General features: G+C 39.6%; 1 protein-coding gene and 1 long non-coding RNA gene across 2 annotated transcripts; one reads left to right on the forward strand and one right to left on the reverse strand.

The window, feature by feature from the left end:
• Nucleotides 1-24,654: 24,654 nt before the first annotated feature.
• On the reverse strand, nt 24,655-25,469 carry LOC110728327. The gene is made up of 3 exons (XM_021907985.1): nt 25,280-25,469; nt 25,170-25,189; nt 24,655-25,083 (listed from the first exon to the last, which is right to left on the reverse strand). Exons 1-3 carry the CDS (start codon nt 25,467-25,469, stop codon nt 24,655-24,657), a joined length of 639 nt encoding a protein of 212 aa, XP_021763677.1.
• Nucleotides 25,470-34,960: 9,491 nt separating this feature from the next.
• LOC110728339 lies at nt 34,961-39,561 on the forward strand. Its single transcript, XR_002512670.1, has 5 exons — nt 34,961-35,451; nt 36,705-36,982; nt 37,332-37,399; nt 38,426-38,575; nt 39,295-39,561. It is a non-coding gene; the product is annotated as an uncharacterized LOC110728339 (long non-coding RNA).
• Nucleotides 39,562-72,089: the final 32,528 nt, after the last annotated feature.

A 72,089-nucleotide genomic window follows, 5' to 3' on the forward strand; every position in this document is an offset into this window, starting at 1 on the left:
CTTCCTTCTCACAAAGAGATTTGGAGTGTATTTTTCAACGTTGTCGGGAGGACTAATTAATTCTAGTCTCTCCATTATCCACATCTGTAAAAAAATTCAATGCAAATAAATTAATATTACCATACAAAAATATGTTTTTTTATTTCTGTAATTAAAAATATTATTTTTCTACCTGTAATAAAATTGGAGAGCCACGAAAAGGTGCTTTTGGATTTCTCTTCAAATCGTCAAGACTAGGCATAGTCTCTCCAACGATTAGTGGCATTGGATTTCTCCCAGATTCAATCTGCTCCAAAAAAGTTAATATAATTGCTTGACCCTCATTAGTTCTACCACTAGTGAGAAGATATTGGTTAAGCATGCAAAAGAGAAAAGCCCTTCTTCTATAAATATGTAAAGACTCAGAATAAGGTCTATCAAAATAATGGCGAGCAAATTCTTTCAAATTAACTATGCTACCATCTATTATAATTGTTAGATCTTTGTCTTTTAAATTAAAGAAGCGCTCAAAATCCTTATAATAATATTCACTTATTCTAGGGATTTCTGCAAGATCTAATGTAGGGAAGCCTAAGATAGCACCGAATTCTTCCGGCAAAGGGCTAATTTCATCACACCCTAGTCTAATCCACATCCCAATATTCTAAGGCGGTATAAATGAATTTTATATCAAGATCTACCCCTTTGACACCATAAATACCTCCCATATGGAAAAAGTCTAATTCTTTTCTTTCCTTGGCAGTTAGAGACCGACACCATTCATGAGTGAAGTTGGTAAAACTCTTAGTGATAAAAGACATGATTATTATTTTTTCAAAAGCTAAGACTTTTTTTTCTGCTGAAATTATGGAGAAAATCGGCTGATCAGGGGGCTATTTATAAACAACATCGGCACAGTTTCAATCCGGAAAGGATTCGGAGTTAGCGCTCATCAGCGCCAGACGCCAAATCTTGGCGCCTGACGCCATGGCGCCAAGCGCTAAGAATTAGCGTCTAGCGCTAACGCAAAACGCGTGGCGCCAGATGGCGCTGACATGTCTTATCATACAAGCTTTTCAAAAACTGCGTTTTTCTGGCAGATTCGAGTCTGAACAATGGCTTTACAATCTTTTATCCTTTTTGTCTCCTTTTTCTTAATTAAATATATCAATTATATTAATTATTTTTATTTTTAATTTTCTTTTTTGGGGTAGAAAGTCATATACCCTCCATCAATAATAAAATGACGAAATTTTTGAGCAAAATTATTAATTATCACAATTCTTTGCACACACAAACATGCACATAAATAATAATAATAAAAAAATGCTAAATAAATAAACTCATAGTAGTATGTATATACAAATATGTCTAATAAATGAGTTTAATAAAGGCAAAGTTCTATACAAAGTCAAAATAAAAAAAGCACAGGTTTAAACTACGGCGCCGGAGGACGCAGATGATGAGAGACGCCCATCATATCATAAAAATGTGCAGTACTAGGAATAACCTCTCCACTAGCTCCAGTCTCCTCGGGAGGTGGAAAACTCAACTCAGGACCCATCCACCCAAGATCACCCTAAGGCTGAGGCTGCGAAGGCTTCTGCGATGACGAGCCAACCTCGTACATCCCACCACCTCTAAAAGCCGAGGGAGCCTCTCCCTGGCCTGCCGACGCAGCGCGTGCGCCCTCAGATGAAGAGCCCGAGCCCTCCACTGCCTCGGTCCGAGCAGCCTCAGAACGACCACCCCGACCGCCAAAACCAATACGACGACGTCTCGAGCTAGACCTCGTCGGGTCTCTCCGCACCTCAGGTCTCGTCCGGGTACGAGAAGGAATGGGCTGACCCTGCAAGAAGAAACTAAGTCAGAAACAATCAAAATAGAAGCAATAATGCAAAAATAAGAAGGAAAACTACGTCCTGAACGACGTCGTTGCGACGACACGTAGCCACATTCCTCATCCGAACGAGCTGGCTCCGTAAGGCATCTATACACCGTGCCATCGCCGTGACCACCTCCCGCGAGAACTGTCAAAGAAAAAAAGTCAGCTATAATGCATAACATACATGAACAAAATTGCAAATAAATAAAGCTTACCCGAGTCTGGTGGCGAGGAATCGACCGCTCAACGAAGCGCTCATCCTCAGGAGCTGGAGGAATTATCTCCTCGATCGGCCTGTATGTCCCCTGATGATGGATGGACATACGAGGCGGCACGAACTCAGTAGGTCCAGCCTGACGAAAGAAAATCAAAGTCAGTAAGATATCACTTGGGGGCTACTTAACAAAAGGTAAAAGATGAAAATCTTACCGCACCTCCTAAGCCAAAACAGGGGTTGGAGCCAACAGCGGCATCAGCTCCACCTCATAGCACCGCTAGGGTTCGTATAAGATTGCCAAGGGGTACCACCTCTCTCTAACATGCTCACCAACCTCGCGCCATTGAACATATGACACGGTGGAGGAGCAAGAACGACGAAAGTGTCTAAGGAATGCTGAATAGCAACCCTCTCTCCAAGATATGCAATCGCTCCATATGTCCCTAAGAAGTAGCGACGCTGAGTGGTATACTGCGCAGCTAACCAAGGGACAACCAGGCCGATCCAAGGCCGGTACTGCACGTCAGGCTCTTGCGAAGAACTCCTATAAGATAAGAATCTACCAAAGGTGATACGAAAGTGTTTAACTATACAAAGGACCATACCGAGATTATATGATCTTGGACATAAGAAGTAGACATCCCAGCGCGGCGGCCTCCCCAATAGGAACTCACTCGAAACCTGCGCAGCGACGGTCTCGCTGGCGCAACTGAGGGAATGTATTCGTAGAACCAGATCTACAAAAGGTTAAAAGTATTAGCAAGTGCTAACCAAAGCTTAAAGCTAAGACTTTATGGGATATAAAGTATACCTCTACGACTCTACAGAAGCCGGACAGAGCGACATTCCCCGTTAAGGACCGGTGTCGACACGAGTCTCGTAACATTCGAACAAAGTCAGCGTAGGACAAGCTGGCCCAATCGTAAGTCCTGATCAAGTGAAGATCACGGACCACAGGTAGGTAGTAAAGTAGAACTCTACTACCCTTGTCAGGGGAAAACATCCCTAATAGCAAGATAAACACAAAGATGTGCACTCGCTGCTATCGGGTAGTCGCATCATCCTCGAAAGCTGCCGCCAGAATCGATCGGCGAATGCCTTTATCGCTAAAATGAGTCGACTCTACCTCAGCATGAGCCCGAACAGCAATCGGACCCAACTGCTCCTTAACCTCAGGAGAGAAGACATTGATCTCGTTGTCAAACGGCAGCGCATAAGAACTAAACTCTAGTCCTGTAATGAGACTGAAATCGGTCGGGGTGACCATCATATCACCCAAGGGAAGTGGAAAATGTTGGTGGTGTCCCAAAAGAACTCCAGCAGGGTACGAGCCACATGGTGACCCCCGCCATAGGCAATCATGGACTCCTCGGTCTCAAACAATGCAGTCAACCCGCAAGACTCCCAGAAAAGTCTCACCTCTCCATCGACACTGATGTGCATCTTGTACATGTCGCCTAGGGTATCGCAGCTTGAGCCGTGGTAGCGCGTCCTACCAACCGTGATCCCACGTCGCACCCTCTCAGAAATATAGTGGACGGGGGAGAAGTACAGAGTCCGCTCATCCCACTCAGGGAGGGGACCAAGAGAAGTGGACGGGTCGGCGTCCTCCTCTACGGGCTCATGCTCCCGTCGTATTACTCAGGACCGTGAACTCGAACCTCGCTGTCTAGTCATGATACATTGTGCAAAATCATCATAAATTAAGGTTCTATAGTATCTAAGGTTTTCCTAGCCGCATGATACTATGTTAAAAAATAAAAACAAAGTACGTAGTACTAAAACAGAGCACAATTTTAAATTGAGCATACACGACATTTTCTAGCAATAAAACAATTCTTGCAATACTATGGTAATTATTATGACAAATTAGACAAGAATTGCTAGCAAGAACATCAAGAACAAGCCACATTGTATTCCCGGCCTTAAGAGGTCCAACAATGGTGATTTGTTCGTTTCTTCACCATATTGACTCAAACAAGTCTCAAATTACTCCCAAGGCAATATATAAACATAATCAAGCAATTTATGGCATAAAATTTGACAAACTAAGTGAATTAAGCATTATAAATTTTGAATTTTCAAGAAATTCGTGAACAAACATGTGCAAAATTCATCAAAACTGGAGTGATTTTGGAGAAAACTTACATAGATCGGGAAAGTAGATGAAAGAAGCTTTGATTAGCAACAAATTTGAGCGAATTCGGTTGAGAAACGAGCAAGAACGAGAGAATTTAGTTCAGCGGTGATTCTCGATCAAAAGCAAGCAACAGCAGCGAAAAGGATATATATGGAAATCCCGACTCTAGCGCCAAGCTAAATATGTGGCGCTAGCAGAATTTCAGTGGCGATAGAATGTTCAGCCACTCAAGGCAGTTATTTCGACCTCTTACAACAATTTTGGGTTCCTTCTACGCCAGTTAGCCCCTCAAAGTAATTTGACATGATATAGTAATCGGCTTGATTACAATTGCATAAAGTGATCGACCTAATGAATGATCGTCTCACTTAGCTTAAAGCGCCTAAGCATTGGCTCATTGCAAAGCACCGACATAATGGTTAATATAGCAAAGCACCGACTTAATAGTTCATACTGGTTCACAATTCAGAAGGCACCGACATACTGGTTCAAAATTCAGAAGGCACCGACATACAGGTTCAAAAACAGCGAAAGCGCCGACATACTGGCATAGCGGAAGCACAATTCAAGAGAGCTTTAAAGATCGAAAAGTGTGGGTCTTCGGTAATTTTCCTCAGAATATTATCACGACAAATGAGGATAACTTTAGGCGAGGATATCTTCGACAGTGTTCCCTAGCTTGTGGAGAGTTGTCACAAACAACTGGAGGTGATTTTAAGCTAAGTTATCTTCGATCGTGTTCCCTGGCTTGCGGAAGATGGTCACAAAGCGCTAGAAGGTGGTTTCGAGCGAAGCAATCTTTGATGGGGTTCTCTAGCTTGCTGAAGTCTATCATGGAAGAATTGGAGGCAGTTACAAGCGTAGGAGTCTTCAGGCGGCATTCTCTAGCTTGCAGAAGGTCGTAAAAACAAACAGCGGGAGGACGTTCCCTAGCTTGCGGAAGGTTATAAAAAAAAAATCAATACAGCAACAAATCCGTTACTAATAGAGACGTGTGCTCGATGATGCAAGATACGCATTTCTTAACTCTTTTATCTGTTTAAATAACGCTAGTTTGCAGGTATCGACGTTATAAGAGTGATTTAGGATCGCAGAACGTTCGGAATCATTCTCCGTCCCTATCGATACTTTGACTTTTGTTTTCGAAACTTGCGTTTCTCCAAACTCAGTCAAAGTGGGGGCTTCTGTTGACACCCATTTGTGTCTCCCCAAAACCAAACCCAATGATGAGTACCTTTCACGTCGAATCATAATCGAATGACATGAAAGTGTAAAAGGTCTAGTGTTGCGGATAGTTTTTAATTCTTTTCTCCTCTCTCTGTTTTTGAAAACCTATTTTAAGAAAACAGCCAATCCAGTTTGATTTGGTCTATAACAAGGGTCCAATAATGGTGTATTTGGATGTGGCTTGAAAAGATATTTCCAACGATATATTATAAGCCCAATTCCGATGAATATTGAGGAAGTTATGGCCTAATTACTAAACTGGGCTTGGTTTGATCTTTATGTGCGGCCCAATGATCTAGAGGAGGGCCTAGTATTGATTTATCATTCCTAATGCAATTAGAATTGATTTTAGTCTTCTAGATTCTTCTAGAAGGTTCTTTTCATTCCTAATTCAATTAGCATTGATAAATTGACTTTGGTTGACTTTTTGGAGTTTTAATCAAAATAAAAAAGTGTTTTTGAGGAAAATATGATTTTGCCCCTCTGTACGGCTAAATTTTATCAGAATTATGTGAAAATAATTGTTAGCGCCTGACGATAGGGATTAGTGTCTGGCGCTAATGTTCAGCGTCTGGCGCTAACCTAATTTATTCTCGTCGAAACTCTGATTTGTTTTTCTATCCGTTTGGCTGATTTTCTCTATAAATAGCCTCCTAAAACCTCCGTTTTCAATCATCAATTATCATCAAATATCATCAATTCTCAAGAATTAGCATCAACTCTCTAGTTTTCAAGAATTCTTCTTTCTCTCTAGCTTTCTCTACAAAATTTTGCATTCACAGGACCAAGAAACACCTGGCCAAGTTCAAAGTTGCCTTCACCCTAGACGTGAAAGGTTTTAATTTCTGAGGGTTTGGTCCCAAATCTCTCTTTCAATTATTATTTAATTTAATTGTTTTGATTTATTATTTTCCTTAAAGTTACTAACGCGTGTATTTTGTTATTAGAAAGAGATTCGAGGCATCCAAGTAAGTACTTTAATTGATTTATTGATTTTATGATATAGAAATCATGCTTAGATTGTTATTTTGATTCCTAGTATCATGTTTAGGATGTTCCTAGTATCATGTTAGGATGCTTTCTTTAGTATGATATTTAGGGGGATTTGCTTATATCAATTGTGAGTTTTACGATACTTCCTATTTTGTTTCCTAATATTCATGTTAGTATCATGTTAGGGTTAAAGCTTTGATTTTTACAATACTTCCTATTTTGTTTCCTAATACTTCCTATTTTGTTTCCTAATATCGTTAAGGGGTGTAATCTTCACCCTGTGAACGGTTTACAAGTTCCTAAAACTTGTTGGCGACTCTTTTGCCCTATCTTCTTTCCCTTTGGAAGCCACCGTACTTTAGTATATGATCACAGTGGGGCTCAAGCTAGGGATAATGCTTGAAATATTCCCTACAGTTAGTTGCTTCTTTTTTTGTTTTAACCCTTCAAAATAGTGTGCATGTTGTGAAATATTTTTTACGGAGTACTTAATTGTAGAGTCAATTAACTATTAAATATTATTTCTTGAAATTTTCTTTTAACGTAAACTATTAAAAATCACATTCCAAATATATACCTCAATCTCAATGTTATGTCTTACCATTCAATTTATTTCATATATTTAACATGAGAGAGTGTCGGCACATTATTTCTTTCATATCGAATGAAAATTCAAATTTTCATAACGGGAATTTATTAAAATCCGAATAGCCTAATATTTTTATTATTAGTTTTGTAATTATCACATCCAATCACTTTTCCTTTAGTATTTAATTATGGTCAATTTTATAATATTGGTGATCACCTTATTAGAGATACTTTATGCATGACCATGAGTATGATGTGATATAAGTACACCAATGTGTTTCTTTCTACAATTGGCAAGACAATTAACTAATATAATACTCGTACTCTACTGGAGCGTTGATTGTAATCTTGATACATGATAATCTTGTTGGACATATCATACTCTTTTGGAGTCATTTATATATATAATCATGAAATATATGAATTTTACAAAAAGTAATTTATTCTAGAAATGTAATGGGTTTTATCACTTCCTCAAATTTGTCATTGTCAATAGTGGTTAATTTCCTTTTTGAAGATACATAGTTATCTTAAAAACCTATTGATCTATCACGCTTCAAGTGTGCTATAGGTTCATCAGCAATTGATCTTATCCTTCTAAGACATCAATTTTAAATAGCAGCAGTTACAACTAGTATTTGATCTATGACACGACATTTATTCATATCCATCTTAGGGATGGTATCATTCTTAATATTTGATTATATAATGTGGTCACCTCTATTACATAAATCATTGACATTTATGTTAGTGTATGTATAAAACTGACCATCAACATATTTAATAATTCATGTGCAAGGATTACATAAAAACAATGGAATAAACACTATCTCCTCCTAATCTTTGCATACGGGGTTTAAAAATAGTCCAACAAACTTTAAATCCCTTCCTCCTTTTAAGCCATAAATTCTTTTAGAAATGCATGTATCAAATATAATATAATTATTCTTATAAACTCTTACTCATAAATCGATCTTGCCCAATTTTTTTAATCTTTACATTAAAAATTCTTAAACCTATGGGCATAATAAATACATTTTTCAAGCAAGTTTCTCACAATGTCATGTTTAATTACTTGAACTCATAACACACTTTTTTCTAAAAATTTAAGGAACTTCAAGTCCATATGTACGAGAATATATACTAATCCATCTAGTGACATTTTTCAGATAGAGAAGGTAAAAATAAGACATGACATAATCAATTCGAGCTTTAATCAAAACGTACCTTATTCGATCCACTCATACTAGCCAAAATTATGCTTTGGAATCATAACTAAACAAAATTAACATTAATTAATAATTCTAAATTCCCTATCGTGTCCTGCTCGTTCTAAACAAAATTATGCTTTGGAAACATTACTAAACCTATGGGCCTCCGTGTCCCGCTCGTTCTCTGCAACCAGCCTTTTTTGTTCTTGGGCAATTTCCTCCCGGTGCTGATTGCTGAGGTTTGCAAGGTTGACCCCCATGCGGCTAACGTCTGCCCTCACCTGGGTGTTCTCTGTGTCGGCTCCCTCCAAGGACTTGAGGTTACACTAAGTAGTCTTTAGGTCCTCCTCGAGCTTGGCCACCCGTTCATTTGCAGCGTCGTTAGTAGCCGCCAGATTCTTTATCATCTCCTCCTGTTTCAACTATACTGCTTTAATTTCAACATCACATTGTATTTTACTGTATTCAGCTGAGTTGAGAGCTTAAACGACCCTCTATTTAGCGTCATTTACCTCTTCTCCTTTCCGCCTGAAGGGGACCCTTGGCCCGTCTACTCTCAGCATAGTCTGAAAAAATGGATACAGGCGGTCAGTAGATTGAATTAAACATTTAAAAAAAGTTCAAGTCAAAAGTGGAAAGTTATCTCAGCCAGGAGGCCCTGGATATGGTCGAAGTCCACAACGTGGACATCCGGTACGGAGAGCTTCTCTGGCCAAGTGAGAGTCCTCATCATCCTCTTGGTAAACCCCCGCATGTCAGGCGGGGCAGAGGGAGCATCTCCACCAAAAGAATTACTTGGTGAGAGAGCAGCATAAGCGGCACCCGACTCATGCTGACTGCTTGAGGAACCTTCAGGCGGATTGACTCGAGTCTTTACTTGCATATAGTCAACCGGCCAAGGGAGTTCTATCCTTGTCATACCTTGGACAGGGAGTTGAGGTACTTCTCTTTCAGCCGCTACAGAGTCGTCTGTAGTAGAAGGTTGCATGCAACCCTTTGATGTCGTTGAGGCATCCGGCTGTTTCCCAGCAGATCGGCCTGAGCTTTCGCTCAGAGCAATCATCACAGCCAAGGGTTTTACCCGCGGTTGTAGGTCGATCCGGGTTGGCTAAAGAGGAAGTGGGGGTATTCTTTTTTCCTGGCTTGGACGGGGGGTCTTGGGCAGCTTATCCGCAGTCCATTTGTTATTACCCGGCTGCTTAAACAGCTTGGTAATTGAACGAGGGATGGACTTGCTTCCACCCTGCAAAATTATTACATCAAAAGAGTTACAACCGGAGGTAAATGAATAGGACAAGAGATATGCAGCCGAGTGACTCAGAAGTTGGGCAAAGGGGGTAAAGCCGACAGCTTACCCCTCCCTTCTTGGTTTCTTTGGCCTTTAGGGCCGCCTTCTTCTCCAAGACCTGCTCTTTCCTCAATTGAGCTGTCGATTTAGCAGGCGTCATTTTTGGGGGCACCATTTTTCTCCTTATTCTGCAAATTAAATAACCAAAAAGGAAATAGTTGGTCAAAAATTGAATTAAAAAGTCATAACCATAATGCAGAAGGCAAGGCGCCGGATGTGTTATAAATCTACCCCGCTTAAACATGGGACTAAGTCCAAAAGCGGATAGGAAAGCCTTGTTCTTAAAGAAATCCAGATGCGGTATCCAGTTTTTAGGAACGATTATTTGACTTCGATCCTCTAAAGGCATGGTGGTGGTCTTGAAAAAGCCCGACTCCAATATTTTCTCATAAGCCCTGGAAGACATCCGGGGCAAGGCACCTCTTTTTCCAAGCAGCGCCGGATCCTTGTTAAATTAGCGAAGGAACCAGTTGTGTCCCAAAGTGGGAGAGCTGACCAAGTAGAACATGTCCTTCCATCCGGACCTTTTGGAGGCCTTATCCAAGGTCATCAAATATTCTGGGTGTGTGGTAAGAGTGTACCACGCACCATGCCCGCCTGGGGCCCGACTCATACAGTGCATATGAGCAAAGGCGGGGAAGCTGGGCTCAATGTCCTGGAACTTGCAGGCGGCAATGAAACCTAAAATATGTAGCCACGAGTTTGGGGTGAGCTGCCAGACGCCAACGTCATACCCCTTCAATATTCTTTTTATTGCATTGTGAAGGGGGAAGAGGAGGCCGGCTCTAATTACCGCCTCATAGCAGCCGAAGCAATTGTCAGCATTTTCTATGTCATCCTTCCAGGCAATTGTTGCCTAGGCGGAGGAACTTCTATTCTCCACCTGTATCCAACCGGGTGTGCATCAGCAAAGGCCCTAAAGCTACATTGTATTGCCGTCAAATCCTTAATGAGAATCCGGGTTTCTAAAGGATTTGGCTGCTTTGACCCTTTCACCGGTTGTTGATACTCGGCCGCAAAGTCTTCTTGGTAATAGCCAGACGTCTCTGAGCTAGATCTTTCGGCGGCTTCCTCACCGCCTGATTCCCCTCTATCAGACCCAAGGTTTGAACCCTCATCTTCACCGTCTTCCCCATCGAAAATGGTATCGCTAGGGGTTGAAGGGGTGCCACCCGGAGAAAATGCCGCCTGCTATTCCTCCTCTCCCTGCTCTTGCTCTTCCTCCGTTTCCTCGTATTCCTCATCAGGAATAATTTCATCAGCGGACACTCTTCTAGCACCCTGCATTCTAGGCTTTATAGCCGTTTGTTTAACTCTGACCATGTCGTCCTGCATAAACATAGAGACGGAGGTGTTCGGGGATGAGCAAAGCAGGTTCGAATTTCTAGAAATGGAACCTCCCACTCTAGACTCAGCCGTACCAGGAGACCGACTGAATGAACTAGGCGGTGCTGTGTGGGTTGATGGAGAGTCCATTTTATTTGGAAGCCTAACTACACACGCGAAAAATTAAAAAAAAGCTTGAAAGGGGGTGCAGGCGGTTAGCTTTAACTTGTCTCTGAAAACTGCTACAAGCGGCGACCGGTTGTGTTACTCGAACACCATCCGGAAAGCACAATCTCACAAGAAAACGGGGGCAGAGTTTTCCCTCTCTACACTCTCTTCTTTTTCTCTCTCTAAAAAGTCAAGACCTGGAGTGTGAAATAAGGAGATGAGGGGGGGTGAAACTTCCTATTTTTGAAGGGTAAAAATCAGGGGGCATCCTTGTAAAACCCTAGAAGGTGAAAAGTTTTACTATTCACCGTTGATCTACTACCGCGTGTCACAGGTGTCCCCTGGTAAGCCACGTTTCACCTGTGAGGGGCAAATGTTTTGGGTAAAATTACCCTGTCCACGTGGACCAATTAGAGAGGGCCACGTGTCAAGCCCAGGCTGGTCCAAGTGGATAAATAGCCATCTGACACGTGTCACCTTCATATACCTCCTAAAATTGCTGCCTTCAAGGGCCCAATTTCCAAGAGCGCCATAAAACGGCGCAACCCACCAAATCTAGGTCAAATGACCTAGATAGGGGCACACCCTCCAATGACTCTATAAATAGGGAGATATTCCCCAAATTGTGGGACACATTCAATAATTTATTACCTCCATATTCTCTCACATCAGAGAAATCCCCTGATCTCGAAATCCGAGAAAATCTCACTTTTACCTTTTTCTGACTTTTTATTTACTCCGACACGTTCTAACTTGATCGTCGGAGGTGGAGCTCCAACCACCTAGAGTCTCCGTTGTTTTTGTAGGTACAACTCAGCCGGACCAGTCTTTGTGATGTAACTCTCCCGATGGACTAAAATACCCAAAACAACGAGACATAAGAACATTATAAATATAGAAAATTCAATAAATGTAGTCCTATTTCGTACGGAAAAATTGTACCATTAAATTATTGCACCGCAATTAATTAACATTTTTAAACGGACTATCACTAAATATTGGAAAAACCAATTTTTGCGATTCACTTTGTATAAACAAAGTTTGGTTAATATGGTGAAAGCAACAGTTAAAAACAGAAATATAATCCTTTTCACATCTAACCATTAAAACATAAAAATGTATTTGTTTGAAAAAGATCAATGTAACTCCTAGAGCGTTGATGGAATAACTCCTATGAAAAATAAGAGTATGTTCTTTTCAGCAGAGCGTAATACATCAGATGGCAGCTGAGTAGAGCATATGTCAGTAAGGCAAAACAGTACAAGTGTCAGCAGATTATTAATACTATACTCAATAGAGCAGAGCTATGTAACTAGGGTTCAGCAGAGCAAACTAGACCACACGTTCATAAGAAACCACATCAGCTCTTAAGAACAGGGTCTAACTTAAAACATCAAAATCAACTTGTTGTATTTTGAATATCTATTTTCTTTCTAATATACTACGTAAATATAAAAAAAAAAAAATTCTGTAGAGGCGGATGCACCATGCTTGGTGCATCCTAATTTCTTTTAAAAAAGGTGGAATAAACATTTAGTTGTTCAATAAAAAAACATATACGTAGTAATTGTTTAGTAAAGAACATATTGTTACTTTATAAAATACAACTAGTTTTCTGTTTTTTTTTTTTTTTTTTTTTTGTAAATCTAAAGAACATTTGTAATATTAATAAATAACATGATAATATTAAGGAACATTATTTTAACACCCCCAAATCTCCCTCTACGGAAATACTAGTATAATATGTATAATTATACCGTTTAGATAGAGTTGGGCGTATTACCGCCGCGTGATTACGCAAGGCCACTCAAAATACTTAACTTAACAACAAAACTTGCAGCGGAAACTCAAATTTCTTTTATTAATACTAATAAAAAATAGTAACATTGTTATGAGTTCTCAAAAATAAAGACAAGACCAACATTTCTAAACTAGGTGAAGTAAATCCCGGGACTCTCATATGCTCATTCATGACTCCACCTGAAAAAAGTCAACACTGCTTACCATTACAGTAAACAGGGCGAACCAAAATAAATAAGAAGAACGGATTAGCAAAATATGCTAAGTACAATAAGTGCAAGATAATGTAAAATCAATTTATTTGCAAACATGCTTTTAAAATCTGTTCCAATAATTAATCAAATAATTTCAAACTCATTATTCAAAAACTGATTCCAATGAGTCATATTCAAAATAATAGATAATAAAACCAATTCCTTTATTATGAACCAATTTCTTTTAATCCAATTCCTCACCTAAGTGTGCACACCCCCCAAGCTAGTCTCCTTATATTACAAGGCTATTCTTGAGAAAGACCCGGTCGTACAAAGTCTAAGGCCTTATCAATAAACCAAATCCGCATAGTGGGATTACTAACATGCTTATAAAACATTAAAAATAATAATTCAATGATTCAATAAATCCTTTTAGTATCCAATATTTCCAATATAATTCAAAATCCTTTTTAATTATTTGACATGCTATCAAAATCAAACCTTGTAAATAAATACTTGAGAATAAAATCTCATATTAATAACTTTTTCAAAATCAATAACTCTTCCTTGAAAAACCTTTTATTTAATTCAACAAACCCTTTAAAATCAAATCCTCTATTTAAACATGATAAGTAATTCAAACCATTCAAAACATGATTTAAAAGTCAATCATTCAAAATACTTTTATTAAAATTAATACCTTCAAAAATAATTTATTTCAAAATCATAATTCAAATAAATTTAATTAAATCACCAACCAAATCATGTAAAACATGTCATTCAAACCAATCACTTTCAAAGGTATCTAGGCACTTAAACGTACCTTAAACCATGCTAGTAAAACAACACAAAAAAGAACCACAAGAACCTTGATTCCGAGTAACAATCAATACTTCGCACTTTCAAAGTTCCATCACGAATACACCTTGCAAATAATATAACCATAAGGTTATCACAACATAAACTCAAATCTAATGTGCATGGACTATAAAACTCTTTTAAAAATAATACTTTAATATAATATTATAGCTTTGAAATAGGTTATTTGTATTTTAGAAAACTAGCCATGAAGAAGATAAAGGAATAGGTTTAAAGAGAATTGAATTTTCGATAGAAAGAATAGGCTGAACTTGCAGAGCTCATCACTCCTTTAATATAACTTCGAATCGGGTGATTCTTGAGCCTAAACTCAAGTAATTTTTGAGAGGAAAAATATTTTGTGAAACATCAATACCCCAAAAACTGACTAGAAGTTCCCAAAAACTGGCTTCAAAGATAAACAGGATAATATTTGTATGAAAAGAGGAGAAAAAAATTATGAAAAGGATTAGGGAAAAGAAGAAGAAGAGAGAAGGAGAGAATTAATTTTGGTGTGAACAATATGAGAGGTATGAGGTGTATTTATAGGCTCATGAATGATAGAATTATGGTAAGAGAATGTAGGAAGATTTATGGTAAAAACAATTTAGGAAATTACTTGGAGAAGTGAATAAAGAAATATGTAAACTTTTGATATTAAGGTTGTTTTGGGTGTTTTTGTCCCTCAGGAGAGTTACAACACGAAGACTGATCCGGAGTGAGCTGTACCTGCAAAACAAACGGAGACACCAGTTGGGTGGTGCTCCGCCTCCGACGGTCAAGTTAGTAACTTGAAAAGGAATAAAGAGTATGGAAATTTAGGTGGGGTTCTGCTCGGATTCCAAGCTCAGGATGTCTCTATCGAAGAGTAAATATGTAATAAATGGTAAAACGTGCCCTCAAAAAGAGGGCCATCTCCCTATTTATAGGGTCTTTGGGAATTGTGCCCCTGATTAGGTCACTGAACCCTAATCATTGGTGTGCCGCACCGCTTTGCAGCTTTCTCCTGATTTGGGCCTGAAGGCCGCCTTTTTCCCTTAATTTCTAGAGTGACACGTGTCAAGTAGGGAATGATCTACTTTGGGCCATCCTGAGGATAACACGTGTCATCCTCTGATTGGACCACGTGGCGGGGTAAAATTACCCTAAACATTTGCCCCTGACAGATGTGACGTGGCACGCCACGTGGCATCTGTGACACATGTCACGCTCCGGTTGGTGGTAATTTTACCATTAAAGAGTAACTGTTCACCTTCCGAGTAAATTACGAAAATGCCCCCGTATTTACCCTCTATATATAGCCGTTTTACCCTCATAATTTTGTACGTTTACAAAAATCTTCTAGAGAGAAAACTTTGAGAGAGAAGAAGTCATCCGCTTGAGTCAGACGCGAGTAAGAAAGTTTGTTCTCCATCAACCCAGCCTGACCCGCCTACCTTAAGATATCACATCCAAAGGTACCGTCTTTGTCTCTCTCAGCTCTTTTTCTTTTTTCACTGCTTGTACATATTTCTTGCAATAAATGGATGCATCACCAACACACACGGTACAGCCTAGGTTAGAGTCCGGCCGGTCACCAGGGACGGCTGAGTCTAGGACTGGGAGTGCCGTCTCGGGGTGTTGGGACCACCCTTTGCCTTGGATTCCGACCAGTTATGTGTTTGTGCAGGACCCCATGGCTCGGACAATGCAGACGGCAACTGATCCAAATTACAAGAGCGAAGGCTCAGGCGGCCAAACGCCTGAGGGAGAAACGTCTGGTCAGGGAGACCAGACGGCTCTGGAGAGATCCCCTCCGCGCGCCCCTTCTACTCCTGCTGATTCCTTCTTGGAGGAATGCGACCAAGGCAGCGACGAGGCCGTCTCTGCCCCCTTGAGTCAAAGTGAGGGGGAGACAGAGAGCGACAGCTCCGCCTCTACCTCTAAGAGTAGTGACGATTTACCCCCACTTCCGGATAGCGAGGAGGAAGAAAGGAAAAAGTGGAACGAGAAGGATGATCCCTTCAACATCCACGTCTCCTCCAAGGACCGGATCCAAATGGAGGAAAACTTGAAGAATTTTACTAAAATGCACCCGCTAGGAGACGGGTATAGGATCCGGGTGCCGCCTGAGAATGGCACCGTCGCCTGGGAGGACGATCAAGAGAACGCCAACAGCTATTTTGGCTGTTATGAGGCGGCGTTCAAGGCTGGTCTCCTCTTTCCCCTTCACCATCACCAGGCAGTGAAGGCAATTTTAAGAGGCTACGGCCTCGGAGTCTGGCAACTTACCCCCATCTCTTGGACAAACATTCTGGGGTATGTTTCCGCCAGCGAGTTCCAGGGGCTTAACCCCGGCTGGGAGGCTTTTTCTAGTATGCATTATCTTAGCAGAAGCCCGGGCGGCTGGAGGGCGTGGTACACTCTAACCACCCAGCCCCAATATATGATGACCTTGGACAAGGTCTCGAAATTCGACGGCTGGAAGCACAGGTTCTACCTGATGTCAGCTCCAACCAGACGGGAGAATTATGAATTCCGTCTGTACAATAAGAAGCCCGACTTGTTGGGCCGGAAGTGTGCTCTTCCCCGGATCCCAGAGGAAGACTTTGACAAGATCATTGAGGCAGACTTTTTTGGCCTCACAGACGCGACCTTGTCAACCGGGGAAACAATAAAAGTCCTCAAGAACAGGATCCCCAAGAACGCCTGGTTTAGGGACGAGTGTTTCCTATCCGCCTGCGGGCTAGGACACATGTTTACCAAACGTATGCGCCTGAGTTTATATCCGTCTGTAGTAGCTTTTTACTAGAATTGATTTATGATATTGACCAATTTCCTTCTTTTTGCAGAAGAAGCATTAAACATGTTGCAGACGGAGAAAACCTCCAATCGGTCCTCTACAACCATCCGCAAGGCGCTTGCGGAAAAGGCTGCGGCTGAGGTCAAAGCCAAGGGTAGCAAACGCCTGACCCGTTCATAAGTTGATCTTTTAAAATTGTTTTTCCCGGATGCTAACCTTAACTTTGGTTATTTTTGCAGGGAGGAGAGCTTGGAAAGTCGTTTGAGAAACAACTCAAACGTTCTAGGGAGGAGACCCCCGCCGTTCTCAACAAAATAAAAAAATCCACCTCTGCGTCAACTCTTGGCGCCTCAGCCGGGCATCAGCAGAAGCGGATAGCGGGGCGAATCGAGAGGATAGGCGGCAGCGTGTGCCTTGATCTCGTCAACCCCTTATCAGCAGCTGCGGGATTCACCACGCCTGCAAGCGGTTCCCGCTTGGCCGGCTCTAAAGGTAAGAACCCTTTTGAATCCCCGCTTGAGCTGGGGTGGCCTTTCCGGGTGAAATCCCACTCTCAACAGACGTCATCTTCAGACGGCCGGCAACAAATATGTGCTGCCTTAGTTTCGCACTCATCACGTATTGATTGTGGTGCAGATCAATCTCCCCGCTGGCCAGACGTCCGGAAGAGGGATAAAGACAGTATCCTTGGGATAGAGACGTTCAATCTTGAACGCATTCTATCCCTTCTGGCTGAGGTAAGAAACATGCCAATTCAATTTTATTTTTTCCATGTGTTTTATCCCGCCTGCAATACTTATACCGCCTGCTTTTTTGCAGGCCATGCTACGGGTGGACGGGCTCAAACGTCCTTATTCCCGCAAACGGAAAGAGGTAAAAAGGGCCAAGAAATCCGCCCTAGACGCTGACAATATTGCTTTACACTCCACTATCGTAAATGAACTTGAAACTAAAGCAATCATAATGACACAGGCGTGTAGAATCCAGCAGCAGGAGGCGGATCTGGAGACGGCCAAACAGCGGGCGGGTGATGCTGAGACGACCCAGAAGAAGGAAGAGGAGGCTAGGAAGAAGGCGGATGAGAGTGCCAAAAAGGCTAATGAGGCGCTCAAAAAAGCCTAGACGGACCTTGGCAATCTTCAGGGTGTTTCAGAAGAGAACACCAACCTGAAGACCAAGGTTCAAAAACTGGAGAAGAAGGCTGCTCAGGCTCAGAAGAACTTTGCAGCAACCCTGGAGGCGGAGCAAAACAGCCTTGTTGCTGAAAGTGACGCTGATAATGACGCCCGAATGAATATCGCTTGGGATGCCTTGTACCCGGACGCGGATTATGGCGTCTGGGCACTGGCTCACAGGTACGCCGAGGACGTGGTGTACTTGAGAGAAAGAGGTGAGCCAGAGCGTGAGTCCTTCGACGCCTGGGTTAATGCCAACAATGAGCCCCTCGTACCTCAGCTACCTGGTCCGAGTGAAGCGCAGGAGATACCCTTAGATGATGAAAAGGACCAGGAGGAGCCGCCTGCGGGCCAGAAGTGACTTTTCAGCGGCAGTATGCCAACCTCTGTTTTTATTTTTTCTCTAGTTCTGCGGCAGTATGCCAAAACTTTTTTTTCCGGTCTGCATGCCGAGTATATTTGTGTTTACCCGCCGAGGAGCCGGGTTAATTAACAATTTCTCTTTCTCCCAGACGAGGTCCGGTTAACACTTTAATCCACTTCAACCGTTTGGTTGGGTGGACTTTATGAAATGCACCGACTGAGTCGGTTTTGATCATTTTGCATTTGAATTTTAATTTCGCAAATTTTAATTTTTCATTTTTTCCTAACTTATAAAAAGCATGCGGCGATTTTTGCCTAACTAATCAATAGTCGGGCTGTCCTTGCCCCTGGACGGCTGTCTGATTGGTTTCAAATGGAGTTGGTTGATTGACTTGAAAACGTCTGATGCTGTAAAGAGCATGATATGTTTGCAAGTCAACCAATCACAGTAGTGATTGCCCCAAACCAAGTGCACAGCCGTACACTAACAGGCGTTCCAGTCACTACCCAGACGGTGTTTATCCGTCTTGGTAGAGATTTTATAGCCATTGAACGACTCATTTGCCCCAATTAAGGTAGGAATTGCAATTTTATAATAAATAACCAAGTGAGACCTTCAGCCGGTGACCGACTGATGCCCCAGGGCATCCGGTATTCGGCAACTTGATCATTCTTCACAGGCCATTTCGGTGAGACGGCTATGAGTTAACCAATTTGGTCGTTCAATTTTTGTCGTCTGCATGGGTACATAGAACCGACAAATAGTTTGTTCTCTGCGACGATTGCACCCGGAGGGGTGTCGCCGGACGCCTTTGTCCATGTTGGGACATGCGATTTTATAAAATGAGCAACCATCTGGCCATTTTAGCCTCTGGTCTTGTTTGAGACCGGTTGTATAGCCACGAAACGTTTTTGTGCTTAGTTTTTAGTCGGAGTATTGAATTTACACTAAGTATCGAACTTAGTTAGGTAAATGAAAAATCCGTCTGAGTATGACTTAGGTGGATAATCAAACTTAGTTAGGTAAATGAAGAATCCCTCTGGATATTACCTGGATGGATAATCAAACAATAACTCAATTTTGCAAAAAAAAGTCTGCATCTTCATTAATTGACTCACTGTTTACAAAAAGTTTACATTCTCAGAAGTAGTACTTTTTTAGATTGTCTACATTCCAAGTTCTAGGCAGGCGCCTGCCGTCTGGAGTTTCCTGGCGGTAGGTGCCATCCCTTACTTCTTCATAGATCCGGTAGGGGCCTTCCCAATTTTGGGTTAGCTTCCCCAGCTCATTGGCCCTGCCGGTTGCCTCCATTTTTCGTAACACTAAGTCGTCAACTTTCAAAGGACGCTTGTGTACTTTTTTGTTGTAGGCTCTCGTCATTCTCAGACGGTAAATCTCATGACGCAAGGCGGCATTGCCCCTGCGCTCCGGGAGTGAGTCTAATGACAGGCGCATTGCTTCCCAGTTTGCCTCTTCATCATATAGCATGACTCTGAGAGTCGGCTCGTAATGTTCGATGGGCAAGACGGCTTCAGCACTGTAAACCATGAGAAATGGGGTTTCACCGGTTGCCCCCTTTCCTGGTTTCCGGATGGCCCATAGGACATGGATTAACTCTTCTGCCCTTAAGCCACCGACTCTTTCTATTTTCTTCTTAATGCCGTCTTAAATGAGTTTATTGAAGGCTTTAACTTGGTCGTTTGCTTGGGGCCGGCCAACAGATGCAAAATAGCTTGAGATCCCCTGATCTCTTAACCAAGTTTTTAGCTGAGGCGTCTCAAACTGAGGACCATTATCAAATACCATAGACATAGGTACCCCATACCGGGTGATAATGTTTTTCCAAATGAAGGAAATCACGTATGAGGTTTTGATGTTTTTAACCGCCTCAGCTTCTACCCACTTGGTGAAATAATCCACAGCCACCAAGATGTAGCGCTTTCCTCCTTGAGTAGGCGTGTAAGGACCTAGAATGTCCATGCACCATTTTGCAAACGGGATTGGGCTGTGGATGGCCTTTAGATCAGTAGCCGGACGGTGAATGAGTTTGCCAAATTTTTGGCACTTGTCACATTTCTTTACCAACTCCTTGGCGTTTGCCTCAAGAGTGGGACAAAAATAATGTCGTCTAGCTCTGACGGCTAGGGACTTGCCGCCTATGTGGCAGGCGCAGAATCCAAAATGCAGGTCTTCGAGAACTTCCTTCCCCTTTTCAAGGGTGACATACTTCAACAGAGGTTTAAGAAAACTCGCCTTGAAGAGTTCTCCATTTTTCAACTTGAAGCTTGCAGCTCGCTTTTTCAGGATGGCTGCCTCCTGTGGCGAATCAGGAAGTGTGCCGTCTGAAAGATAGGCCCGGATGCCATCCATCCAGGTAGAACTTCTGTCCATAATTCCAATGGGATCCTCATAGATGCTTCTCTTTTCAAGAACTTCCCAAAAGACTGACCGAGGCGTATCATGGCAGGCGGAAGACGCCAGTTTTGACAATGCATCCGCCTGGTTGTTTTCCGACCTAGGCACTTGACTCAGCCGAAATTCCTCAAGTGCCTTGGTCTCTTCTTTGACTGTTTGAAGATATTTAATCATAGCCGGATGAGTAGCCTCGTAGCTTCCCTCATACTGGCTAACAACCAATTGAGAATCAGAGTAGGCGTCAATTTTCATGGCCCCTGCCGCCTTACACATGCGAATACCGGCTAGCAGGCTTCATATTCCGCCTCATTGTTAGAGGCTTGAAATTTGAAGCGTAGTGCATACTCAAATATGTCCCCTTCAGGAGACTCGTAGATTACGCCTGCACCACAGCCGTTCTTTGTAGAGCTCCCGTCTACATACACTTTCCAAACCTGATCAAGATTATCCGGAGCCACCGGACGGGTCATTTCAACAACGAAGTCGGCAAACACCTGACCTTTCACTGGCTTTCTTGGTTCGTAAGTGATTTCAAGACTCTGCATTTCAATAGCCCATTTCAACATTCTATCGGATGAGTCCAAGGTAGACATTGGCCGCTTGAGTGGCTGGTCGGTGTAAATCACCACCGGATGAGCCAAAATGTAGGGCTTCAGTTTTTTGAAATCCATATACAAAGCAAAGCCAAAATTTTCAACCATGGGGTACCGGAGTTCAGCATTTTTAAGAACATGGCTAATGAAGTAAACCGGGAGCTGCACGCCGTCTCGCTCAGCAATGAGAACGGCACTGAGGGCATGATCTGAGACGGCTAAATACATGTACAACGTCTCCCTAGGTAAAGGACTGACCAACCTAGCTTTTAGCTTGTCGCCAAGCGTTGCACTCAGGATTTTCAGATAAATCCTCTTTCCCTATGCTGTTGTTGTTCATTGCCTGGTTTCGCTCCGAACCTTTAACTTGGTTGTTTCCTTTCAACCAAATCTGCTTAAATTAAAGCTCTTCATCTCTAATTTTTAAGCTTTGCTAAACCCCCTCCTATCCCTAGAATAATCTCATGTATTTATATTCGCGGTTTTTCAAAATCCGGGAATATTCTTATTCGTTTTCTCTTTGGATTATACTTGTATTTATATTTTTGACTATAAGACTTTGCTAATCTCTTTAATTATCTTAGGACTATCCTAAGGCTCAATTAAGACTTAATGTGTTTTTATCACATATGACTTGTTATGACTCGACTCAAAGTGTTTAACACATGCATTAGACTAAACTCGAGATGACATGATAGTCAAATCCAAGCTACAGATGGATCACCTTGCTGATCTCCGAGAAACATTCACCACCCTCAGGCGGCATAAGGTTATGTTAAATCCTAGAAATGCGTCTTTGGTGTTGCGTCTGGGAAGTTTCTCGGATTCTTGATTGATTAAAGGGGGATAGAGGTTAACCCTGAAAAGATACAGGAGGTGATAGACATGAAGTCATCCCGTTCTATCAAGGAAGTGCAGAGACTCACCGGCTGTCTGGCCGCCTTGGGGAGGTTCCTCAGCCGGTCAGGCGACAAGTGCCTCTACTTCTTCCAAACAATCAGGAAGAAGACCAGATTTGAATGGGGGGATGACGCTGAGGCAGCATTCCAGAGGTTGAAAGAGCATTTACATTCTCTACCTTGGGTATTTATATAAAGCTAGGAAAATAGAAAATAAAAAGGGGGAAATAAAGTAAAATAAACCAAGAAAGGAAAATAAATTAAGAAGAGAAATATAAATAAAAGAAAAAGAAATAATCAAATAAAGAAACCATCGATTCCCTCCAAAACATCAGACTCCCTTTCTTCTTCTAATTCGAATTAAGAAGCTATTTTAATCCCCTACTTCACTCACCATCAAACATCATCAGCAAGCTTCATCATCGAATCCACACCATCATCCTCAACAGCTAAAATCGATGATTAAACCAAGGCCATTCAATCTTCATTAAAATCACGTGAGAAGCTCGTGATTGAACCCACATTTGCACGCCCGCGATGACGTCGCGCAAATGCTAATGTATCAATTCTGTTTTTGGACTCTAATTGCATGTGCCTTCACACAGGGTTGCGCGCCCGCGTAAAGCTCCAATCGAATTTGGTGCTAAATGGAGGGTTTTCTGAGGTGAGAAGAAGTGGAGGAGATGCGAGCAGCTCTGTTTTGGTGCGTGAGGGATGAGAAGATTAAAGAGCTGCTACGATTGAGGATGGCGAATTGAGATGATTGGGCAGCGTTTAGTGGTAATTGGTATTACGGTTCTAGCTAGGTTGCGATGCGGCTCGGTGAACAGGTGGTTGGAGTGTGGGTTTTGCAAGTTGGTGGTGAATTGAATTGGGGAGAATGTAGATTGATAGAGCAAGTGGCTCGGTAGTGGTAAGGTAGTTGCACAAGGTTGCTGGTAAGTAGCAGGACAAAGGTGGTGCGCTAATTGAAGCTGGTGTGGCTGGTGTTTGTTGTTGCGGTTGGTGGTGCGGCGAGGATGGAAGCAGGTGTGTGTGAATTGGTTGATGGAGTTGTTTAATATGGTGGAGGATAAGTTTTAGTGGGGTGAAGGCTAGGAAGTAGCAGCTTGCTGTGTTTGGGTAGGTGATGTAGTGCGGCTATGATGGTCTGACTTGAGACCTCGAAACCGAACTCCTTGACTTGAACTCAAATCTACACACAAAACCGAGGAGATATCGAGACAAATAAAATAAAGGGAAATTATCTTTGGTAGACCTCTAATTATTAAAATTCTCAGTGGTAAAATGCAAAAAAACTTATTATCCCTGGCAAACCATGTTTTAAAAAGTTTAATCAGTGGTAGCCTTAAGCAATGTAATTAGGCAATTTAAGCTTTACTATGGTTAAATAATGTTGTAATGACTAATTTGACCCTAATGGCAGACCTGATTTTCCCTCCAAATCGATTTCCCCTCTAAATTGATTTCCCCTTATTATATTTATAAAATCGAATTCCCCCTTTCTTATAAACCCTAATTTCACGATTTCCCCAAATTCTCTCTGTAGAGGCAATCAAGAACAATCGTTCATCTTCTTCGGTGAAGCCAATCACCATAGATGATAGGATTGCTTGGGTTAAGCTTATGCACTGCAACTGTGTTCCCCCCAAGTGGCTGCGGTGAAGATTTCAGAAACCACGAAGAACCCTAGAAGACTATTTTTCAAGTGCAGAGGATGCGATTATTTTGCGTGGTTGAAGGAGGAGAATATAATAAGGGTTGGGGATGAATTGGAAGTTGAACAAGGTGATATTGTCGGTGTTACTTCAAGGCTGGATGATTTGGTGAATTTCATCAAACTAATTGTGAAGATGACTTTGATAATGTATTTTATTATGTTATTTGTTGTTTCTAAGTTATGAATTAGGTGCAGTAGTATGAATTAGAATGTTGATGTATTAGGTATGGAACTGATGTACTTTGGTTTGCTTAATGATGAATGAATAAAATTGGTACTACTTTTGTCAATTTTTGTGAGCAATTTCTGTATATTATAACAATGCTGATATGTCATTGATTAGCCAAAAGAAAAACATTACATCAACCCATAATCTAAATGTTTTGTAAAAAAAACAGCATTTGACATCTTGAAACACATAATACTGAAGTTTGACACATACAGTCAATTAAGAAGTAAAAAAAAAAAAAACATGCACTTTTCTGACCAACTACTCCTAAGACACAAATCATGCAGGCTGTGATGCTGAGATCCCTCCTTTAGCTCTCTTTGACCTTGGTGACATTCTTATTGGCTGTGATGCTAAGATAGGTCCCTTTGCTCTCTGGTTCCTTGGTGAGACTCTTAATGGCTATGATGCCGCTGTTGTTGGTTCAGGTTGGCTCATAGATGCCCCTTTTCCCTTCTTGTTTGTTTGCCTTTTGTTGGTCTGACCTGTAGAGCTTTCACCTAGGGCCACCTTTTGTTTACTAGTCAAGCCACCTTGGCAGGTTTATGTATTATGCCCAAATTGTTGGCATTTGCTGCACTTGATAGTTTTGGACCTCTTCCCTTTGGCTTTCTCACCCTCTTCCCTCCTCTTATTCCTTGCAGGTCTCCATATCCTTCTTTTCATAGTTGGTGGATCAATCTCTGGATAAGGACTATTAGGCCATTGCTCCACATCTGGTATGGCCTTGATAGAGTTGCCATAAGCCATTTTATACTTTTTGACAGAATACCACGCACTGATATAGAACCTAGGGTCTTCATTTAAGTGCAAAATGGCCCTCATGGCATGTTTGCAAGGCAATCCAGTAAGTTGCCAAGCATTACATACACATGTCTTCTGTCTTAGGTTCACTGGAAGCATAGATTTTCCATCAAGTATTTCAAATTCACCATCCCAGACTTCAAACTTTTGCATGTCCTTGATTAATGGCTAATAATTTGCATCCTTTTCATGATATTAGGACACACATCATCTCTCCAGTTCTCACATGCCTCCCTTCTGGTGGCCATTCTAACCATGGTGAATCTTCTAATACCTGAAACAGTTTTAATGGTAAATAGATAAGCAATTACTACTATTGAATTAACACTAAATCAAATAAATAAGGTAAGGAATGTGAGAGTACCTTCAAGCAAAGTAAAGACTGGTCTGCATCTATCAATGCCTAAGGTAGAGTTAAAGCTTTCTACAAAGTTTGATTTGTTTGTATCACACTTCACATCTGGATTGAAAGCATTCTTTGACCATCTTGATTGTGGTCCAAGCTCTGACAGCCAAACAAGAGCTAAAGGACTAGCCTTCTGCAATGCTTTCATTGTTTTTTTGTAAGGTGAATGGAATGAATGCTCCAGCAGCCTTCCAAAACAATTGGAACATCTGCAAACCAGGAAATTCCTTTTTGAAGTTCTTCATCAAGTGCTTGCAGCAGTATCTTCTGCCTACTTTTGGCCATATCTCACTAATGGCAGGATCAATACCCTTCAGAGCCAAACAAAGTAATTAGTGTCTAAATTATCTACCACTTTTGCACTTATCATGCACCAATTATCAATGAATTAGAGCCAAAAAAATGAATTAGAATCAATACCTTTTGTCTATCACTGATTATACACTAATTATCACCCCTCCCACTTGGTTGTAGAGCATTCTTCAAGTGATATAGAAAGTACTTTCAGCTGTCAGCATCTTCAGCTCCCACTATTGCCCATGCTACAGGAAATATCTCATTATTTCCATCAAGGGCAACTGCAGACAATAACACCCCACCATAGTTGCCCTTGAGATGAGCTCCATCCACTCCAATTAAGCTTCTGCATCCAGCATTCAACCCATCTATTGAAGTCTTAAAGGAAATGAATATGCTACTGAATACCATGGGCCTGACAGGACCTACATTCTTCCATGCACAGTGTGCTAATGAACCTTGATTTAGCTACTTGATAACATCACTGTACATAGGCAATGCCTTGTAAGAGACATCGTGCCCACCATGAATTTCAACTAAGGCCTTTGTCCTCACCCTGTACAGTGTGCTTTGTGCCATTGTCACTCCATACCTTTTCCAAAGCAACTCATTCAAGGCCTTGGCAGGAGCATCATTGTTTACCCTTATATCTTCAAGTAAGACTCTCATAACCCACTTGACATTAACCATACTATTCCTTGTCTTCAGTCCTGCACATGTATGCTCTAGGTTTTGAATACTTTTGATTGCCCAAGTGCACTCATCTGGAAGAACAGAAGCATGTAATCTCCAGCAACAGTTCACATCAGAGCATCTACAACAATATCTCTTGTTGCTAGCCCACTCAACAACAACTGCAAATCCACACTGGATGCAGTAATCCCTCACAACATCCCTGAGATGTTGCTTGTCCATGAACAGCTGCCATGGCTTGAGAACTATTTTCCCAAACCCCTCATCCTTATACACCTCTCCATTATTATATAACTTTGTTAAGTAGTTGTCATGTTCATTCTCACACTCAAATATTTCATCCTCAAAGGGATCATAACTGTCTTCAATAATTGGCCCATATTCATCCCTAGGCAAGTCATCTTCATCATCTAAACTCACATTTTCTGACTCATCACTCATGTCTTCATCAGAAACCCCTCTACTAGCTATAGGACTGTAGCCATCATCTTCACTGTCACCCTCATCACCAACTAAAGCCAGACTAGTAGTATCATTGTCTTCACCTAAGCTAACAGTAACCTCCCTTCTCCTATTCTGATCCCCATTTTCTTGTTCACTTCCCCCCCCCCCCCCCACTTGTACTTGTGCTAATCACAATCCCTTTTCTCTTAGCAGTAGTTCTAGGCACTATCTTTTGAAAAAAGGCAGACACTCTTGATGAATTAGATGACTGCTTCTCACCTGAGTTACCCCTAGGTCCAAACTCACCAATATTTTGCAAAGGAGGTATCAATGACTGTGTAGATGGTTGGGCTTGGGTATTTTGTGTGATGATATCATGGGGTACTTGGTATTGATTTTCATTTGGGTTAGTAGTTCGATCATCTTCATGAGGTTGATTTTGTTGGTCAGTTTGCTATGGTGTTGGGGAAATGTTAAACCAATTCTCCAAGGCATTCTCTCTTCCCATCCCTCTGTCAGAAGATCTACCTCTCCCTCTACTCCTACCTCTGCCTCTCCCTCTCCCTCTCTCAGATGATCTCCCTCTCCCTCTCCCTCTTTCATTCCCTCCCCTCCCACTACCCTTAGGTTGAGGGTTTGCTTCCCTATCTGCTTCCAACTCAGCTTCTAACTCAGCCCATGTTTGATTTGGATCATAATTTAAAAGCACAGGACCACTCACCTTGTTTGACTGTCCTATAGCCTTCACATGTCTATCAAAGTCAGCCTTGCTAACTACTAAAGCTTCCACATTCTTAGGTTTCTTATTCTTCCTAGGTGTGACTTTTTTGGTACTTTTATTTTATGGTTCAGCCCATGTTTGATCTGGATCATAATTTAAAAGCACAGGACCACTCACCTTGTTTGACTGTCCTATAGCCTTCACATGTCTATCAAAGTCAGCCTTGCTAACTACTAAAGTTTCCACATTCTTAGGTTGCTTATTCTTCCTAGGTGTGACTTTTTTGGTACTTTTATTTGATGGTTCAACCACTACCTTAGCTATTGGTTCAACTACTAGGCTAGCTACTGGTTCAACTACTAGGTTAGCTACTGGTTCAACTACTTGTTGCTTTCCCTTTCCACTCATTAATGATCTTGCAGCTGCAACAACCTTACTGTCTTTAAGACCATCCCCAACCCATATGTATATCTCACTTTTTTCAGGCAAATTACCAAACATCTTCATCAAATCAGCATCAGTTAGAAGAGCTACATGCTTCATTTTATAAACTTATTGAAAAGTTGGGTTTTTTGGTGTTTCAATTTTACTCTCCTTAGCTTTTCCCAGTAATCTACAATAAGATCTATCAGGTTCACCTTATCAACATCATCAACCACAACAGACACATCAACACCCCTATACTGAAATTGTAGAACAATTTTATCAACCATTCTGCATCAATCAAACCAAACAACATCTAAAAAACAATTGTATAAGAATCTGCCCTAAATTACATACCAATCCAACAATAAACAACATATAACCACATAATCAGAACCCTAAACAAATAAAAAAGTTCACTTTAACAATTAACATAAGTAAGCAAACAAAATAAACCAATGCCATCAACCACATTTCATATCCAACCCCATTAACCGAAAAAACAGAGCATACATAACCCTTATATGCAAAAAAACACATACCTTGCTTCAATTAAGGGCAAATGGTGGATTTTCTCAAAAAATTCGAACTTTGATGCAGATTGTCTTGCACAAAATCGAATTCCATTACACGCAATTCACGAACAAAACCCCTCAAACCGTCTTGAATTTTCCCTTAAAATGTGTTAAATCACCACTACCAACTACAAATACAAACCCAGAACAATTGTTTTAAAAATGCCTAAACTTTTAAAGGAAAAAATTCAGAATGCTTTAAGAGAAATGACGCACCTCATCAGTGTCGAATGCAGTGTGATGAAGAAGGCTGAAGGTTTAAAGTCAAGGAAGGAAATGATTTGACATTTGTGGTTGGGGGTAATTAAATGGGGGTATTTTAGGCATCACACCTTTTATTTTAATTAGAATGATTAACCATGGTTAACCATTGCCTAACTACATTTCTTAAGGTTACCACTAATTAAACTTTTTAAAACATAGTTTACCAGGGATAATGTTTTTTTGCATTTTACCACTGAGAATTTTAATAATTAGAGGTCTACCAAATAGAATTTCCCTAAAATAAAATAAAAAAATGAAAATAAATAAAATAAAATAGAAAATAAGTGAAATAAAACTAAAACTAGCAAAATTAAATAAAACTATACAAGTAAATAAAATAGAATAAATAAGAAATAAACCACAAACTAATTAAATCCATGAAAACAACTAAAACATGCCAAAATAATGAAAATAAAAAGAAACTTTATTAAAAGGAAAATAATAGAATAAAAGGGAAAATAAGAGAAACCGAGCCCGAAAATGACTCTAAAACTACTCCCTAAGAGTGACATAAATGTCACTTATCACTTATAAACTCATTATTTCTCAAACCATCTCATTATTACATATTTATAAGTGAATATGACTTAAAATGACATAAAAAAGCTAATTTCTAAGTTTATGGGTCCATATCATCAAAATAAAGCCATTAAAAGCCAAAATGGCTTCTAACATGCCTATTTTCTTCATTTCTTAACTTATGAACTTATTCTTTCTCAAACCATCTCATAATTACGTAGTTATCACTGAATATGACTTTAAATCACATAAAAGAAGCTATTTTCTAAGTTTATGGGTCCATATCATCCAAATAAAGCCATTTAAACCCAAAATGGCTTATAACATGCCTATTTTCTTCATTTCATAACTTATGAACTCATTCTTTCTCAAATCATCTAATAATTACATAGTTATAAATGAATATGATTTGAAATCACATAAAAGAAGTCATTTTCTAAGTTTATGGGTCCATATCATCAAAATAAAGCCATTTAAGGCCAAAATGGCATCTCCAAAATTCCCCTCATTTGGGTGTAAAGGGCCTCAAAATCTTAATCGTACATACCCTCCAACCGGATTTGCATACCCTTCACTTGAGCACTAAGGTCATCTAAGTCGAGGCTCACATATTGGTGTTGTTGTTCTTGATGTTGTTGTTGATGTTGTTGTTGCTGATGTTGAACTTGTTGCTGTTGATACTCTTGGCATTGCCTTTCCTCATTGAGAATATCTTCCATATGTTCATCCTCCCTAGGGATGCGGTTTCTAGAGGGCATAAACCATACATTCGGGGCATACCGGTGAAGAGAGGTAAGAGAGGAGTTCGGAAGATGGAACCAATGGGTACCCCTACGGAGCCAATCAAAGACCTCATCATCTTCATTCTTGGATAGGAATTGTACTTGCTTTAATTGCTTGATATCAAGGTAAAGGATTTCTAGATCCCCTACCGACGTGCAAGAAAGAAGATACCTCTCATACTTAAGCTTCGTAGTCAACCTTGTGATCATGCTACCATAAGGAATTTCACCCGACCGGATACCCCTCATGTCCAAACAATTCCTCAAGAAAATCCGCCCAAGGTTTAATTGACCCCTATATTCTTCGGAAGTTGCTATTCACAAAGCTCGCAACTCGGGGAGCGAAAACTTTCCCAAATTTTGTTTAGGGAACACCGAGTACCTTAATAGCCTGTGGAGCACTCTCATACATGGTTGAAAAATGTCGCTTGCAAGAGAAATATGAGCACCAAGCTTGTTAAAACCCGAGATGGTATGCCAAAAGGCATCTGGAGAGAAACCATTTAAATACTCATGCTCGCAATTAGTGTAGAAGAGATCCGCATTCGGATTGAAATCCAAGGCCACACTGAACTTGGCCAAGGACATGACATGAACATCATTGAAATGCTGGAAGGTTATCTCATATTCTTTATCACCATTAGGAGTCACACCCAAAGAGGCCAAGAACTCAGAAGTAGGATCAAGGTAGTTCCAGTATCTCTTAGTAGCATGCGTTCCAAAGCCAAGATTGTTAAATAGAACCTATAAATCATCATCGATCCCCAACTTTATCTTGATAAATTTATGGTAATGCTGAGAGGGCCTATAGGTTCTCTTTTGGAAGCTTTGCCAAATAGGCTTGTTGGCTTTGTCAACGAAACGAGTTTTAGGAATGGGAAGGGGTTCAAGGTTTTGTGATTGAGGGGAAGATGTGTTTGAGGGTGATGGTCATTCTATGGAAATGGTTTTTTTTTCTTTTCTTGGTTTTGGAGGTGATCACTTTTAAGTATTTAGACATGATGATTCACCAAACAATCACAACCAAATCACAAATTCAACTTCTCAAACACTCTAAATCATCAATCACAATTCAATAACCACCTTGGTTCAACCGACCAACTTCAATTACAACCAAACTACCAAAAACCAACTTTCACAATTCACAACAAATTTGCACAAATTTGCTACAAAAACATCAAACAACATAATGTGATGCAATACAATCAACAAACAACATAAATAATCATCCAAAATTTAATATCAATCATCAAAATCAACAAAATTCATACTACTACTATTCACAACCATGAACAATCTAATACTTGAAACTATATGATATAACAATGCAATTAAGAGTAAAAGAAGATGACTATACCATACAAGGAGCAAGATTAAGCAATTTTTGGCCACCAATTCCCTTAAGAACGAAAAACCTCAAATTGCTTCAACAATGAAGGAGAGAGATTGGAGATTGATATGGATGAAAGTAATGTAATATTTGTTAAAAATGTAGGAGGATTTTGATGATTTTGGATGAAATTTAATGAATTTGTGATGAATTTGATGAGCAAGGAGTAAGGGTTTCGTGAGGTTTAGAGTGATAAAGAGGAAAGACGGTGAGAGCAAGAGTGATAGGGAATGAGGGAAAGAAAAGAGAAAGAAAGAAGAAGAAGCTCGAAAAATGGGGTGTGCGGTCGCGCTGCCCCATGGCGCGCTCACGCTGGTGCCTAGCGCACTCGAGCCCCGCGTGGCTTGCCTTCTCTTCTTAAAATTATTGCTCGGTGCGTTCTATTGTTGGTTCATAGACCGATATCACCCGAGATTATTAAACCCACCAAAAAAAAGTAGTTTCAAAACATGTTGACAGTGGGTTCAACATCTCAAAATAATGATAACACCACAATGAACCCACTAAGTTCAAACTTTCTTCAATTATAGTTATAATTTTCCCTATCTTACCTCACGAACATTTCTTACCCTTTTACCTCAAAATTCGGTAAAATCAAACACAATCACAACTTAAACCGCAAAACACCTTTCCATTGCTCATGCTCACTTGAATTAATCCAACTCCATGAATTCACCTTATAAATCCAAAAGAAAAACAAGTGAAAGAATGGAAAATAAAAGAAAAACATTAAGAAAAAGAAATCAAAAGAAAAGGTTAGAAATCTCCGGGTTGCCTCCCGGGAAGCGCTTGCTTATGGTCCTAAGATCGACCCTTCCTCCAAATCATGGAGGGTCAAAGAACACCAACTTCTTTGAAGTGGTGGAAGGCACAAATTCCTCTTCAAAAATTAGCAACTTCTCATTGTTGCTTGATAAAACTTCGTTTGATTGGACTTCTAAAGCAATTCTCATTCTCTTTTTCTTAGAAGCTCTTGCTTTCTTGTTTACCTTGTTCCTTTTTATAGACGGTTTCACACCATCCACATCCTTGGAATCAACCTCCTCCTCTTGAGTGCGAAGATCAAACTAATGCGGAATGTCAATTACCTCTTCGTCCATAGCCTTTGAAAACTCCTTTTACTCTTCACTAACTTTCATGCAATCAAAACTCACAAGCACATCACCAAAAATCTCATGAACATCGTTAGTTGAAGAATTAATCATACAAACATTATCAGTGGAGCAAGGAGAATTAACACACATGATTCCTTTCACAAGAGACAAAGACTCATGCATCAATTTTAACTCAAAACTTTCATCATTGTTACCAATCCTCAAAGTAATTTGACCTCCCTTAACATCTATCAAAGCTCCCAAAGTAGCTAAAAAGGGTCTCCCTAAAATGATAGGAATATCGTCGTCTTCCGCAATCTCTAACAGAATGAAATCAACGGGGATAGTGAATTCTCCTATCTTGAGGGGGACATCCTCAACTCTTCCTTTAGGAAACTTAATAGAACGATCGGTCAATTGAAGGGTCATTTTGGTTGGAAGGAGCTCACCTTTCTTAAGTCTCTTGAAGACGAAATAAGGCATGATGCTAACACTAGCACCAAGATCACAAAGGGCATTTTGGAACAATTTCCCATTAATATTGCAAGGGATGGAGAAATTTCCTAGATCTTTCATCTTTAGGGTCAAGTCATTATGGATAAAGGCACTACAACACTCCCCCAAACTCATCGGCTCAACCACATTGCAATCTCTCTTGCTGCTCAAAATTTCCTTAAGAAACTTAGAATAGTTTGGCATTTGTTCCAAGACTTCGGTGAAAGGAATAGAAAGATGAATTTTCTTAAGCATCTCGATGAATTGCCCAAATTGTTTATCCAATTTGTGCCTATTGGACTTTTGAGGCTAAGGAATTTAGGGTTTGTAGACTTCTTTTTCTTTCTCTTTCACCTTCTCAACTTGTTTTTTAGCAACTTCCTCAACCAAAGGGCTCTCATCTCCCTCATTCTCAATCGGACTCTCTTTCGTACCACTTTTTTTAGACACCTCACTCTCAAGGACCCTACCATTTCTAGTGGTTATAGAACAAACCGGTGCCTTAGGATTAATTCCTTGAGAAGGTAAAGAAGAAAGGGTAGCATGTTCTTTCGAGGTGTTGGCTAGTTTAATGATTTGGGTATCAAGCATCTTTCCATGAGTAAACATGTCATGAAACATTTTGTTACTAGACGATATGTAATCATTCAATTTTTTGGCTTGATCTACCATGACATCCTCTAACCCACTCATAGAATGAGATAGTTGATCATGGGAATTATCACTCTGCCCTTGGGTCTTTGGAGTAAATTCGGGTGAGGGACCTCTTTAATTGTTTTGATAATTTCCCTTACTTTGGTTACTCCAATTACCAATACCTTGATTTTGGCCGGAATTTTTATTATTGTTACCATAACCTTGGTTATGAACCCCATATACTTGGTCGTGACATTGATCATTATAACCATAGTTGTTATGGTTACCACGAAACCCTTGGGTTACTTGGTTCCTATAACCCCTATTTTGATTATAACTATCATAGTTCCCATGGTAGTGATAATTCCTATTCCCAACATTCTTTTGAACATTGAATCTAGGTCCAAAATCATTATTATCGACATAATTCACATGCTCATTGTTATTTCCATCATATTCATCACATCCATAACAAGGAACATTGGGGCAATAAGAAGCATCGTGATCATTCTTTCCACACAAATCACAAACCAAACATTCTCTAATCATGCAACAAGAAGCGAAAAGAGGGTTAGACTAAGCAGATGTACCCCTTCCCGAAAATTGGGAGGGAAGAGTTTGTGTTTGTGAAGGAGCATTCTCAAGCTTAGTCTTGATAGAAACCACCTCTTTTCTTAAGTCCGAAAGTAGTGTGGACGAATTTTTGATGGCATTGAGTTGATCAATCGATCCATTTTCGCTTGTCGACTCTATCTCAACTTCTTGCCAATGCATGTAGTTCCTCACTACATCATCTATCATATCCTCAACCTCTTCCACCTTCACTAGTGGAAAAATTGCTATTAGCAGCACCCTATTAGCAACTGTCGTTAAATATGCTAGCTACTAAAACACTAATTGCAACTAGCTAAAATATTGTAAGTTACAAATACAATATCATTAGCAACTAACATAAATATGAACGTTGCTAATAATAGGTGGGTAAAAGTTAAAACTGATACTAGCAGCTGGCCTATTTAATGCCAGTTGCAAATTCCGTGGCATTTGCAGCTGACACAAAAATGCACGTTGCTAATAAATGTCAAGTAAAAAGTAGAAATTTTATTGACCAAAATAATTGTAGCCAGCCTTAAAACGGGTAAATACAAGTTAATATCTGAGATTCACAAAATTTGTTTATCACATGACAATTTTGTAAATAAATCAACAACTTTTTCCATAAAAGTGGGTCATACAGTGATGATGACTGGAAAAAGTTGTTGATTTATTTACGAAAATGTCATGTGATAAACAAATTTTATTTATCTAGAGTTAACTGGCTTCCTCACTTAAAACGCCAGCTGCTAAAAACTACTCTCTACCTTATTTTTTATTTCATTTTATTGTTTTTATTATTCAAAGTTAAAAGTAGTTCTCAGACTTCAAACCCTCCTTCGTTTTCTCCGCCTCCCTCTATGGATATGAAGCTATTTCTCTCTCCTCATCAAACCCTCATTAATCAAGCTTTCCTCAAAACGTCACCCTTTCTCCTCAATTCTTCATCAAAGTAGTATTCACTTTCTCTCCATTGATTTGGCTACTTAGGGTTTCAGCGAGGGAGAAGGCGGAGTAAACGAGGTGGTTGCTGCTCAAAAATGACAATGCCCCTTTACAATCCTTTGTTGCTTCAAAGAATCATCTTTCTCATACCTCGAAATAGAAGCTCTTACAATGGAAACTATGGAGTTCTTAATTATTTACCTGGAGTTTGATATAAGAAGTTTTATCGTATACGATGAGGTGTTGCTCCTCCCTAAGGTATTCGATATTATTTTTCTTAATTTCTCTTATTTTTAATGTTTTTGTTATGTAATTCTGGTGTTGTATATTTAAAATTATTAATTTTTTGCATTTCACATTTGTAATTTTGCTCTGATTTTGATTTTTTGCTGCTCTGATTTTGATTTATGCTTGTTTATCAGTACTTTAACTCATAGGTTACTGTATTGTTTTTTTAGATATTGGAGTGTTTTTTTATTTATTTATTATATTGACATGCCGTGGTTTGATTAATTAATTTTCATTGCCCTGATGGACTGTTAACATGTTGTGGTTTTGAGTATAAATTTATAATTAAGGGCCTGTTCTCTTCCGTTGAAATTCAATTCAGTTCAGCTCTTAATTTATGTCTAATGATATTGCTAATGATATAAAGCCAAATTTTATTCAGCTCTTATTACAACGACAATAATAATAATAATAATATTAACAATAACAATATTAACAATAATAAAATAATAATAATAATAATAATAATAATAATAATAATAATAATAATAATAATAATAATAATCAATAAGTAATAAATAATAATAATAATCATCAATAAATAATAATATAATAATAACAATAACAATAATAATTGAAATAATAATACTAATAATAATAATCAATAAATAATAATAATAATCATCAATAAATAATAATAATAATAATAGTAACAATAATAATAATAATAATAATAATAATAATACTAATAATAATCAATAAATAATAATAATAATAATCAATATGTGTTTAAAATGTTTAGAGGTTTCAAGTTTTTAATATATTTTCTATAAATTTTATTATTATATAGTATATTTTTCGTAAATATTTTAATATGTACATTTGTGTATACACATATGTATAGTAATAAATAATCAATAAATAATCAAAGATCACTAATCCGTAGTTGAAAATCACTAATTAATAAGTTTAGTTCAGCTGAAGAGCTGAGTTCAGTCAATCTGAATAGGCCCTAAGTCTGATTTAATTTTGTATAAGAAGATTTGATTATATCTGAATTAAGTTTGTATGTTAAATTATTATTGCTTTAAAGCTAATAGGTTTAAAGCACTACTAAATGGGGATGTGTAGTTACAATTTAAATTAATAAATACTAGCTTTTGTATCTTCTTCTTGTTAACTTATCAAATGCAATTCCTCTATTATAAAAAAAATTATATGATAAGTGCCATGCTTTTATGCAAAAATGACATATCAGCTTTATTTAATTGGATACTATGCAGGGCTCTTGGCTACTAGTGATAAAAACGACACAGGGTTATATGCCGATCTAGATATCACACCGGGAAAATATTTCATTTTTTTGATGGGGTAGGTGCTATTTGTGTGATGGTTTAATTCTAATTTCACTAGAATTCTCAATGAGGTGCTAGCCTGCAAGGTGGTGGACGGTTGTTTAGTTAATGAGAATCTTAATGCCACTATGGATATCACACCGAGAAGAGGAATATTTAATGTATTTAGAACATTATACTATGTAGTGCCGCATCCTCCATAATTGGTAAATTACTTTCTTCCTTAACTCTTCTAGATATGTTTTTGTGTTGATAACAACAATTTAATGAAAAAACTTTTTTCATTTCTTGTCTAAAATTGTTTTAAGGCCTCATTATTGTGTTTCAGTTAAGTACATGTTTTTTTTTGGTTGCTGAGATGATATAATTTTTAGTATTTGTTGGTATATAAATCTAAACACCTTAGATTATTATAAGGTTGTAGGTTCTTGAAATAGAAGATTTTTTTGTTGTTACTTTGCTTCTCTCTATTATAAATCTCTTTATTGCTTCCCCTTCATTTAGAAATGTCCAGATTGCTTTAGCTGATCCTTTTTACCTTCCCTTTAACTGCAGGTTTTGACAGTAGCTTTCAGAAAGAAGCTAATATGAATATATAAGCTATTCATCTTTCGGCTGATAAGGTAATCCATTCATTGAGTTTTCCTTTTATATGATCTACTAGAAATCCTTTCTTGGTTTGGTAACTATCGGTCTACCTATGGTATGAGATTTACCATCACCAACATAATTATTGGCATGTAATTCCATTATTCCCTGCATATTTCGATGGTATGATTTCTAAGGGCTTTGGTTATTATTTTTTATGATAATATTTAGATTTCGATGATAATATAGGGATGTGTTTAGACAAGTATTTGTTCTGTATTAGTCTATAGAACTTATATCATATGTTCTTCAGAATTTTTATCAAACACACTCCCTATATACAGCTTCGTATGTACAGGACACTTGACTTGTAGACTCGTAATAAATATCGAATACTAGAAAGAACAACAAACTTGAGGTTTAATTTTCTGTATTTGAAGTATATAGTGGATGAATCTCTTCTCTTGTGAGTGCAGTTCCACAAAAGAGCTACTATTGATCTTGGAACATAACCAATAGTTACTATTTGATTAAATGAAAATAACTTGATTTGCATGTCATAATTCTAAGCAAGACACTTTTGGATTGGCCACAAGCTAAATGAAGATAACTAATAGCTCTTCTCTCCAAAATATTTTCTTGCAGGTTTTTTGGAATTAAATTTGTACTAGATAAAATCATGTAAATGAAGGAATTGTATCTTGTAGCTACTAATGTTTTTAGTTTGGGGATGTTGTTGCTACTTTACTACTTAAAATGAGGATAGTAGATAGTTGCTGCTATTTATTTCAAGGTCTTAATATTTCAAGCATGAAAATATAAAAAATTTATATCCTTATAATTTGTTGTGACCAATTCTTGATGCTAACCAAGTATAATTTGACTTACCTCTTCTGGAAGAGTAGGTTCCTCCCTCCTAGTTTTCTGTACACATACTTTATGATCTATATATGTTATTTAAGGGATGAGCCATTAAAATTTTTGAGCATCTATTTTTAGTGTTAAAACTGTTGTGCTAAACTATGTCACACTTGTCTAACACTGATAATCATCAAATGCAGGACCCATTAATCATGTTTGACCTTTAAACTAACATAGGTGGTAATAGTGACCATGGTCAAAAGCAGTCAACAAGGAGATATCTTGGGGGAACTTTAAGGAGGAGTACAACTATCGGGCGAGAGGGGGGTGGGGGAAGAAGGATTAACGAGGTAAGTCAAACTATACTTTGAACGTAAATCTTTGCACAAACTTGAAAGATTTGTAAGCATGATGATCTTGAATTATTACATTGAATTCTAATACAAATTGAAATCTGTACTGGAATACATGTAACCATAGCATCATAGCTCTGTATAAAACAATATTGTTAAGTAAATTTAACAAAACAACTAAATTTTTCTTATGGTTATTTATTTTTTATTTTTATTTTTTATTATTATTTTTTTTAACGATTGATTGCTGTTTTGAATATAAAATATAAAAGGACTATGCTATGTAGTTGCTGCTTGCTGTAGCTTACATGTGTGTGCTGCTGCTCTTGTGTGGTTGTTTGCTGCTGTTGTCTTCTGCTGCTGGTAGCTGTAAGCTTGCTGGCTGGCTGCTGTTGGCTGGGTGTTGCGGTGCTAGCTGGCTCAATGCTGCTGTCTAGCTAGCAGCTGCTACTGCTAGGCAACTGTGTCCTGTTAGCTGGCTGCTGCTTCCTGGCAAGTGGTGGCTGGTTGGCTGGGGCTGGCTAATATTTGTTGTGGATATTAACCCTATTATTAATGTGTTATTGCTTCCTTAAAGGGTTACTGTAAACCTCCCTTCCTCCCTTTTTGTTTTTCTAGTGATGTCTTATGTAGTTTTTTTATTTTTTTTATTATTTTTTTTTTATATTTTATTTTATTTTTTATTGAAGCTTATTAATTTATTTTCAAAATTGCAGCAACCAGCTAATTTCAGGATCTTTGGTTGAAGATAAACCACAATCTGCCAATTCAGCAAAGGGAGAAAGAACCTCTAGCACGAATAAAAACAATATTGATCCAATACTGTCATTCCCAGAAGTAGTTATGTGTTTTTGTAGCATAGACTGCTAGAGTGCTAGCCTTGTAATTTTTTTAAAAAGTTTGTAATTAATGTATAATGCAAAAATTAACAAAAAATTTGTTACAGTAGTACCTTCTATGATCTATTTCATCCGTCAATTTGGCTAAAACAATTTGCATTTTTTTTAATTTTAAAAATTGACTGTTCGCAACTGGCTGAATTATATGCCAGCTGCAAATACGTGCTATTAGCAGCTGGCCTAGTACTCGGCCAGTTGCGAATAACACCTTTTAAAGTTTAAAAAAAATACTATTTGCAACTGGCCTAACTATATGCCAGTTGCGATTGAGTACTATTAGCAGCGGGCCAAACTATATGCTAGCTGCAAATATAGACTATTTGCAACTGGCCAATAAATACGCCAGTTGCAAATAATGACTATTAGCAGCTGGCAAGTGCCAGTTGCTAATAATATTCTTATTAGTAGCCCCCGCAATAGTAGCCCCATGTGCCAGTTGCCAAAAGTCACTTTTTGTCAGTTGCTAATATCGTTTTTTCCACTTGTGCATATTGTTATGATTGAGCCTCCGGCTCCGGCATCAAGACTTGACCTCCCTTAAGGACCCAAACCACCATAAAAAATTTGAATGATTTGGTAAGTCGGAATTCCATGTTGAGGACACTCTCTTTGAATAATGGAGCAATCTCGCTCTCATACCTGTATACAACCGGAGTGCCCAACTCCTTCAAAGTAACCCTTGGGACTTCTCTTATGTTAACTTGCACACATAAACTCAAAAGAATTGATTAGTAGCACGGCTACAAATGTAGTCTATTAGAGAAAAATCTTTTTGTATTTTTGAAATTAAGTGAAATAGACTCAACAACAATAGCAAACAACTACGCCATTCCCTGGCAACGGCGCCATTTTGACTAAGGAGGAGACTAGGTCGTTAGACTAATCTTCCCTAGGCCAAACAAAATTTGTAATCACTCAACACACCCTTATAACTAGCATAGGAGTAAGTCGAGGGTCGAACCACTAGGAATGGGAGGTGAAAGCTAATTTCTAGAGCTAAGCTATTTCGAAGAAGTGAAGTAAGTTGTGTGTACTCTAAAACAACTAAGAAAACGAGATTAAAACCAAATATATCAAACACTAGGGTTTAGGATCCACATATACATGCAATGGATACAACTAATCGGGATTGGAATTGACAAAGTCGAGTGTTGCGAGGGAAAATAAATTAAGCAATCAAGAGAGTATGATAGGCTAATCTCCTAAAGGTCAAACTAGAGCCAACTACAAGAGACTCCAGCTAGGAACTTCACAAACCAACTCAATCGGCAAATGCAAGCCACAAATCAATTGTTCGTATCAATGTGAACTTAAAATGCAATCTAGTGCAAAGTTAGCTATTCTTCAATCAATCACACACATGCACATAATTAATCAACCAATTTAATCACTACATCAACTCCATCAATTTCCCCCAATTAGCATCAATCCATTACTCATATGCTTCACCATTCCCCTAGCAAAAAAACTACTCACAATCCATGTAAATCAACATCGAAACTAAGCTAAACAACAAATTCATCATCATCATTGTTTCGGGGTTTTCTGATGTCCTGCGGGAGAGTTACAATTCGGAGACTGGAACCGGACGCCTGTACCTGCAAAACAAACGGATGCTCCGAACGATTGGAGATCCGCCTCCGACGGTCAAGTTAGTACTTGATTAAGGAGTAATTAATGCGGAAATAAAAGTAATTGGGTCTCTCTAGGTGAGAGTGTTAAATGTGCGTAATCCCCCTTAACGAGGATTAATGGGCATATTTATATGCCTTGGGATGCGTGCCAGTACTAGGTTTAGGTTAAACCTAAGGCTGACTGGCCTCCCACAATGATTGGGCCTTGTTGGCCGGTTTTCCCATTTGGCATGGGTGGACACGTGTCACATTGCAATTGGTCCAAGGAGGACGAATCTCTTGATGACACGTGGCAGACTCCTATTGGCCTACATGAAGGACACGTGGCAAAACCTGGCTGGCCCACGTGTCGGATGCTGATTGGTGGATAAAAATCCCCTAATCATTTTCCCCTCACAGGTGGCACGTGACTGGTCACGTGTTACCTGTGACAGGTGTCGCACCGTGACAGGCGACGGCCTGCTACAGGTGTCACTCGGCGAAAGGCCGAGAGATTCTCCCGCCCAAATTTTGAATTTTGGAAGTGACCCTTCGCCTTCTCACTTTGCCTATATAAGGGTGTGTTGACTTCAGTCATTTTCACACTTGAGAACTTTTTAGAGAGAACATTCGGACCCCTGAACTTGCTCTGACATTTCAGACTCTTTCTGCCTACCGCCTGCTCTGACAAGCCGACTACACTGGATTTTCAGAACTCCGTCAACTTCACTCGTTCAGGTAACCGTCGGTTCTCTTACTCTTAATTTTCTGTTTATTTTATTCTTTTTTGGAATGGCACCACGAAAGCACACGACACGACCTAGGTTAGTGATCAGCCGGTCACCGGGGACGGCTGAATCTAGGACTAGGAGTGCCGCCTGCCCTTTTCCGGACCCATCTTTTCCCTTTATACAAAGTCCGACTGTCTCTGTGTCTATGCAGAACATGATGGCCAGAACAAAAAGAACTGCTAGGATCTCGAACTCAGACGGCTCCTCCCACAGGGTGCCGATTAGTGAAACATCTGACCAGGCGCCAGATGTGGAAGTGAACCAAGGCGGCTTGACATCCGACAGTTTTGAGGGAGGGGTCAAGGTGACCCCTTCCCATTTACAGTTGACAAGCCTACATTTTCTCCTGCTCCTTTTGAAGGAGAGAAGGCGGGCCCCTCTGGGAGAGGGGAGGAGTCGTCCTCTTCGGACTCGTCAGAGGACGAATCCGAGTCTAGTTCTTCTGGTCATGCCTCTTTGGACACGGAAGAGAAAAACAGCCGCCTACAAGAGGCGAGGCTTTCTCACGCAGTTGAGAAGGGGGACAATTGGGCGGAGCCATCCGCCTCTTACCGAGAGCAAAATACCCCTTACTACTGTACTGTCCCACGGGGCCGGATCACGGCCATGCAAGAGAGAGTGGGGAGCTTTATTGCGAACCACACAATGGGCCCCGACTTTTTAGTTTTCGTGCCGGATTGAGAAGACACAGTCGTCTGGCCGGCTGGTACTAGTTATGATAGCGCCTGTTTGGCTGCTACGAGGCGGCCATCAGGGCTGGGCTGCGCTTCCCACTACATCCGGCTGTTCAGCGGATCTTGGATGGGTATGAGTTGGGGTTATGGCAGTTAGCCCCAAACTCCTGGGTCAACGTACTCGGCTATGTGGCCGGGTGCGAACTGCACGGGGTGGAGCCAAACTTCAAGGCTTTCGCCCACATGAACTACCTCAGCCGGACCCCTAAGGCAGGCGATACCGACTGGTATCAATTGACGAGTCACAAAGGCTACCTCATGACAAGAGGTAAAGCAAACAAGTGGAAGGATTGGCGAAACACCTTCCTTATCATTGAAAGTTCAGACACAGAGCTGAACAAGCGCTTCAACAAGTGGAACAGGAATCCGCCTCTTCTTGCAGGCGGCCGCAGCATGCCGCCTGTTCCCCCCAAAGCCAAGAAAGAGATCCTTGATAAAGGACTCTTTAAACTAGAGTCGAGGGTCGACTCTACTACAGGGGTACGAGAGCAAGTACCCCTGCACTGCGTCCCGAGCTTCAAATGGCTCTATGACGAGTACTTTCTGGCCGCCTGTGGCCTTAGCAGTCGGTGTTCAAGAGGTAGCCGGCCTGTCGAATGCTCTTTTTTGCCATGAGTTACTATTTATTTTTTTATTAACTTGGTATCTTGTCTTTGTAGCGGACGCCATGAGCAAGATCACCGCTTCCAAGACTGCGGCGGCCATGTTGCGAGCCTCTATTATGCAACAATCCTCAACCGACTCCCCCAACAAGGGGGCGCCCTTGGTGAGCTCCGAACCTTTCACTCTCTTTTTGGAGTTGGGTTTATGCATATACTGACCGAGTGCTTCTTTTTTTTTTTTTTTTTTTTTTTTTTTTTTTTTTTTTTTTTTTCAGGCGGGCACTCCAAGAGCCTCTTCTTCCCAACAGCCGGACTCCAAGACCCGGAGGACGACTGTTGCGAGCTCTCCTGGTACTGCCAGGAAACATGCGGCGGCTGAGAAACAGCCGTCCACTCCTTCTAAAACTCCAATCGGGCCGCCTAGAAGTATGAAGCTGTCCTTGTGAATTTAGACTTGCTCCCTTCTTTACTAGGTCTAACCCGTTTGTTCATGCTTGATGCAGCCGGCCCTCAGGAGCCAGACTTGGTCGAGGTGGCCAAGTCTATGATCAAAGCCGTCCCTCCGGCTGAGAGGGAGGCGGTCAGGGGTGTCGGCACCCTTGACCTAGACGGGATTGCAGGGGTCCTTGCTGAGGTATACTTAGCATATTTTTGGTTATTTAACTTCCAGGACGCCTGTTTTTTGTTTGAAAACTGACGCCTGTTCCCTTTTACTTAGGCCCTGCTCCGAGTGAACGGCCTTCGCAAGCCGCTTGACAGGAAGAACAAAGAGGTAAAGGCTGCAAAAGCTATGACCGCCTCTGACTGTGATAAGGCAATGTTTTAAATTGCCCAAAATTAGATTTTGACAATTGATATTCTTTATTATCAGGCGCACGCTACTTCTGCTATCCGGCCTCAGTTAGAGGCGGCCCAGAAGAAAAATAATGAGCTGGAGGCGACCATCAACAATCTCAAGGCCGAGCTGAGACCTCTTCGCTAAAAAATATCCTCATACGACACCTTGGAGAAATCCTTGGCACACGTTAAGGAACGCCTGGTGACCCAGGAGAAGAGTCTTACTCAGGAGCTCTCGGCAAAGGCCGAGCAAGAAAAGAAGGAGCTGGTCCGAGAGATGATGGAAGACTCTGCTCAGATCCAGCGCCTGACCTGGGGCCGCCTCTTCCCCAATGCCGACTTTTCCTCATGGGAAAAAACGTACCGCCAGTGTTCTGATAGATATAATCAAGAGATCCTGGCGGCTGCTGAGGACGAGGCGTTGGAGGAGGAGGAGCCGGTAGTGGCGCTTGTGCTGCTTGGGGTGGATGCATCGAAGAAGGATGCAGCTGAAGCCGAGTCCAGCAAAAAGAGTGCTGACTAGGCGACAACTGTTAATATTGAAGATCTGCCCCCTTCTTAAGCTTTATGTCTTCTTTTTACGGCCTGCGTGTCGTATGTTTCTGTTTACCCGACCAGGGGGCCGGGGTTTTGAATATTTTGCCGGTCTTAATGGCCGGCTTCTTTTTGTATCTTTTACCCGGCCAAGGGGTCGGGGGTATGAATATTTATGTCGGTCCTTCTGGCCGGCTGTTAATATAACTCAGGCGACCATTATTTTAGGTCGCCTTTCTGCCAAAATGTTTCGAATTTGTTTCAACTTTGCTAAGTATCGAAACTCTGATATCCAATTGCATACTATACCGACTGTTTTGCATGGCCGATAGTTGCAGACAGGTACGGATAGTTAGTCACGCCACCTATGCCCCTGGACGACTGGTTGTCTGTTTCCAGGCTAAGCGATCAGTCGACCACTTTAAAGACTGGATCCCCTTCAACCAAGTAGGAAGGTGGTTTCCTACCTGCCTTATATTTTTTTTAGGCTAGAGACTCTAGTCGGTCCAGGCCGACTGTTTCCCGCCACATTTAATCTAGTGTGAACAGGCGCTGTATGAACACCTTTTTAGTTTCATACTAAATTTTTAAGGAGTGACCAAGTAAACATGATTGTTACCTAGTCGCCGAGTGACTGAGTAGTAGAGGTTTCAAGCGGTGGGTACCGGTTGTTCCCTTTTATTCGCCAATGGTTGTTGGCTATTAACTCATAAGATACCGACTGTTCTTATCCCAAGTAGTTCAGTCGGTTGGTTGACACGGAGGGTTACTGCGAACACTTGTTTGACCTGATTAGTCAGTTAAGTGAGAGGTATCCTTGTCTGGGAAACGGCTACGTGGTTGTCTTGGTTAGACAGTCGTATAGGTGCCGTGTAATGATTTTATAGAACAATGTTCCACCCAAAAGGGAGCTACTCTCTGCGACGAATTTCATCCGGATGGATGCCGTCGGACGCCTGCTATAATGTTGGGACAGGTCGAATTATACTTATATTTGGATCAGTTGGCTTGGCGCCTGGTCTGATCATTTCAGCCATGAGCCTTTGATAGTTCTTGGTGAACTGTGTTATGGGAGAGTAGCCGGTTGTGTGGAACAAGCGGCGTGCCCCTCTTAAATAAGAATAAAAATTAAACATGGAGAGTAGCCGACTGTTTGTCAGTAGGCATGTCCCTCTTAGTACAAAATTGAATAAAACAGCAAACTTTTATTAAGTAGCCCTCGACTATTTACATCATTCAAAAGAAATATTTCTTAAGATTATCTACATTCCAGGTTCGAGGCAACGGTTGACCGTCTGGTGTTTCCAGACGGTAGGTACCGTCCCTAACCTCTTCATAGATTCGGTAGGGTCCTTCCCAGTTGGGAGTTAATTTGCCAGACTCATTAGCCCTACCAACTGCTTCCATTTTTCTAAGTACAAAGTCCCCCACTTTGAGTGGACGCCTGTTTACTTTTTTGTTGTATGATCTAGTCATTCTCAGGCGGTAAATTTCATGGCGCAAGACAACATTGCCCCTCCTTTCTGGGAGTGAGTCTAATGCCAGGCGCATGGCTTCCCAGTTTGCCTCTTCGTCATATAGCATTACTCGAAGAGTCGGCTCGTAGTGTTCAATTGGAAGAACATCTTCCGCACCATAAGTTAGGAGGAATGGAGTTTCTCCAATCGCCCCTTTTTCAGTCGTCCTAATGGCCCAGAGAACATGTGGTAATTCATCCGCCCATAGGCCGCCTGCTCGTTCAATCTTTTTCTTGAGACCGTCTGAGATGATTTTATTAAAGGCTTCTACCTGGCCGTTTGCTTGTGGACGACCGACTGATGCAAAGTGGTGTGCAATTCCTTGGTCACCCAACCAGCTTTTGAGAACAGGCGTCTCAAATTGGGGACCATTATCAAAAACCATAGACATGGGAACCCCGAACCGAGTGATGACATTTTTCCAGATGAATGAAATTACATCCTTCGTCTTGATTCCCTTTACAGCCTCCGCCTCCACCCATTTAGTGAAGTAGTCGACTGCAACAAGTATGTACCTCCTTCCGCCTGTAGCAGGCGTATAGGGACCCAGAATATCCATGCCCCACTTAGCAAACGGTAGTGGGCTATGAATGGTAGTGAGGTCAGTAGCCGGACGGTGAATTAGTTTGCCAAACCTTTGGCACTTGTCACATTTTTTCACCATCTCCATTGCATCTGCTTCTAAAGTAGGCCAAAAGTAGCCCTGCCGCCTTGTCCGTTGAGCAAGCGACCTACCGCCTATATGGGAAGAGCAGTAACCAGAGTGAAGATCGTCTAGTATCTCTCGTCCCTTTTCTGGAGTGACACACTTTAAGTAGGGTTGAAGGTACCCTCTTTTGTGAAGTTCTAACCTTATCATTTCAAAACTGGCTGCCCGTTTTTTCAGCGCAGCCGCCTGGTGATGATCATCCGGTAGGGTACCGTCTGTCAGATATGCCCTGATTGGATCCATCCAGGTTGAGCTTCTGTCTAGGATTCCAATAGGGTCTTCCTCGATGCTTTTCCTCTCCATTACTTCCCAAAAAACAGTTCGAGGAGTATCACAAGAGGCGGATGATGCTAATTTTGAAAGTGCATCCACCTGGTTGTTTTCTGATCTAGGCACTTGAATCAGATGAAAATCTTCAAGGGATCCGACTGCTTGTCGTACTGCCTGTAAATACTTGATCATGGCCGGATGGGTTGCTTCGTATTCTCCATTATACTGACTCACTATCAATTGTGAATCGGAACAGACATCTATCTTTCGTGCCCCTGCCGCCTTGCACATGCGGATTCCGGCTAGTAAAGCTTCATATTCTGCCTCATTGTTTGAGGCCTGAAAACTGAAGCGTAGAGCATACTCGTACCTGTCGCCCTCTGGCGACTGACATATGACGCCTGCTCCACAACCATTTGAAGTAGAGCTTCCGTCCACATATACCTTCCAGACTTGGTCTAGATCTCGAGAATCAGGGGGACGAGTCATCTCAACAATAAAGTCAGCAAAGGCTTGCCCCTTCACTGCTTTTCTAGGCTCGAAAGTAACTTCGAGGCTCTGTATTTCTATGGCCCATTTGATCATCCGGCCTGACGACTCCATGGTGGTCAGTGGCCGCTTGATAGGTTGATCTGTATAAACGACGACTGCATGTGCCAAAAAGTAGGGCTTCAATTTTTTAACAGCCATGAAGAGTGCAAGACCAAATTTCTCCACTAAGGGATACCTCAACTCGACATTTTTCAGTACATGACTGACAAAGTAGACCGGGAGCTGACAGCCGTCTCTTTCAGCAAGAAGAACAGTGCTTAACGCATGATCAGAGACGGCCAGATACATGTAGAGTACTTCTTTGGGCAAAGGGCTGACCAGCCTCGGCAAGGAATGCAAGTGAACTTTCAATTTCTGGAAGGCCGCCTCAGCATCTGGCCCCCATTCAAACCTTGACTTCTTCTTAATGGCCTGGAAGAAGTATAAGAATTTGTCGCCTGATCGGCTTAGAAATCTTCCCAAGGCCGCCAGACAACCTGTTAATTTCTGAACCTCTCGGACGGTACGAGGCGACTGCATGTTGTTGAACGCCTGCACCTTCTCAGGGTTCGCCTCTATTCCTCTCTGATTGATAAGGAATCCGAGAAATTTCCCAGACTCAACTCCAAATACACATTTCTTGGGATTGAGCATGACATGGTGCCGCCTGAGTGTGGCGAAAGTTTCTCGGAGGTCCGACAGATGATCTATCTGAAGCTTAGACTTGACAATCATATCATCAATGTATGCCTCGACGTTTCTCCCAATCTGATGAAAGAACACAGTGTTTATCATTCGCTGGAAGGTGGTCGGGGCATTCTTAAGACCAAACGACATGACCGTGTAACAGTATAACCCTTGATCAGTGACGAAGGTCGTCTTCTCCTGATCTTTCTTCCATAAAGGAATTTGATGGAAACCAGAGTAGGCGTCCATAAAGCTCATCAAAGCATGGTCGACTGTTGAGTCGACCAGGTTATCAATTTTAGGCAGAGGGTAACTGTCTTTGGGGCACGCCTTGTTTAAGTCTGTGTAGTCTACATACATTCGCCAGGTGCTATTCGGCTTTTTAACTAGCACCACATTTGCAACCCAGTCTGGGAAGTAACATTGCCGAATGAACCCTGCATCAAGTAATTTTTTAACTTCGGCGGCTGCCGCCTGACTTCTTTCTTCGCCATGGTTCCGCTTCTTCTGCCTTACCGGCTTCTTTTTCAGATCCACAGCCAGTTTATGTACCGCCAGGTCAGGACTAATGCCTGGCATTTCGTGGACTTCGAATGTAAAGATGTCCTTGTATTCTTTCAATAGTTTGTGAAAGTCGTCACCCAGGACTCTCAGAGCAGTCGTCCCAACTTTGACTGTTCGCTCAGGACGTGAGTCGTCTAAGATCAGGTCCGTATGCTCACTAGCCGGATGAGGGCGGAATTCATCCGACCGCTCCTCTGCCAATGATTGCTATTTTCTGTATTTTCTTGCGGCCCCCGTCTGGGCTGCCTTTCTCTTCTTGCCGCCTGCTTCTTGAACAGGCGCACTCTCCTTGACATTGTCAAGGTCTGTTTTTCCACCACTTGACCCAGCGGCCATAACAGTGGGCTTGATATCCGAGAGATAGCACTCTCGGGCCATCCTCTGATCTCCCCTTAGGGACCCGACTTTTCCATCATCCCTCTCAAACTTGAGCAACATAAGAGATGGGATTATAACAACCTTGGAATTATTCAGGGTTGGTCGTCCCAGAATCATGTTGTAGGCCGAGAGTTCTTCTACTACCTGGAACCAGACTACCATGTGTCGTCCTTCCCCTTTTTCACCCAGTCGGATGGGTAAATCCACTCGTCCCACTGGGTGGACGACTCCTCCTCCAAACCCTACTAAAGGGTGGGATGCCGGATGTATGCAATCAGTCTGATATTTGAGTTTTGACAGACATTTGCTACTGATAAGATCTGAGGAGCTTCCGGTATCTATAAGGATTCGGCCAACTCTCTGGTTGGCCACTTTACATTCAATAATGATAGGGTCGTCATGCGACCCCCTTACCCCTCCTAGATCTTCTTTAGTGATGACAATCTCAGGAAATTAATATTTGGAGGGCCGTTCTTGGTGAACGAAATTTACGTCTAGCCGCCTGATATTGTCTTTGTTGCCCCTAATAGTGGGGCCGCCTCCTGAGAAGCCGCCTGCAATGGTGTAGACGACTGCATCATCTGTATCAGAGCTGTCGGCATGTTAACTCTTTTTGGCCGACTGCTTTTTCGAGGAAGTGTTCCCCGTAGATTTCTTGACATAAGAGTCAAGATCGCCTTGCTCAGCCAGGCGGTCCAGATACCGCATGAGACTGATGCATTCGTTGGTGTGATGACCAACATCTTCATGATAATCACACAATTTTTCTTGGTTCCGGTTGCTTGCAAAACCCTTCATGGGGGCCGGCTTCTCAATTGAGATCCGTCCCTTGATTTCCTTTAGGATAGCTTGGCTATCCTTGTTAAACGCATACTTTGGGGAGTATGGTTTGAATTCTTTCCTCTTCTTCTGGGCCGGCTGTTTAGAGGAATCAGCCGCCCAGACCTCTTTTCTTTTCTTCTCATCTTTGTTGGACGACTGTTTCTGTCGTCCTTCTCTTTTGTCGAACCTTTTCCCGTCCGACTGTTTTCCCGTACTACAAAGATCAGACGCTTGTATATAGGCTTCCGCTTCAATCAATGCCTCTTGAAGAGTCGCCACACCTCTTTCGAACCAAATCAAATTTGAATGTCGACCCGTCTTTGAGGCCTCTGAAAAAGTCAGTATAGGCTACCTCATCCGGTAACCCTTGAATCTGTATTCTCATCAGGTTAAACCGCCTGATGTAAGAACGAAGCCCCTCCTTCTCGCCTTGCTGAATCGTTCCTAAATCAAGGGTCGTCTTCTTCGCAGGTATGTTCATGGCAAAGTTGGAGGTGAATAAGTAAGCAAGCGTCCTGAAGTTATTCACGCAACCAGTCGGCAGGTTGCCGAACCATTGTTGTGCGATTCCTTTGAGAGTCGCTGGAAAACACTTGCACCAAGTGGGATCATCCAACCCTTGAAGGTACATCAGGTTGGTGAATGCCATCAAATGGTCTTCTGGGTTAGTAGTGCCGTCATAGGCGCCTACTAATACATTTTTCACTTTGGCCGGCTGAGCGGCTTCAGTAATTTCCTTGGAGAAGGCCGACGGCTGTTCCCCAAGTCTAAGCAACCGTAGCTTCCAGTCCATAGGTTGGACATTCTTTGCTGCATGCCCTCCAAACAGAGGTTGCTGTAAAAAATATTGTTGTTGCGGTACAAATGGTAAGTTTGGTACCGCCTGGTCACTATGAAAGCCGGACTGACGGGAGGTACCGCCTGACTGAATCTCATGATGCGACTGAGTATGCCTCATCGAGGTATTGCGTAGACTATCTTGGAAGTCTGAAGTAGAGGCCGACTCTGACAATCGGTCATTCTTTTTCTGCTCTAGCAATAGCCGAGCATCTGTGTATGTTTTCTTCGACCCGTTCGCCTGAATATGACGAACATGTTTCCTCTTTCCTGAAGTAGGAAAGCGGTACTTTGTGAAATCAAGGACAGGCGGCTTCCACTTCCTAGAGTTAGGATGAGGGGTCGCCTCTCGCCCTTGAACAGGCTTCCTCTTCCCTGAAGAGGAAGGTTTCTTAGCCGACTGCTCCTTGGCCAGAGCAGGCGACTTCTTGTTGAGCAACTCTTGAATCTCTCCCTTGAAGCCCCTCATGAAAGTCATGAGTTCGTTTCTTGTAATGGGAGCAGACCCATCAGCCGGCTGCTGCTGAACAGGCGGTGCGCCGGCTGGATCACTGAGTCCAGTTTGAAGATCTTCCCGTTCTCTCCTTTCGGAATGACGGGTGCGTCGGGCCCTTAGGGTCCCGTCTGAAGCTGTGTGAGCTTCAACTTCGAATTCTTCCTCAGTATCATGGTCCGACTGAACTTGAGGGTCTTCCAGGGGACACCTCTCTTCAGGAGTCGGTACAGACGTGAATGCCATCTCAGAAGTACTCTCCCCACAGACGGCGCCAAAATGTTTCGGGGTTTTCTGATGTCCTGCGGGAGAGTTACAATTCGGAGACTGGAACCGGACGCCTGTACATGCAAAACAAACGGATGCTCCGGACGATTGGAGATCCGCCTCCAACGGTCAAGTTAGTACTTGATTAAGGAGTAATTAATGCGGAAATAAAAGTAATTGGGTCTCTCTAGGTGAGAGTGTTAAATGTGCGTAATCCCCCTTAACGAGGATTAATGGGCATATTTATATGCCTTGGGATGCGTGCCAGTACTAGGTTTAGGTTAAACCTAAGGCTGACTGGGCCTCCCACAATGATTGGGCCTTGTTGGCCGGTTTTCCCATTTAGCATGGGTGGACACGTGTCACATTGCAATTGGTCCAAGGAGGACGAATCTCTTGATGACACATGGCAGGCTCCTATTGGCCTACATGAAGGACACGTGGCAAAACCTGGCTGGCCCACGTGTCGGATGCTGATTGGTGGATAAAAATCCCCTAATCAATCATATTAATCAAACTAATTCAATCACAAATTCAATCAAACTTGAACAATCAACAAAACAATTGAAATCAAAAGCTAAAGATTGAATTAAAGTTAAAGAAATCCTTACAAACTTGCTTCAAATCAATGGAGAAAATGCTTACAATCATCAATCTTCAATCATCAATCAAGAACTTCTCTCTCTACAACCTAGAGTTTCACTCTCTACAAAATGATCTAAAATTTCTGTTTTAATTCTATTCTCTCTCTCAGAAAATCTAACCTAATTATAAAACTAACTCTTCTTTTTCTAAAAATAGAAGGAAAATCTATATATAGTAAAAACTAACAAAGAGAAGGTAGTTAGATCGTCCAAAGAGAACTGTACAGGCACGACCATCACCAAGGAGGATGCGTGGCCGCGCATTAGAGGGTACGAAACATAGACCCTCAGAGGCGTGCCAAGGGGAGGCGCGGTCGCGCCATGGTCGCGCGCGCCCGTGCTTGGGAGCAGGCCAACCTCCTTCACATTCGACTTTGCTCTTCCTGGTCCGCTCCATTTGATGATGTTGGTGAACACAGAAGGAGGCAGTCTTCAAATAGCCTCCACAGTGGGTTCAATGCCAAGAATGTTGTACCCACCGCTTCCATGCACGAGCTAGAAGACTTGGACTATACACTCATTCAAACTTGAACTTCAAATGGTAGGTAGGAGGCATCTCAAACGATGTAAAACTTGGGAAGGAGACTCGGGAATCCTCGGATTACGATCATAACCTAAAAAATGAACGAAAACAAGCAAATAAAAGAGAAAATAACAAAATAGACCAGGAATTGCATAAAATAGAAAATCAACTAAGAAAATGCAAACTAAGGAAATAAAGAGTAAAACTAAGGAAAAACTAAAGAAAAGAGCTATAAAATAGCATGAATTCCACCCTAAAAAGAACTAAATGAGTTCCATAAATGACACTCATTAGCAGCCTTAGCCGTTGGCTATTCAGCATCAAGGTGAGCCGGTGAGGGGCATACTCCACGATCTACCTTGTTCTTTGACACTTTGGGAGTGCCTCCCCATTTGCGTCCTCTGGCACCGTAGTTGTACCTCTGTTTATTTTATTTGACTTGTAGGACTTTGCTAATTTGATTTTTCTGTTAGACATATTGTATATATAAACTTATTATGCTTATTTTATCTTTGTATTTTTATTTTTCATTTTATGTGCATGTGAATGTGAAAAATTGTGACTAATTTTTGCGCAAAAAATTTCCGTCATTTTTATTATCAATAGAGGGTATCCGACTTTCTCCCTTAAAAAGAAAAAATGAAAAATAAAATTTGACTAACATAAGCCTAAAATTAATTCAGCTTAAGTTAATCGAAAAAATATTTGAAAGAGGTCAAAAAAACGTAAAGTCAATGTACAAAATCGAGTCGTAATTAAAAACATATGATTTGCATAGCGCGGATAAGCTGTCGTCGAACCGACTCTCTGTCGCAAAATGCTGACGTCGTCGCCAAACGATGACAAGGACAACGTCTGGTGGTGCACTTTTTTTCTCCGAATCCTTTCGGAAAACAAACTGTACCAGTTTTGTGCATAAATAGCCCCCAAATCTGCCGAATTTTGTATATTTTGAACATATTAAAATAATAGTTATAGCCTTAACTCTCTTTAAGCAATCATGGCTAAAAGTTTTAGTGTTTTTTTTTTTTTTTTTTTTTTTTTTTTTTTTTTTTTTTTTTTTTTTTTTTTTTAGAAAATAAGATTTTATTACGAAAGAAAGAAAGTTACAACTTACAAAAGCTAAGTTATAACTACCACCAGAACACCAAAAGACCTGAAAACAACAGGCCAACCACACAACCAGTTCTAGACCCAAACCTAGCCACCTTCTAGGAAGGGTTCTAGGAAGGGCCTAGAACAACTGGACTCAGATTTCCGGCCACCTTCTAGGAAGGGTTCCGGAAACCAGGACCAGACAACAAAAGAACCAGAAAACAACAAAACCACACACCTAAAAGCCAACAAAACAACAATCAGAAGCAGACATGCCTGCAAACTGACCAAAATATCAATAAAACAAAAAAAAGCAACAAAAAGAGCAACAAGGCTTGCACCAAACAGCAGACAGCAGGGCAAAGAGCAAAGGACAGCAAAAAGAGGTGCACAGACCGACAAAAGCAGCAGCTCAGCAGCAACAACAAGCACAGCCAGCAAGCAGCAGCTCATCAGACCAGCACAAGCACAACAAGGAAGAGAAAGGACTAGCAGCAGCATCATGAGAGCAGACCAGCAGCACAGACAGAGAACAGCAGTGCAGCAGGAGCAAAAACCAGCAACAGCTAGCACTGCAAACCAGCAACAACAGCAACCAGCAGGCACAGAAACAACAACACAGCAACACCATCAACAGACTGCAGCAGACATCAGGCACATCACCAGACAGACAACAGGCAGCAGCAGAAGACCAGCAGATCAGCAACAGCATACAGCAGTGCAGCGGCAACCAAACCACAACAAAACAAGCAAACAGACTGCAGCAACAATAGCAGTAACACACCAGCAGTGCAGCAGCATAGAAAGCAGGCAGCAGCAACACAACAGCACAGCAGAGCACAGCAACACAAAACCAGCAGAGCTACCAGCAGACAGCAACTAGAAACAGCCTGCAGAAAAGGAAACCAAAACTAAAAGAACCAACGGGAAACCCAGTATCAGAACCCAACCCAAGGAAACCAGAACAAAAACACAAAGAGCCCGAGACAAGCCCTAAACGATCAAATATTTGCTTCCCGCCGAGATTCTACAAACTGAGTGAAAGACAATATCCCGAACAAGGGCATCAACTGATTTGCAACAACCAGTAAAGAGAACTGCATTCCTTTGAATCCAAATACCATAAACCGTTTCAGTGAAGGCCACCTGGATCACTTTATTCTTCAATCTGAAACTTCTGCAGATTTTCTTCATCCAATCAATCTCATCACTAAACTGCTGAACAGGCTTGGAAACACGTAAGATCCTTAAAACCTTACTCCAAACCTTCCTAGAGAAATCACAATCAAAGAAAAGATGCTGAACACTTTCATTGCCATTCAGGCAAAGGAAACACTTTGGATCACAAGAGATGTGCCAAGTTTTAGTGATTTTACTCGTGAGTGATTGTCGATCTTTGACTGCTAGGGAGAGAAAAGAGCATTATTTCTTTCATCTGGGAGGTATTTATGGTATTAAGGGGGTAGACATAGATATAGATTTTATTCATACCGCCTTAGAATATTGGAATCTAGACACCCGTTGCTTTAGACTAGGCTATGATGAAATTAGTCCTTTACAGGAAGAATTTGGTGCTATTCTAGGCTTTCCTTCCATGGATCTTGCGGTTATTCCTAATATTAGTTACTACTATTGTAAGATTTTGAGTGTTTCTTTAATCTTAAAGACAGGGATCTAACAAATATTGTATATGGAACTATAGTTAATCTGAAAGAATTTGCACGCCACTACTTTGATAGACCATATTCTGAGTCTTTTCATGTTTATAGGAGGAGAGATTTTCTCTTTTGCATGTTTAGCCAATATCTCCTCACTAGTGGAAATAATCGTGAGGATCAAGCAATTATAGTGTCTGTCATGGAACAAATTGAATCAGGGAGGAATCCAATGCCATTAATTTTTGGAGAAACTGTGCTCAGTTTGGATGGATTAAAGAAAAATCCAAAAGCACTTTTTCATGGCTCTCTAATTTTGTTACAGGTAATATTTTTCATTACAAAAATTAAAAACATATATTTTTGTATAGTAATACTAATTATCTGCATTTAATTTTTTTGCAGATGTGGCTAATGGAGAGGATAGAATTAGTTAGTCCTCCTAATAACATTGAAAAATATACACTAAACTGCTGAGTGTGAGGCAAAAAAAACACTTTTCCATAAATATGGGTCGCCGGGAGTGGAGTAAAATATTCGCCTCTTGTGATTTTGCTATCAAATGGATCATCCCATGGTGGAAAATTGAGAAGATGGTTGGTGTCAACAAGCAACCCTTCTGCCGTCTTCCAAGCTTATCCAAGTTGACTTTTTATTACCCCTGTAGGGTATAAAGGCAGTATGGCCTTGCTCAAACCATTCCTTATGGAGATCTTCATCACCCTTATGAATTTCCTGTGTCAAAATAAGTAGAGAGTTTTGATGCTTATTAGAGTGCTAGGCTTTATGGGAAGTTGTTACCCAAAAGGTTCCTCCTTCTTTGTCCAGGGATGTGAAGCATTGGCTACTTTATAGGCCTAAAAAGGACAAGAAGAAATATCAAACTAAAACTAATGTGAAGAATCATCACAAAGACAAGATAGCTCTTGTTAAGGAACGTTTAGGTGGAAAATTTAAATTTAAAACTCCTATGATGCCTAGAGAGAAAAGCACTACTATAGGCTAAGAGAAAAGGAAAGCTAACTCTACAGAAAAGAAAATATGGTTAGAGAAGAAACATGGTGTAATGGCTGAAGGAGAAACTATTAACACCAAAATTGAATGCAGATCCTCTAAAGGATGCTTGCTAGTAAAAGTAATGGATGAAGAAGAAGAAGCTGACAAGAATTGGAAGAGCCAAAGAAAGAGAAGAAAGATTAGAGCATTGCTTTACTCTCAACATATTAGACAAATTTAATTTTTGTAAGTTAATTTATTTTTTAAGCTTTCGTTTAAATTCCATCAATTATGTATTTTTACTTTATTTTATTATTGTAATTTTCAGCTTTCTAAACTAAATCAACATTTACATTATAATTTCCATTAAAGAAATGAAAACACTTAATTATTCGAGTACGGAAGTCGAAAATTTCCAAAATACACCGAAATTCACCTCGTTTAATGCGGAAAAATTCGCGTCGCAATTTAGGTCTGTCGCTAGACGCTGGTGTTCGTCGCTTGGAGTTGTCCTCATTGCCAGACGTTGCTGTTCGGCGCCTGGTGCTGTCCTCGTCTCCAGACGCTATTGCTATCGGCTGACGCTGACATCCGTCGTCAGGCGACAACTTTTCAGGGATGCGTTTGCAAATATTTGCCCAAATTGCTCTGAGTTGATTTGCTAGGATGCGAGGTTTGTAAAAATTAAAGTGGCCGCACCCTATAAGGGTTGCCTACGTATCCTTTCCTAAGGAATCAGGCCAAACGTAGCTCTCTTGAGTGTCCTACTCCAGTAATTATGGGTAGTACTTCTTAAGTTGGTCAAGATTTTTCATGTTTGAGAACTCATTGCCATCCATATTAGTCAGTTTTGCAGCACCTCTTGATAGGATAGTTTTGACAATATATGGCCTAGACCAATTAGGTCTAAACTTGCCTCTTAGGTCTAAAACATTTTTTATTAATGCTTTTAACACCAAGTCTCCTACTTTAATATTCCTTTTCTTGACTTTCTTGTTGAAGTGTCTAGCCATACGAGTTTGATAACATTGAGTATGATGTAGAGCCTCTAGTTGCTTGTCATCAAGTAGATTTAGCTCTTCATATCTCGCCCTAGTCCATTCTACTTCATTGAGTTTACTTTCTAACGCGATGCGTAGGGAAGGTATTTCTAGCTCTATAGGTTGTACGACATCCATCCCATAGACTAAGGAAAATGACGTATTCCCACAGAGCAAAGTGGAGTATGTCAGACCAATCTTTGTAATTTTTTGTCATCTTCTTGATGATTGTTTTTAAATTTTTATTAGTTGCCTCAACTGCACCATTTGCCAGAGGTTTGTATTGAGGCGAATGATGGTGTTGAAAGCCATACTTTTGTAACAATTCTTTACATTCTGCTTGAAAGTGAGTTCCATTGTCACTTATCATTTCATGTGGGACTCCTTATCGACAAATACTGTTTCTTTCGATAAAGAGTGCTACATGTTTTGCGGTGAGTTTAGCATATGATTTTGCTTCAACCCATTTAGTGAAGTAATTAATTGCTTCTAATATGTATTCATGGCCTCCTGTTCCAAGAGGAGTAATTCTTCCAATAATATCTATTCCCCATGTTGAGAATGTCCATGGTGATATATAGATGTAAAGGAGAGACGGAGGAACATGTTGCAATTTAGCATATATTTGGCATTTAGGGCATCTTTTGACATATTGATCAGTCCCTATTCATTGTAGTCCAATAATACCCTTTGCGCATTGTCTTTTGGACTAGCATTTTGCCATTTATATGTGTTATACATACCCTTTCATGGACTATTCTCATAGCCCTTTTGGCTTCCTTTTTGCCTACACATAGAAGAGCTCAACTTTTAGGTACCCTTTTGTGTAACTCGTCATTAATGAGCACATATTGGGAAGCCAAAAGTCTTAAGGCTCTTTTTGCTCTTTTTTCAGCATGGGGTGGATATTCTCCCTTTGTGACATAGTTGAGAATGTCTGTATACCAAGGTTCTCCTTCTTCTTCTTCTTCTTGGGTTACTTCGTCATCCTCTATTGCTTTGATATAAGCCAGTTTATGCCTCTTTTTTGTTGTTAAGCACATTTTCTCAATTTCTGTAAGAATCCTAACCATTGAGGTTAGTCTTTCCAAGGCGTCAACAAATTGATATTCCTGTCTAGGTAGATATGTGGATTCTACCTTTTCCAATTGGTTTGTAAGAGTTTCCAAGTAGGCTTGATAAGGGGCCAAGCTTTCACTCCTTACTTTCCATCTCTTGGAAATTTGATTGATGATTAATGAAGAGTCCCTGAAAATTCAAAGTTTCTTTACTCCCAACGCCAATGCTGTTTCGAGGACTACCACACATACTTTGTATTCTACAGCGTTGTTGGTAACGTTGAAATCTAGCTTTATGGAGATTGGAACATGTTCTTCTGTTGGTGATACCAATAGTACTCCTACACCACATCCCTTTTGGTTTGAGGCTCCGTCGAAGTAGAGAGTCCAAGTATCATATTCTGTGACCATCAAGTCTTCGTCTGGAAACTCATTCTCGTGTACAAGAATGGAATCTTCTATCGGAAAATCCACCATGAAATCTGAAACCACGTATCCTTTAATAGCCTTTTGAGGCATGAACCTTACATCTAATTGGGCTAAGTTAACTATCCATCTTGATATTCGCCCACTTAGTGTAGATTTCTCGAAAAGATACTTGAGTGGATCCATTTGAGATACTACAAAGACTGTATGAACGAGTATGTAATGTCTTAACTTGGTTGTGGCCCAATTTCTCAAGTGGTGTATAGCGTATTTCATACTCGAGCATCTTTTTACTTAGATAGTAGATGACGTTCTCCTTTCCTTCTACTTCTTATGCGAGCATAGCCCCCATTGTCTCTTTGGTGACCATTAAGTACAACCTAATAAGGATACTTGGGAGTGCTGGTGCTAATACAGGAGGGTTAGCGAGATAGACTTTGATCTTCTCAAAGGCTTTTTGACACTCATTGTCCCATATTACTGCCACATTCTTTAAGCTTTTTGAATATTGGTTCACATATTTTTGTCAATTTAGATATGAACCTACTTATGTATTGCAGCCGACCAATGAATCCTCGAATTTGCTTTTCGGTTTTGGGCGGTGGCATTGACATGATTGCTTTGATCTTGGTTGGGTCTATCTCTATTCCTCTAAAGCTAATGATGTATCCCAAGAGTTTTCCTAAGATGACTCCAAAAGCACACTTGGATGGGTTCAACCTCATGTTGTATTTTCTTAACCTTTCAAAGAATTTTCTTAGAGCTACCAAATTTCCTGTTCGATCCTTTGATTTCACAATCATGTCATCTATATAGACTTTGACTTCCTTGTGCATCATGTCATGGAGTAAAGCAGTTGCTGCTCGTTAGTAAGTGACACCCACGTTTTTCTATCCGAATGGCATTACCGTGTAACAGTAAGTGCCCTAAGGTGTTATGAACTTTGTCTTCTCCATGTCTTCTTCTTCCATGAGAATCTGATTGTACCCTGCGTATCCATCCATAAATGAGATAAGTGCGTGATTCGTTGTATTATCTACTAGAATATCGATGTGTGGTAAAGGGAAGTCGTCCTTTGGACTTGCCTTATTTAGATCTCGATAGTCGACACACATTCGTACCCTTCCATCCTTCTTCAGAACTGGGACTACATTTGCAACCCATTTGGGATATTTGGATACCCTGATAAAACCTGTTGTTGTTTGTTTTTGTACTTCTTCTTTTATTTTAAGGGCTATGCCGGGTTTCATTCTACGTAACTTTTTTTTTACAGGTTTCATTCCTAGAATTAGTGGAATTGTGTGTTGAGCTATTTCTCTATTAATGCCTGGCATATCTTCATATGAACAAGAGAATACATCGATAAATTCTTTTAATACATTAAAAAAATCGTTTCTTTCATCTTTATTAAGTGTTAGTCCGATTTTAACTTCTCTTTTAATGGTTAGATCTTTTGAGATATCAACCGTTTCAATATCCTCAATTATCGGTGTTTTATTTTTAAGTGTTTCCATTGCTTTAATTATTTCTTTGTCACTTTCATTGTTAGTTAAGCAATGCTCATCATCTTGAGTTAAAGAATTACACGAGGAGTAAGCAAAAGAAGACATGTTATTGAATTCAGAAACCATTACATCAAATAAGTGATGTCCGTTGGGACTTGATTATTAACTATTCTAGGGGAAGGTGCTAAAGAAGAAGAACTAGGAGAGGGTGCTATGACTAAAGACTTAGAAAACTCGATAGGGGAAGACTTTGACTCGGACTTTGACTCAGACAATTCTTTCAACATTGGTCCTTGTCCGGTTGTTATGGAGATCTTTCTTCCACTTGGAGTAGTCACCTTCACAATTTTTCGCCATCCTTGAACTAGACCCTCTGCTGGAGTGATAAGTTTGGAAGGATCAAAGTTATCACCCTGTAGTACTGTTTGAATGAGCAAGGAGCTGTCTTCGATATGCATTGGCTCATTCTTTTCATACCCAAAGAGGAGTCCCATGACATTAAAGTCAAAGCATGGGGGTGATTTTTTCTTATGGATGGGAGTTGGAACATCATCTAGAAAGTTACAATCCAAAAATATTTCAAACCCAGGTTGTCTTATCCCATTTTTGACAAAGGGTTCAGGAAATTCATAGCATGGATAATCCTCTCCCTCTTTTATGAATTGTCCATTTAGGGTAAGAGGATAATGATCCATTGGGATTTCTTTCTTTTGGGTACGAGCATTTGCTTTTTCCCGAGCTCGCTTAAGATCTTTCGGAGTCGAGTTAAAACCAAGCTCAAAAGTGTCCAATTTAGGGAGGCCTGGTAGTCCCATTTGCTTTGCTATCCCTTTCTTCTTTCCGAGGGTCATTCCAGGAAAGTGACCCTGTTTCTTGAGGATATTATTTACTGTCATGTTATAGTGGAGGTCATAGTGAAGAGGGGTCCTTTCATCCTCCTCAATTAAGGAGACTTCTTCGTTAAAGCCCCACAAGTCTTCGTCATCTTCATCGTGCTCCACATTTATTATGGGATTCTCGATAGCCTTGATTCTCGTTGTTGAATCATATATCGTGACAGGGATTCCTCCAACTATGGAGGCGAGTGTTGTCATAGGCTCCTATTCCCTTTGTAGACAAAGATAAGTCTTCATCTTTTGTCCCTAACATTCTCGCAGTTCGGAGTGGACAGACATTAATTGCTGATCCATTATCTATAAGAGTCATTGGGACATTTATTCTCTTGCAGATTACGGTGAGATTTAATGCTTTGTTATTCTTATCACCCTCTAGAGGTAAGTCTTTGTCAGAAAAGGTGATCAAATTAATGGGACTAGGAAGATCACTCGTGAGAAAGTTAGCTAACACCTCAGGAGTGGTTTCAAAATCTATTCCAATTTTGTCCAAAGAATTCATTACTGCCAACCTATGTTGATGGATGTAGCTAAGAGTTTCCATAAATTCATATCAACTTTAGTCTTCTTTAATTTCTTGACAACATCGTTGTCTTCTATGATAGGTATGGGAACTTGCTGAGTGGTAGGAATAGGTTGTTTCACAGTAATGGGAGGTTGCATTCTCCAGGATCTTGTGAGGGCATCTACGGGTGAATCTTTTTCATCCCAAATGTCGTCCACTCGATATATCGTGAAGAGTGGGGTCTCTTTTATATCCTTGAGGTAGACATCCTTATTGTAATTGTCCTAAACTTCATTAATAGTAGCATCTTTCTCTTGTATAATTTAGACTATCTTTTTATCATCAATCAATTTCTGAATTAAATCCTTAAATTTAAAACAGTGTTCTATTGTGTGTCCCCCTGATTGGTGATATGGACAGTAGAACCTATCCGTTATTTTTAGTGATTTAAATGGTCTCGGTTTGAGAGGTTTAATCTTCCCTCTCTCAGAGAGCATTTTGAACATATTTGCATAGGTGGTCCCAATTGGAGTGTAGGGCTTATGGCTCCTTTTGGGTGTTTCAACTACTTGAAGTAAGAATGGTATCTTTGTAGTTGGTGTAACCTCTTTGTTGACATGTTTATTTCGTTCTCGTTCAAGAACTCTTCCACATACGCCTACCAATTTCTATACCGAATATACGAGGAACAATATATCTTCTTTAGTGGGCAATTGTTGCATTGGGGACGGTTCACTCATGGCGTTGAAGAATACTTCTTCTTCTTCTTCTTCTTCTTCTTCTTCTTATTCTTCTTCTTCTTCTTCTTCTTCTTCTTCTTCTTCTTCTTCTTCTTCTTCTTCTTCTTCTTCTTCTTCTTCTTCTTCTTCTTCTTCTTCTTCTTCTTCTTCTTCTTCTTCTTCTTCTTCTTCTTCTTCTTCTTCTTCTTCTTCTTCTTCTTCTTCTTCTTCTTCTTCTTCTTCTTCTTCTTCTTCTTCTTCTTCTTCTTCTTCTTCTTCTTCTTCTTCTTCTTCTTCTTCAAGGGCATGAGTTTCTTCGACTAGTTTGATCAAAGATGAGGGATCAATAGAATTGTCCTCATCAGAGATAGCCAAGGAGTTAGAAAGTGGTGAACTGTTGATGCTTGGCTTCTTGCTTGCAGGAGGCACTGGGAATTTATTGTTGTCGATAAAGTCCTGGATATCTTCCTTTAGCTTCTAGCAATTCTCAGTAAGATGGCCCCTACCTTGATGGTATTTACAGTGTGCATTGTGGTTCCAATAAGCCGTTCTCTTTTCGACTGGTGGATCCCCAAATGGTCCAATAGGAGTTATAAGACCTTTTGCATGAAGACGGTCAAATGCAGTGAGATTACTCATACCAATAGGAGTAAAGTTTCTCCTAAATGGTTTCTTTTTCCCTTGATTGTTCATAGCAAGGACTTCATTCAGATTAAAGGTGCTAACATTATTAGAGTGGGTGGTTTTGGAAGAAGAAGGATTGTCGTTCTTCTTTCCTTTCTAGCCACTGTTAGAGTTAGTGTTAGCAGCTTTTTGCTGTACAAAGTCGTCTTCAATACTAATCCCAATGTCATAGACAACCTTGAAAGTATTTAAGTTGCTTTGATACTTGAGATGTTTAGAATATTTTTCCTGGAGATTCTTTGTCAACAATCTCACAGATTCCTTTTTAGTAAGTACCTCAATCATCTTAGCAGAGATTTCCATCTACTTATTAAAAAAAGAAGTAAAACCTTCATTCTCTATTTGTTTAAGTATCTCAAGTTCCCTATGATCAGTTTCAACTTGAATATTACACTTGTATCTATCAATAAAAGCGTTTACAATGGCATCCCAAGTAGAGGTTTTCTTTTTGTCAAGGGAAAAGAACCATTGTTGCCGAATAGTTTCGAGTGATAAAGAAAACAATGTATGAAAAATTTTCTTATCTATCGCCTTAATATTAATTATTTTCTCGAACGCTCTTAAGTGGAAGTAAGGATTGTTTGTTGCCTTGAACTTAGGGATTGAACTTCTGCGGAAGACGTTCCTTGTCCGCTAAGACCCCTTGTGATCTAATGCCCTGGAATCTATAGTCATTGGATATTTTTCTCAAGCTTTCTTGCATGAGCTCCATTTGTTTTTGCCTCACAGGGTCATTGAATTGAAGAGCTATACTCTTAATCAATTCATCTAGGTTGGCCACATCCTTCTTGAGTTCATTAACTTCTTCTTGAGATGCGACGATCTTCTTAGCTTTTGTTTTCCAAGTGAAGGGTTTGTCAAAAAGGAGTATTTGAACGAATGTATTTTCTTTAATTAACCGCCCTCTTTTCTTGACCAAGCTCTATAAATTAAACCATTTATTTGTTTTAATGATTTAACTAAAATTTGACTTTGACAAAAAGCAAAAATAGGGTGTATTTTTGAGGAAGGGTTTAAACAAGTATGGTTTAATTGGAGGATTAATATCCGACTTACCCCCCTTAAAAAAACGGAAAATACGCGCATAAAAGATTCTCTAGACTTGGTCAAAAGGTGACATATAATGTGTGTGCTTTAATGGTGAATGTGAGTGACATACTTTGACTCTTGTGTGAGACCATGAGACTATGTTCCTAGACTCAATTTAGGACTGAACATGATTATTGTCATTTATAAATCAACTAAATTGTATTAGCAAATTTATTAGATAGACTCGTCGTGAAGAATCGAAAAAAACTACAAGCTGTCGTCAGACGACAGGACTGTCGCCAGACGCTAAGAGTCAGCGCCTGACGACGAGATCGTCGTCCGGCGCTAATCTCTAGCGCGTGGCGCCATAGTCCAAATCTCTTCGCCATTCTGGAACATCGATCTGGGACTATTTCTAGTATTTTGCTCTAAAGGGACAAGCCTAAAAGTCATACTAAACCAAGTTTAATCAATTTATTTAGACTTTAATCATTTATTAATTAAGTAATTAAATTACCAAATTCCTTTAGTCATTAATTAATTTATTTAACTCATTCACAAGTCAAATAAACGATTAAGGGAAACACATATATAAAATATGCACAACAAATAATGCACAAGTAGTCATATAGTCACAATATGATGCAATGAGTTTGCAACCTAACCATGACCCTAGTTCTCTAAAGTTCAGGGTATGGGTTAGTCAAAGAGGGTTTATGGTTATGAGTTCGGATGCACTGCGTGGAAGCCTTACCTTTGGAAGGTTTGGCGCGTGTGACCGGGACCCCGCGAGTTAAACTCGCTTCCATGGTTTAGTGAATTCAACAAACTCGAATGTACCCTTTGTTGACAGAAGAGTTCTATGGCCGTATGTCGAACACATATGGGTTTCAGAAAAAAGGGAAAAACTCAATTAGGAAGTAAAACCCAGCAAAAAGTACTAGAAAACTAATCGAAACAAGAAGGTAGATTTTCGGCTCAGTATTGGAAGAATTTGGCGCGAGAAAATAGCGTCGTTGCCAGAGGCTGGCACTGTCGCCAGGAGACAGTGCCATCGTTTGGCGCTGACGCTGTTCTCTGAGCGCTAATTCCTACATGCCTCGACAGCCTTCTCTTCTTTAATTTTCCAGTTTTTTCGTAGCATTATTTTGACTTTAGCTGTGAAAGATATTCCTTTAATTCCTACGTGTAAAAATCCTATGTTTTTGACGCATTACGGATGGTCTTTCCAATGCGGACCTTTTCATGCTTATGCCAATAATGTTAATCAAAATTACGCATATGAAATACTTAGAACAATTTCGAGTCTTATCCACTCATTCTAAATCATTGCCAAAATAAGTTTTAGGAATTAAAATAGAAATCCTCCCCAGCGGAGTCGCCAAAAAAAATATGGAATATTTCAAGACATCCTACACTTGAGCCCCATTGTGATCATACACTTAAGCATGGTGGCGTTCAAAGGGAAGGAAGCAAGAGTAAAAGAGCCGCCAACAAGTTTTAGGAACTTGTAAACCTTTCATTGGGTGAAGGTGTAATATCCCGTATTTTCATACTTATTTTCTAATTAATTTATTAAGAATTATTTTATAAAAAGGGTATTTTAGTAAGTTCATTATTTGGAGCCAAAATAATATTTTAATTTTGGCACCAACTATAAGTATTTAATCATTTGAATAATTAATTATTTTCATATTTCTAAATTAATAATATAGGTTTAATTATCTTTTTTTAAGGTCGGTCCATATTTTATTATACTACCTTTTTCAAGAGAAATATCTAATATACATTATGTATTTAACTAATTTTATATTATCTAAAATATTTATTTATTCTATTATTTTATTATTATTTTCGTTTTTATATTTAAAAAAAATTAATAATAATAGTGAAACGTGATTTGATCATGTTTTGAAGAGTGATTGTTATCACTTTAGTTTGTTAATTATTATATTTTAAATTAACCTCTAATTCTCTTCTTCATTATCTCATTTTGTTCCTATCTTTCTTCTCCCAACCATATGTATATCCATTTAAATTTTCTTATCTTTTAACCCAACTATTATTCTAGACTTAATTTGATTCAAGTACCTTAACAACCCGAAAAACTTATCACATTTTCAAGTAATCATGTCACGCCTTAATCTCTATCCTTTCTACACCCTCAACACTATAAGTAGACCCTTAATTCTTCCCACTTATTCACACCAATTCTCTACTTTTCTTCTCCTCTTTTTACACAAATCATCTCGTTTATCTTTGAAGCCAATTGTCGGACACTTCTGGTCAGTTTTTGGGGTATTGGCGTTTCACAGAAGATTGTTCCTCTCAAACAATTCTTGAGGTTAGGCTTAAGAGCACCCAATTTGGAGTTATATCAAAGGAGTTACAGCCTTTGCAAGTTCTGCCTATTCTTTCCAACGCAAATCCAATTCTTCTCTTTTCCTTGGTTTCTTATCTTTTCTTATTCTCTTCTCTTATTCAATTATTATTATTATTATTATTATTATTATTATTATTATTATTATTATTATTATTATTATTGTTATTATTATTATTGTTATTATTATTATTGTTATTTTGTCTAGGAAAGACTCGCCTCAACGTCGTAGGTAACTTTTTTGGGAGACGCGGGCTCGACCGTCCTATAATCATGATTCAAGTACATATCTGTTATTTTCGAAAATTAAAAGAATTGAAATTATTTGAAACTTGAGTATACGATTATGTGTGCATTAAATTTGGTGTTAAAACACCTTAGGGAATGGTATGGTTGGGTGATCTTGAGTTATGCTTGGTTTATTGTGTTATGAATTGCTTATTGCAAATGGATTTTGAATTGAATTGTTTGTGTGATTCGACATTGAATTAATTGTTTTGAATGTGTGTGCGAAACAGATGAAAATGATTGATGAAATGATACAGAATTACTTTAACTTGCATTACTTGAAAGATAATGGATTCACAGTTAGTGAGTTCATAACTGGAATTGTCATTCTGGCCTTAACCCTTTGTGAGAAGTATAATTTGGATATGTGATATGTGGCAAGTATCTGGATCATACGAGTGTTACATGTGGTCAATATGGTTGAGTTGTTATTTTTGAAATTAAAGGATTTGATGACTTCTATGGGATAAAGAGGTTATTTTGGATTGTTATCATGAATATATTTGGAGGATTTGTGTTATCAAGTCTTTCCTAATTTTTGGAATATGATTACATTGATCAAGGAAATATTATTTGTGGTAATGATGAGTTGAACTATTTCTGTATAAGTGTTGGAGTGAGGTATCTATTTTTGGGAGATAAAAAATGGATATTAGCATTAATTTATGATAGTTTGTATCTAATGGTGGAAAGTATCCATATGGTATAAGGATGAGTATCGTGGTTATTATTCAAAGCAAAAAGGATGATGGTTGAATATTTGAAGAAACTTAATACAAAAGTTAGAGGATTTTGAGTCAATTCAAGTGAAAGGATGTATTTGAGATAAAGGTATTTGTTTTAAATCGAAGTTTATTTTGAAGAAATAATATCTTGTGAGGGGATTTAATGAAGTTAATTAAAAGAATTACTGTTTGGATGGTTACTCAAAGGATTTTACTCTAAGGGATTGACGACAAAGTTAATTGATATAGAGAAGTTATTAATGATGGAATAATCAATGATTGCATTGAGATATTAATGAATTGCCTTAAAGATGATTTATAGATTTTAACAACCAAATTAAGGTATTTGAAGTTATGAGAAAAGATGATCGAGTTTTTAAATGTTTAAAACGAAGTATTATGAAGTAACCAAGAGTTAATGATTACGATTTAGGATGTATTACCAAGATTTATGAATGTGTTTGGGAAGTTGTTAATATTTTTGGAGGATACCTTGAGACAAGTTGCTAATCTACGAGCGATAAGAGGGTCAAGATAAGATGTGTTCCTTTTATGCTTAGTACCCACGACAGTGTTTTCTATGAAGTTGAATATGTGATTATTGAGTTTCTTTATGAAAAAGTAAGACTTTTATTGAAACAAGTATTTTATTACAAGTATGTAAAATGAATTTTCAAATGCACGATTTTCAAAATAAAGTTTTGTATTCTTTGTTTCTAAATAATTTTTTAGATTGAAAACTTTCATAGATCTTTTAAAATAATTTATTAATTTTTTTTTATTTCAGTTCATACTTTGTAATTATATATATACGAGACTTTTACAACAATTTCTCCTAATGTAAGTGTAATTATACGTATAATACTAGTATTTCCATAGAGGGAGATTTGGGGGTGTTACAGAAGGTTATACCCCTTAACGATCCAGGAGATCGTTAACTCCAATAGGTCTGAAACCATGACTGGAAGTTCGGGGATGAAGGTACAAATCCAACCAAAAAGAGACTAAATCTGCCCTAAAAATAGGCCTTTACTTTATTCTTCTCGTATTCATGTGCGCTTTCTGACTAACGTACAATCAATAAGTTTACCCTGAACCTGTTTATCTATGTTGGTTGAATATTAATTCACAAATAAATCTATAATTGGCGATCTCTTAAATTATAATCATATTAACCTAAACAAGATTATTATCTTATTAAACATGATTACAAGCACAAATTCCCTTTAAACATGCATAAAAGGTGTGATCAAGCAATAAATAACAAGCAACATAATAACAATCATAACAATTATAACCATAAAAGCAATAATCATAATTAAAATAATCATGTTAAAGCATAAGATTATTAGCAAGATCCTAGACATGATACTAACAAGATAAATAACAAACCCTAGCATGTCACTAAATAATAAAGATCAAATAGTCCTAACATGATACTAACATGATATTAGGAAAGGAAATAGGAAGCATCATAATAATCATACTTGATATTAGAAATTTTAGTTATTACCTTAAACATGATATTAGGAAGCAATAAAACATCCTAACATGATACTAGGAATCAACAAAATAATCTAAGCATGATTTCTATATCAAAGGATCGATAAAACAATTAAAGTACTTACTTCGATGCCTCATATCTCTTTCTAATAACAAAATACACACGTTAGTAGCTTCAAGGAAAGTAATAAACAAACAATTAAATTAAATAATTGAGATAGAGATTTGGGACCAAACCCTCAGAAATTACCAACCTTTCACGTCTAGGGCGAAGGCAACTTAGAACTTGGCTAGGTGTGCCTAGAACTAATAAGAGAGGAATTTTGAGAGAGGGAAGGTTTAGAAAAAGAAGAGAGAGAGAAAGCTTCTAGATTTTAGAGAGAGAGAAAGATTGATGATTATAGATGATTTCAATACGGAGAAATACGACCCCTTTTTTATAGGAAAAATAGCACAGGATCAAAGAAAACAATATTCGGAATAAAATACCTCATGTCGCCAACGACAGGAGTCAGCCCCAGACGACAGCTGCAGCGCCAAGCGACGACTCTGTCGTCTCGCGCTGGTTCAAAAGTAGAACGCGCTTTTATGCGCGGAATCACCTTTTAAACCGTTTACAGGTAATTCTGTGTCCAAGAAGATTTGAAATAATATTTAATATATTTTATTCAAAATAAAACATCTTTTAAAAATATAATTATCAATCCTAATATTATTAGAATCAAAGAGAACCTTCTAGTATTCCTAGAAGATTGAAATCAATCCTAATCACTTTAGGAATAATAATTAATACGCCCTCCTCTAGATCATTGGGCCGCATTTAAAATCATTGGGACTAATTTAATTTAATCCATAACTCCCTCATTATTCATCGAAATTGGGCTTATAATATATCATTGAAAAACTCTTTCAAGCCCAATCCATCTACACTACTATATAACCCTTATCATGGACCAAACCAAATTGGACTGGCTATTTTTTATAAATAGGGTAAGAAAAGAAATATTTTTGAAAACAGAAAGAGAAATATTTCAATAAAAACATCCTCATCACTAGAATTTTCACACTTTCACTTCGTTCGATAATCAAATGACGTGAATGGTATTCATCGCTGGGTTTGGTTTTGCGGAGATACATTTGGGTGTCTACAGATGATCGAGCCCGTGTCTCCCAAGAAAGTTACCTACGACGTTGAGACGAGCCTTTCCTAGACAGAGAGTCGTACCCATTATAGGCCTCCGTAGAGAACTCGAGCATACGTTTCTGATTCATCTTTCCACAAATAGGAAAATAGTTTTATATAAAAACCAAGCTTTTGACTTTCATACAAATGCGAAACTGTATCTATCCTATATGCCCTTCTTAAGTCTACTCACAATTTTTATTATTACTCCAATTTTAATCTTTTTAGGACCGTTGAAACTAATACCACTTTGTAACACCACCAAATCTCCCTTTACGGAAATACCAGTATAATACGTATAATTATACCGTAGAGATAGAATTGGGCGTATTATCGCCGCGTGATTACGCAAGGTTACTCAAAATACTTTATTCAAAAACAAAACTTGCAGCGGAAACTTAACTTTCTTTTATTAATACCTATAAAAATAGTAACATTGTTATGATTACTCAAAACAAAGACAAGACCAACATTCTTAAACTAGGTGAAGCAAATCCCGGGACTCCTATATGCTCATTCATGACTCCACCTAAAAATAGTCAACACTGCTTACCATTACGGTAAATAGGGCGAACCAAAACAAATAAGAAATACGGATTAGCAAAATATGCTAAGTACGATAAGTGCAAGATAGTGTAAACTCAATTTATTTGCAAACATGCTTTTAAAACCAATTCCAATAATTAATCCAATATATTAAAAACTCATTATTCCAAAACCGATATTCAAAATAATAGTTAATAAAACCAATTCCTTTATTAAGAACCAATTCCTTTTAATCTAATTCCTTACCCAAGTGTGCACACCCCAAGCTAGTCTCCTTATGTTACAAGGCTATTCTTGAGAAAAGGCCCGATCATACAAAGTCCGAGGCCTTATCAATAAACCAAATCCGCATAGTGGGATTACTAATATGCTTATAAATCGTTAATAATAATAATTCAATAGTTCTATATATCCTTTTAATATCCAATAGTTCCAATATAATTCAAAATCCTTTTTAATTAATTCCACATGTTTTCAAAATCAAACCTCATAAATAAATACTTGAGAATAGAATCTCATATTAATAACTTTTAAAAATTAACAACTCTTCCTTGAAAAACCTTTATTTAATTAAACAAACCTTTTTAAAATCAATTCCTGTATTTAAACACGATAAGTAATCCAAACCATTCAAAACATAATTTAAAAATCAGTTATTTAAAATACTTTTATAAAATGAATACCTTCAAACATATTTATTTCAAAATCATAATTCAAATTAGTTTAATTCAATCACTAATCAAATCATGTAAAACATGTTATTCAAACCAATCACTTTCAAAGGTAACTAGCGACCTAAACGTACCTTGATCCTTGCTATAAAAACTACACAAAAAGAACCTCAAGAACCTTGATCGAACACACCCTACAAATAAATATAACCTTAATCAATATAAGGTTAACAAATAATTAAAAACCCCAAACTATATGTACATGAGCCTTTTAAATTAATTTCTCATAAACATCATTAAAAATCTGATTTTATATAATTAAAACTACTCATAATAGTTATTTATAAATCCCCCATAA

This window comes from Chenopodium quinoa, unplaced genomic scaffold, assembly GCF_001683475.1.
Source record: "Chenopodium quinoa cultivar QQ74 unplaced genomic scaffold, ASM168347v1, whole genome shotgun sequence".
In the NCBI taxonomy this organism is placed as follows: domain Eukaryota; kingdom Viridiplantae; phylum Streptophyta; class Magnoliopsida; order Caryophyllales; family Amaranthaceae; genus Chenopodium; species Chenopodium quinoa.

What these genes read in the sequence shown, in the direction of transcription:
- LOC110728327 (XM_021907985.1), bottom strand. Translation starts at nt 25,469, where the DNA reads ATGAAAGCATTGCAGAAGGCTAGTCCTTTAGCTCTTGTTTGGCTGTCA. An exon ending in AGTCTTTACTTTGCTTGAAG is followed by an intron (nt 25,190 to 25,279) that starts GTACTCTCACAT and finishes AAACTGTTTCAG; the next exon opens with GTATTAGAAGATTCACCATG. An exon ending in GTATTAGAAGATTCACCATG is followed by an intron (nt 25,084 to 25,169) that starts GTTAGAATGGCC and finishes GCAAATTATTAG; the next exon opens with CCATTAATCAAGGACATGCA.